Source organism: Rosa chinensis, chromosome 6 (assembly GCF_002994745.2).
Source record: "Rosa chinensis cultivar Old Blush chromosome 6, RchiOBHm-V2, whole genome shotgun sequence".
Taxonomy (NCBI): domain Eukaryota; kingdom Viridiplantae; phylum Streptophyta; class Magnoliopsida; order Rosales; family Rosaceae; genus Rosa; species Rosa chinensis.
The window spans coordinates 28,515,015-28,587,103 of NC_037093.1; the positions used below are offsets into that span (position 1 = coordinate 28,515,015).

Here is a 72,089-nt window from a genome sequence, read left to right on the forward strand (position 1 = left end):
ATTCCTGAGAACCGAAAAAGAAAAATTAGAGAAACTTTTGGAAACATCACAATCTGCATGGGAACTGGAAAGAAGCAAACATGTAGGTGAACTAGCAGATTTGCAAGATGACCAGAAGTCTTCAACTTGGAAGACTGAAAAGACTGAGTATCTCAACAGAATCAAAATGCTAGAACTAGAAGTTAAAGGACAACAAGTATTGAACTTGGAATTATTGACTAAAGTTGAGTCCTTGCAAGATGAGTTACGATCAACTCAAGAAAAGTTCACCAAGTTCGATGTTAGCTCCATTTCCATGTCCAAGTTGCTTGGATCAGGAAAAGCTCCTCATGACACTTCTGGATTAGGGTACAATGGAGAAAGTTCCAAGAGCACGAAGTTCGTAAGAGCATCGAGATCATCTGTAGAAAAGAAAGAAGCTTCCATGGATAATCAAGCCACAGTTATGAAGAAACGGAGGGAAGATCAACCACCACCAAATTGTCAGGTAATACTTGACCAAGAATCCACCACTAGTCGAAACAGGTACGCAAACTCTAGAACTTTTATTCCTACTTGTCATCACTGTGGTAAGATAGGACATATCAGACCTAGATGTAATGAAAGATTTTCAAACTCACTATTTTCTCAAGAAAAGTGTACTGTTGAATCTCTAAAGTGTGAACTTGAAGAACAAAAGGAACTCATTAACAAACTAACTGAACTGTTCTATAAGAAAGATCCTCAAACTGAAAGAAGAAAAGATGTCTGGACTAAGAAAAATGGATTTGATACTACATGTCTCTTTGCATGTGCTAATTCAGCTCACATTGAGGCAACTTGTTTGGTAGCCTTGACTGCTCTAGCTGAAAAGCGACGAGACTTTTGGTATGTTGACAGTGGCTGCTCTAGACACATGACTGGAGACAAAACCTGGTTCACTTCCTTTGAAGATGAACACACAACTGGATCCGTCACTTTTGGAGATGGGCGGAAAGCAAATATACTAGCTCGAGGTACGGTTAACACTCCAGGTATACCCAATCTCAAAAATGTATTATTCGTCGAAGGGTTAACTGCAAATCTTATCAGTGTCAGCCATTTGGCTGATGACTATGAAGATGTTTAGTTGAACAAACAGAGATGTTTGGTTTTAAATCAGAAAGGAGAAGGTATTATGGGAGGTAAGAGATCCTTTGATAACTGTTACCATATTCAAGCTAATGAATCTTTTAGCTTGCAGTCCTGCATGTCTGTAAGATCCACAGAAGAAACCTTTGAACTTTGGCACAGACGGATGGGACATATAAACTATCAAGACTTGCTAAAGCTATCTTCCAAACAATGTGTCAGAGGTCTACCCAATCTAAAAGGCAAAACTGACAAGATATGTGGCAATTGCAAGATTGGAAAGCAAACCAAGGCATCTCACAAGGTGGTGAATTCTGCAACAACCTCAAAAGTATTGGAACTGTTACACATGGATCTCATGGGACCAGCTCAATCCGATAGCATTGGAGGTAAGAAATATATGCTTGTTATTGTGGATGATTTTTCAAGGTATACATGGGTCAACTTCTTAAAAGATAAGTCTGAAACTTTTGAATCTTTTAAAAACTTGAACCAAAAATTAATCACTGAAAAGCAATCATCAAATACTCACATAGTTAGAGTAAGGTCGGATAATGGTACTGAATTTAAAAATGTTGCCTTTTCTAACTATTTTCATGAGCTTGGTGTGTCACATGAGTTCTCAGCTCCAATCACTCCTCAACAAAATGGCATTGTAGAAAGGAAAAACAGGGTATTGCTAGACATGGCTCGAGTTATGTTACATGCTGCATGCTTAAGCAAAAACTTTTGGGCTGAAGCTATCAGCACTGCGTGCTATACAATCAACAGAGTCTTCTTCAGACCAGGTACTGATCAAACGGCTTATGAACTGTGGAAAGGTAAGAAGCCAAATGTTGGATACTTACATGTGTTTGGAAGTCCGTGCTATATCCTACGAGATAGAGAGCATCTTGGTAAGTTTAATGCTCGGAGTGATGATGGTGTGTTCCTGGGATATTCTCTAAACAGTAGAGCTTATAGGGTTTACAATAAACGAACCCGAGTTGTTATGGAATCCATTAATGTCTCTATTGATGATCAATGTGTAAAACAGGAAGAATCCTTTGCAGATCCATCACCTTCCTCTATCACACCACCAATCGATGCAGAAGCTTCAACTGATGAAGAGGAAGAGGAAATCTCTGACAACATTTTTGAACCTGCTCCCATCCAAAGGAAAGGGTTCAAGCAAGTTCAAAAGGACCACTCCTCTCAAGATATCATCGGAAATCTGACAGATGGACTGACTACTAGAAGAAAAGCCACTGCTCAGGTAAGCACTTCTGAGGTAAGTGAAGGAAATGTGTTACTATGTTTTATTACTGAAAATCTGCTAAGCATGAACATTATATCTCATTTTGGTTTTGTGTCCGTAGTTGAACCAAAAAATATTAAGGCAGCCTTACTGGATGATAACTGGATTAGTGCCATGCAGGATGAGCTAAATCAGTTCACTAGGAATGATGTGTGGTACCTGGTACCTCGACCTAGTAAATGCAATGTTATAGGAACCAAGTGGATTTTCAGAAACAAAAGTGATGAAAAGGGGAATGTGATTAGGAACAAAGCTAGACTAGTTGCTCAGGGATACTCTTAGGTCGAAGGTCTTGACTTTGACGAGACATTTGCCCCTGTAGCTAGATTAGAATCAGTTAGATTACTTCTGTCTGTTTCATGTCATCTCAGGTTCAAATTGTTTCAAATGGATGTCAAAACTGCTTTTCTGAATGGGAATCTTCAGGAAGAAGTTTATGTGGAACAGCCACCAGGTTTCCAAGATCCACATAACTTGGATCATGTCTATCGGCTTAAGAAAGCTTTGTATGGACTAAAGCAGGCTCCCCGAGCCTGGTATGAGAGGCTCTCCACTCATCTTGTGGGAAAAGGGTATACTAGAGGATCAATTGATAAAACATTGTTTGTAAAACGAATCAAAAATGACATTATCATTGCCCAAGTTTATGTTGATGACATTGTGTTTGGCTCCACTTCCAGATACCTTGTCAAAGAATTCCAATCTGTCATGGAAAGTGCATTTGAAATGAGCATGTGTGGTGAACTAACTTTTTTTCTTGGACTGCAAGTAAAGCAAATGGACACAGGTTTGTTTCTCTCTCAAACAAAATATGCTGAAAATTTGATCAAGAAATTTGGTCTTGAATCTAAGAAGACAGTGAGCAATCCCATGAGTACCACTACTAAGCTGAGCGAAGACCAGGATGGGAAATCAGTTGATCACACATTGTATCGCAGTATGATAGGCAGCTTGCTCTATCTCACTGCCAGCAGACCTGATATATCTTATAGTGTGGGAGTGTGCGCTCGCTTTCAAGCTAACCCTAAAGAATCACACATGGAAGCTGTCAAAAGAATCATCAGATACATCTCAGGTACAATTGAATGTGGCATTTTCTATACTTTTGACACTAACGTAGAAATTGCAGGATATTCTGACGCTGACTGGGGAGGAAACTTAAAGGATAGAAAAAGTACTTCAGGGGGATGTTTCTTCATAGGAAACAATTTGGTTGCTTGGCATAGCAAGAAACAAAATTGCATCTCTCTTTCTACTGCAGAAGCTGAGTATGTTGCAGCCGGGAGTTGTTGCACACAAATGCTTTGGATGAAGCAAATGCTCCATGACTATGGCATCTCTCAAGGTAAGTTGTCTATCTTTTGTGACAACACCAGTGCCATCAACATTACTAAGAATCCTATTCAACATTCACGTACAAAGCACATTGATCTTCGATATCATTTTATTAGGGATTTAGTTGAACAAAACATACTTGAATTAAGCTTTGTGCCCACTGAAAATCAACTTGCTGATTTGTTCACTAAGCCCCTTGACACTGCTAGGTTTGAGATGTTGAGAAATGCACTTGGGATATGTTCTAAGCACTAAGACACAAGAATGACTGTCCACTGTTGTTTGAGAAATTTGTGATCTTAGTATCCTTTGTCCACAGTCTCTAGTGAAATGTACATACTTTCCGCTATGTATCCTTTGTTGACATGCCTTATTCTGGACAAAAATTGTGTACTCATTTTTAGTATCTTATTCAGAAAATCCTCATATGCACTTTCACTTATAGCATATGTGGTGGCCTGCTCATTGTTTACTATCCAGAGAGATTCGGTGAAATTAGTGAACTACTTGAATTGCTCCAATGATCCCTTCCCTCTTCTCAAAGTAATCAGGTCCTAGTTGTGGTGAACTTTCTAGGATTTGTAAGAAACGAGAATGGATAACTATATCCCATCTCTCTGAGTAATCAGGCCTCAGTTGTGGTGAACTTTCTAAGGTTTGCAAGAAACGAGTCGGTGAGTGATATTTGCACGTAAAATAAAATAATGCAGACAACTACTCGAGACTCTCTCCATGGGTTCTGGGAGTTGCTGAGAAGAGTCTTGTTACATGAGTACTCATTGTCACAAAATAAAAGAGGTCTATGACTTCCATAAAATACGTGCCTAGGAACAATGTTTCCTACCCCTTCTAAGGGGATATCATGAGCTTAGTTCACATGTTTAGATCTCCTATTTCACTCTATCTCTCTGTCACTAAATGTGTCTCTAAGCCCCACATACTGGTTACACTCACTTTTCTCACAGGTTTACTCTCTAAGGTCTACATATGAGTACCAATTTCTTTTGTTGATAGAATACATCATGCTCCATACTTGGAACTATGTTCACTTCACTACATGATTTGTGCTCGTTGTGATTCAACTATGCTATTTTTTCTCTCTTCGATATGACCTATGCATTCATTGTCTTGATGCTTAGCAAAGGAAACGATCTTCTGCTATAATTGCCGATTCTACGATTGTCTTTTGTCTCTTCGTTTCCTTCCTTGATGGCCATCTGACTGTACTTAATTTCCATAATGATTATGCCTAAGTTGAGGGGGAGAAGTTCTCTGCATGCGTACTTCTAGGAAAAATAAATTGTCATAACTTCTCTCTTCAATTGAGACGCTATCCCAATCAGTGTGCTCTTTGGTTTTCCCTAAACCTAACTGTTCCATATATAGCCTCCCTTGTCTCCCTTGGATTTTACTCTTGGTTGTCTCTGTGTGCAGGTTCGCTCATTCACTGGTCTCTCTCACCATGGTTCGCACACAGCAAACAACTCGACTTGGTGGACATCGCCGCCTGCCTCCTCCAGAAGAAGGTCGTCAGGCCGCTGCAAGAGCCGGGATTCTCCATCCCGGCATGCAGCGTCAGCGCAGTCGGAGCCCTCCTCTTCGCTCCTCTTCTTCTGATACCTCTGCTGCTCCTACTCCTGTCTCTCTAGATAGTCTCCGTGACCAGATCATGGTGGCTGACTGGAGGATTGCCTGCCTCACTACGGACATGGACGACATGCATTCCCTCCTAGTTCGTACTCGTCATGCTCTGACCACTCTCACCCAGGAGATCCGGAACATGCAGCGTCACCCTCCCGGGTTTGACGCTCCTGGTTCCTCCACTGCTGTTCCAGTAGCCGTCGCCCCTGAGGAGAGCTCAACTTCAATGGACAGCGAGGAGTTTAAGGATCATGTCGTCAAGCTTATGGAGGAAGTCGAGGGGCATTCCCATTCAAAGGGGGAGAAGTAAAGATTTTTCTTTGTTATTTCTGTTTCTGCATGTTTTTAATTTTTGATGGACAAAAGTTTTTTTTTAAGGTGTAAGTGCATAAGCACAGATACTTTTGGGATGCTTTCTATTATTATTATTAAGTAACTTTATTTTGGTGACTTGGATGGGAAAATGATGGAAACTGATTCCTTTATCCTAGTAGCTATTTGTCACAATATGTATATGTCTGTTGAAATCTAACATGCAGGAATACCAAGTTGAAAAATTGTCATGTGTTGAATGGGATTGCCCAAAGGGGGAGATTGTAAGTACTTGGACTACTCCCTTCAACACATGACTTTCCCAAGATCTCAAGGACAACAGACATGCAAAGAACTAGGAGAGATACTCTCCTAATTGCTCGCAGAAACAAAGGAAATAAAGGAGGATCGCATGAAGAGAATTTCAAGGAAGCTATCTCACTGATCTTGAGATAAAGGTCTATTTAATACATATCATATTTACATGATTCTAAATTGATATGCATTGATTTTAATTGATCTCAAAATCTCTTTATATATGCATAACCGATTACATGCTAAAAAGAGTTTTAAAACCCTTCCATGTTTATCTTATTCTGTGATTAAGATACGATTTGATTGAGGGGGAGTCCTGCTCCTATAAAAGGGTTTTCAAACTAATTCATCTAGGAGGGTTTTTCATTTTGCATAAAACTGATTTTGCTTGAACCACTTGTGTTGTTGTTCGAATAGGTCTTTGAAAACTCTCAGTATTTTGTTTCATGTGTTTCATTGCTTAATCAATCACTTGCATAATTCATTCTCAAGATCAGTGAGAAGATTGAGTACGAGGATGATTGAAGACAGATTAGCTAGTAGTTGATGTTGAATAAATTAGAAGTTAGAACAGTTGTAAAACAAGTTAGCATCTGTTGCTAAGTGAAAGTGTTTGTTGTGAACAAACATTACTTGTATACTGTAAACTTGATTATTTCATATTGGATTGATTCTTCGTGTTGGCTACGTAAAAAGTCACGCAGTGAAGTTTCCTCAGTGGAGAGGTTTACACTGCGTTAGCAAGTTTTTGTGTTTGAGTTATTTTATTTGTGCACTAGATTAGGATCAGCTTTTAAACCCTATTAAAATTGTTCCATCTTGTAAAAACATGGCTCCTCCACAGCTACGGTTGAAATGGGTTGCCTTCCATGCAGTGCTTAATGTTTAAAGTCTTTCAGCCTAGACTTGTACCTCCATTTATTCCAATATACACAACAAAACGTCACAAGTATGGATATATACAAGACTAACAAAGTTTTATGTATATATTTACAAGTTTTACAATTTTTACAATCTTTAAGTAGTTAACTCCAATAAGGAATCGTGAATCAAGATTTAGACATACGGCCAAAGATTCTAGTTTTAATACAAGTCTCTCTTCCCTTTATCTTTTGGTTACTCTTTTCACACAGAGCCAGGTAGTAGAGGAACGATTTTGGCGGAGCTCAGCTCACTTGATTAGCAGGGGACGAGACCCTTTGCTAGCACTTCTCGTATCCAATCAACCTAGACACCCTGTGCTAATAAAGTATGCCTACTTGATAAAGAAAACTTTGACAAGTATTAACAAGAGAATATTTCACCTAGTCCATTATGACTCACAACATCTTACCAAACCCAACTATTCTCGAAAATTGTCTAAGTATATGACTTCAATAAGACATCATGAACCAAGCTTTGGACGTGCGGCCCAAGTCCTTGCCTATACACATAGTCTTTTTCAAATCCTTTGGCCAACCTTACTGAAATGGCCAGGTGGGGGAGGAGGAACACGAGAGGTAGAAACCATTTTGGCACAAGCTACTCCCACATAGTGGTTTAGGCTCGTTTGATTGCACTTCTGGATTCAAAACCTGTCATGAACGTTGTCCCCTTTCTAGACACCATTCCACATAGGCTATACTTAGATAAGAAAAAATTCTAAGTGCAAGACATTTTTCAAGTGTTAATAAAAGCCGCTCTCAACCTTAAGAGACCTGAATCAGGTACTCATAAGGGGTTAAGGCTAATACTAACAAAAGAGACTTCACCTATTCCATCATAATTCACAATCCCTCACCAAAATCATACCTTAGTGGCGTTTATCACATGAAGACTTTTCAATCCCCGGCAACGGCGCCAAAAATTGATACGTGCAAAAGCAATCGCCAATTTAAACCCTGAAAATGTCGAGCGTTAGTATAAGATAAGCAGGGATCGTTCAAAACCGGGGATTGAGGGTGCTTACATGTGAAACGAAAATAAGAGAAAGAATTTACAAAACAAACAAAAATAACAAGTATATATAGACAACAATTCGAAATTTACAAAGAATCCAAGTTATAGTCAAATTAGAAATCCATATACAACAAAGAATACTAATCATATACAAAATAGAAAACCAGATTCAATTAGAAAACAGATTCTAAACTAACACAAATTAGAAATCCAAATACAACACAAATATAAACAACAAATCATAATTAAACTCTAACTACACAAATCCACATACAACACAAACTCTAACAAGTTAACATCACAATTACAAATCCTAAAACACTATTCACGAAAACACTATTCCCGGAATTAAATTATATTTTCAGATTATTTTTTTATACAATTTACAATGTCATGCAACCTAAATACCTAAAACCGATTTTATTTATTTACAAATTTACACAAACACAAAAGATAGAAAATAGGGGGGGTTTTAAAGATTGAAATCGAAATTTTTCAGAAAATAAACAAAGATTAAAATTGTTTTTATTTACATAGGTGGGAAAAGAAGAACTTTTGGAAAACAATTCATCAAGAACCATTCAAGAACAACATATTCATGCATTCCTTAATCTTTATCAATTACCAAGAACACCATCAATCAAGACACAAAGATCAAAGCAACCAATGTCCCTTTTAACTTTCTTTCTTATGTTAATTGAAATAGCAAAGCACTAGACCAATTTATTTCGAAAAGTAGACATCACACATACGTTGAAAATCCGTTTTCAAATCATTAAGTTCAAGAAAGAATTGATGAACATGCAAATCCAAGCACTCCAAGCAAGTCAATTCATCACATGCATAATCTGATTTCGACTCAAAGGAAGCCTTTACTACTTATTTCGAATTAAGGTTCACAAAGCATCAACCCTAATTACTAGCAAGTTACATGCAAGTCATCCTAATTGTTTGTCAGACTTAGAAAATCGTTAACATGTAATGAAGCATAAAACCAGATTATTATTCTTTAATTTCGGCAACTAAACAAGATCAAGAACACATAAACACATCAATCATGAAAAGAACCATCTAAATTGCCTCCAAAAATCAGTTTGTCACATCATAGTTTCGGTTTACACAACAGAAATTCCAAAGCAGAAATTCTAACTACAAGAAAGCCAAAACCGCAAAATACATGAAAAGATGATGGTGTGGACAACCCTTGATCACGTCCCAAGGTCCAAAGCAGCTCCAAGGTGTCGCACAAGTGTTGATCACAGCTAGGAAGATGGATGGTCACGGCTTTGCTCCTTGAAGATTGCGCAAACCTGAAAACTAGAGAGAACAAGTGAGAATACGAAATTGTGGAGAAAGTTGTTAACCTTGAAACGTCTAATACACAGGGTATTTATAAGAGGACGTCCCAAGGCTCTCCCAATCCGCTTCTACTTGGTTTCTCTTAGTTCGTGTTGATTTATGACTTCTTTCTCACAAAACAGATTTCCGGCAGGATTGACCTCAGTCCACTAAAACGGCCATAACTTTCTCTAGAAAATAGATATTGACGAACCTTAAAAAGCTATGGAACCTAGACATCCGTAGCTTTCCAACTATAAAGATCATAATTTTCTGGGCTCTGAACGATTTTTGACACTCCGTTGAAGTTGACTGATCTGCACAGGCAGATTTCCGAATCTGTAATGGATTTGACTTTTGAAGCACAAGTTGAGTCCAATTCGGTTTTCCTTCACATCACATGCCTCTCACAAGTCTTCCACGCCTATTCTGAAGTAAAAACGTCAAGAACTCCCTAGAACCTTCAAGAATCTCATGGCAATTCCAATCCTTACTCAACAAGAAGTCCAAACTCCTCATTGCTTTGTAATTCGAGTTCTTCATGACTTCCTCTTCCATGTGCACGGCATATGACCTTCTTAAGACTTCTAGATGCTTCTTGTACGTTCCATAGACTTCTCCTAGCTTCCACAGGTCTCCTAGTATAAGTAGAACTCCATATACAAGTAGGTTTCCTGGTTGGATACAAACTTCTTTTCTGCGATTCTTCTACACTCTTCCGGAACCTTCTTGAGTAATCCTTATCCAACAGGGACTCCTTGTCACACTAGGATTCCTTGTTTGAGTAGAATTGGGTTTCCTTGTCCAAGTAGAACTTCTAATTTTCGCGACTTAAGAGTTTGAATCCAAGTCAGCTTCTGATTCCTACTCCAACTAGGATTCCTTTTCCTAGTCAAACTGGGAGAACTTCCATTTCTTCATTTCTTCTCATTTCTGCGCCACTTGTGCATTCCTTAGTCATTTTCGGACCTTGAGACTCCATTTTCACCTGAAAAACACTAACTAAGTTAAATTGATCAAGATAAAGGAAATAACTTAGCAAAATATAGGGTTTAAACATTATAAACGTCGCATTTTATGCTCCTATCAATGCATACCCACAACCACCTTACCCCGGTGCATACCCACAACCACCTTGCCCCGATGGATTCCCACAACCTCCCTTAACCGGTGGATTCCCACCACCTCCCTTCACCAGTGGATTCCCACAACCCTCTGCTTCTATGGGTGGATACTATCCGCAACCACCTTACCCCGGGGGATATCCTACACAACCACAATTTTCACCTTTCTCTACGGATGATTCCACCAACCCTGACCCTAATGATGACCCTTCAAACGCAAATTGGATTCCTAGAGAAGGTGAGGATTATGATTATGATTTGAATAATTAGTTGATTATGCATGTTGTTAATTGTATTGTACTTATTCCTAGTTTTTCATTTATGTAAGCTACTATTTAATGAAATAAAAGTTGTATTTTAAAATTTCTCTTATTAAAGCACATTCCTCTTATCAAAATCATAGCACCTAATAAACATAATACAAACCAAATTAAAATCACACTGACATAAAAAAACATAGACATTAGCCAAATTAAAAGTACACAAACTTCCCAAAACATAATACAAGCCAAATTCAAAGCACACAAACATAACTTGTCCACCGAAAATATTTTTGAAAAAATAAAATTGCATAATTATGACATTAATTATCCATAAATCCATGTTAGTAGCATAAAATATATTTTATAAAAAAATAAAAAAAAACCCAAAAAAAGAACAATGAACAGTAAAAATGAACAGTGCAGAAGTCAGACTAAAAACTCAATGAACAGTGAAATTGGTGAACAGTGCCGCGATGAACAGTCTTGACCGGTCAAGAAAAACAACGGGTGTAAACCCATGTCCAGTGGCAGTGAACAGTATCTTGACTGGTCGAATTCTTGACTTCTCGACCTTGACATTTCTTGACTACGGGTGAACTTGCTCTTAACCTTTATTTCATATGACTTTAGCCATGACTCCACCCCTGCACGTGTAGCCCATTGCATGATCTTTTTTTTTTTTTTTCCGATAACAACCGACTGATGACTCATCCATCACTAATCATTCTTGTTCACATGTCTCCTTCACCTTCTTGTCTCATGATGCCGCAGCCACCCTTTTGTGTTTTTTTTTTCTTCATGTCATGCATTCATTCTGAAAGTTGTTTATATATATATTCTCTTTCTTTTCACATTGTACATGCATTCTGAATTTTTGTTTTAAATATATATATTTTTTCTCTTTCTTTTAAGGATTTTTAGTGATCATTGAAGAATGCGGACGACCTAAGTGCTTGGATTTTTCCACTTTTTGATTGCGGAAAAATCTACTCAAAACAGTTAGGCTTTGCGTGTTTGCTGACGTCAAAGAGAAGAACGTGAACGTCCTAAGTGCTTGGATTCCTCCACTTTTGTACGTGGTAGGGTCCGGTTAAAGCAGTTAGTCTTCACATATTTGGTGATTCACGAAGAAAAGAACGTGAACGTCCTAAGTGCTTGGATTCCTCCACTTTTGTGCATGGCAGGGTCCACTAAAAGTGGTTAGGCTTTGCGTACATCATCAGGCACTCGCGGTCACGCTTCCCTTCCTTTTGTGGCCATGGCTTTCTTCAAGTGCTTCAAGAAAGGGACAATCACCATCCTCAAGGATCCAGAGGACACTCAAAATGATGGCACTACTCTACAGGTGTATCCATCGTTTACTGGGCCTCAAGCAATCGATGTCCCTCCTTATGACTCTTCAGCTCACATCCTCCAGTAGACTCATGTGGCACCTCGCCAACTAGCTAAACAGAGATCTGGCCATGACAAACAAAGCTTAAACGTGTTGCTGTTGAAGTCTTCGCATCATGATCAGAACAACCCTTAGGTCCTATTTACGCTTCTCAGCGATCGTATATGCAACTGTTCAGTGCAGTGGAGCAGTGCATTTCGAGCAAACGGGGGTTTCTCTTACACAGAGTTCTACTTGGAATGGATAGAAGATATCTTAAGTAGGAATGGCAAGCTTACTCAGGAGGCCGGTCTCTATTGAGCGATATTCACCTCACTATTCAGCTATGATCGTGTTGCACCCGTCATACGGGCTTTCTGTGAGTATTGGTGTCCTACAACGAATACCCTCCACACTTCTAGTAGGGAAATGTCCATCTCCCTCTGGTATTTGGACCCATTGTCAGACTATTTTATGATGAGGTTGTTCCAGCTGCTGAAGAGCTTTCTGCAACAAGCAAAGGAGGTCAACAGAGCTGCCGCTACTTGTTTCTCACCTACCATAAGCTCTGCAAGGAAGGTCAAGGGCAGAAAGTGAAGATAACTTCATGGATACGATACTGTTACTTGTTTAACTCAACGTCTTAACAGATAACAATTACTCTTGGCAAATTAAGCAAACACACAAGAACTCTCACCGTTATTCTAGCATGCAAACTTATGAACCTAACTCTGAAAATTACCTAAACACGTAAAAGGGCACAAGATTGTAACATGCATCATAAAAGAATTCTCGAAATTAACTCAATAATAAACTGAAAATCTCAAAAATATTAATAAAAATATTCTGAAAATTTCATGTCTCCAATTACACAGCTCGCAAATCCAAACACACAAAACTGAAACAAAAATTGTAAATAGAGTCATAGTTACACTTTGAAGATTTCCTTAGCGGCTTGGCAACAAGGTGATGAGCTCGTCTCTACTATGGTGGTGGAGCGTCCTTGACTCAGCGCCTAAGTTGACTCAGCGCCTAAGAACTACGTAGATTGATGGATGGATGGTGGTCACGGTCTTGTTGGTGTTGGAGGTTTGAGGAGTGAATTGGGCAGAGTCTTGGAATATTTTTTGGCCTGGAAGTGATAGGCAAGGAAGTGATACAAATTCTGTTATGGACGTTGCCTATTTATAGGGAGCATTGGTTGGCTTTTGTCGATTGTACCCTTCATCATTGGACGGATGGGGTTGCATCATAATTCCTTTAATTTTCCAACTAAAACGTCTCCTTTATGGCCTTAACTCCTCTCATAATGGGGCAATTTAACAAGCTGAAACATCTTTCTCTTATTTATTTTCCAGTTGAAACATCTTTCTCCTTTATTCCCCAACTGAAAAACGTCTTTCTCCTTTATTTCCCTTCTTCATTACTTGGTCAAACATCTTAAATGCTTTATTTTCTGATTCCATCATTGCTGTTTCCAAGAGTTCCACCAGGCAAGGTTTCCTACAACAACGAGGAGAATATCAGAAATTTTTAGAGAAAATAAAAGGGAATTAAATGTAAAGACTGGACAAACATCGACAGTGAGGAATCTTGATCCAGCTAGGATTTTTCATGAATTTTGTATTTTCCACCTATTTCACTTCAAACACTCTACAAGACTCTAAAAACGACTTAATGACTCAAAACACAAAATTAAGGAAGAAACAAGACTAAAATGGGGCACATACTCAATAATATCGTCGCACTTTATGCTCCTATCACTCTCCTTCTCACTCAGCTCTCTCAGCTTTTTAGAACTCGTGAAACTGGAAAACTCAAACACCACCCTCTCTCCTTCTCACTCAGCTCTCTCAGATCTCGATTCTCACTCTTTCCTTCATCTTCTCACTCTCTTGATTCTTCTTTTAGTCTCTCCTTCATCTTTCTTAGTCTCTACTTCATCTTTTGCGTCTGGATTAATGGAGCTCTCCAGCAACCAGTAGAGCTATTTTCGATTCGGATATTGGTAAGCAATTTAGGGTTTCAATTATTTTTTAGTTTAGGATTTCGACTGGGTTCAATCTTTGATCAATTTTAGGGTTTGCTTATTATCCAAAATTTCTATTTTAGGGTTTTATTTTGATTATGTTTTTCTTCTATTTGGGGATGGGGTGATTGAAATGGATATAGCTGTATTGGGGTTTTGTCTTGGGTTTCTCTTCGATTTAGTGATGTGGTTTTCCTTCGATTGAAATGGATTTATGTGTTGGGGTTTTGTTTTCCATGTTGTTTGAGAAGAACTCTTTATTCTTTCAATTAAAATTGATTTGGGTTTTGAGTTTGGATAATAGTTCTTCTGTTTTGTAACATGTTTCTTCTGTTTTGTTGGCCTTGATAGGGAAACTTGGTACTACAAAAGGATTTGCTAGGAAGGATATAGTGATTGTGGCTTGAGTAATTGACTGAAATGGAAAATTTGTTTAATCTTTTGCAATCTATATCTTTTGATAATGTTTATACCTTCCCTGTGCTTAATATTGCCTTGAAAATCTTGTTAAACAGGGCCTACCAAACTGCTATTTGCAAAGCAAAGGGAGGCTTTTAAGGATACTTTAGCTGATGATTTACTGGCACCTGTTTTGAAGGTTAGATAAACATACAGTTGAATTTTCATAGGAAAGAATGTTGAGTCTCGGAATTTGTATGTTTCATCTTAGTTCTATAGGGCTAATTTATCTGTGATGTACTTGTTATGTAGGCAGTTACAGTGAGAACAAATTTGAACCCAAGTGAAGTAGGGGATATAGTGGTTGGCACATTTCTCGCTCCTAGCTCACTTAGAGCAATTGAGTGCAGGATGGCAGCATGTTATGCTGGTTTTCCTGGTAAGTCTTTAATTGTACATGGTATTTAAAGGGGCTCCTTATATTCAGTTTTATCCATAGTCAGAAGCTTATGGTTCATTTGTTTAATTCAAAAACGGTTCCCATCAGAACCATCAACAGACAATTTTCATCTGGCCTTTAGGCAGTTATTGAGGTAGTTGCATTCATAATGCCTAAGACAATTTGTTTAAGGGCTTTTTGGTATTTTACCACTAGGTAGGAGGGTTTGTTGTTGTCGTACTTTTCTGATTTCACCGTTGTGTTTTGATAGATACGGAGGACGGAGTTAGAGAATTGGGGGAAAGAAGAGGAACTTTAAGTTTGGATACCCAAGTGCTTGATATGCTAAAAGTAGCACCCAATTTAACCCTGAAAAATGTCATCATTAGTATATGGTAAATATGGATCGTTCAAACCAAGGATTTAGGGTACACCTATAATTGTAAAACAAATAAAGAATTATTATGAGTATAAAGTATGATATTTACGAAATATATACAAAATAAATAAAGAATCAAAAGGGGATTTTAGGATTAGAAAATCAAAAATTGAAAAGTAATAAAACAAAAATATAAAATACATATACAAGATAGGGTGGACGTTAGGTACAAAGGATAAAACAAAACTCATATAATTGAATTCAATTACAACTCCTATAGTTGATTATCTAAGTCGTGAGAGCGAAATTGACCATGTGAAACGTTAAAAGCAAACGATTTCCCATATTTTACTTTCCTTGATTAATTAATCTAAGTGAAAACACCTAAATTAATCCTATCAAACATGCAATCATAGTCTAAAAAGTTAGCCAATCAAAACATGTTCAATTCAATAAGCACAAAGAAAAGAAACGATGTCAACTTGAGTGCACAACTTAGTATGAATAAGTTCATCTACTTGCAATCCTCCTCAATTGATTTCGACTTTTGTCCAAAGCCTTTACTACTTTCGATTTATGGTCACAAAACTATTAGGTGAATTGTTTACCTAAATCTAGCTACAATTAAATGCAAACCCTAAAAGTTTCGAACCAATCAAGATTAACATATAAAAGATTTCAATCATGCAAAATCAATTGAGCAAACTCACAAAAGAAACTTAGATTCACAACTATAGAAATCGAAATCTTATTCAAACATAGAGACGGGCTTTAAACTTTGCCCTTAACGTATATGTTAACTAGAATTCAAGTTCATACTAAATCAAAACAAAGAAAACCAAAACAGGTTACAAGGAATAAGATGAAATTACAACGTGAATGGAATGGATGTTGAAGAACTTGAGACGTTGATCTTGAATCTTGAAAGCAAGGCTTCACTATCATGGCACAAGGTAGAGAGATGGAGGCTAGGAAGGCTTCACGGCTTCTTCTTCTTCTTCTTTTCTTTGCTTGATAGCCTTGAAAACTAGAGAGTGGAGAGAATTTTGCGTTAGGTTTTTCTGAGGGAGAGATGTGTGTGTGACGTCTAGAGCATGAGGCTATATATAGGGAACGGCTCAAGGTTCTGGATCATTCTTTTATTTTTCTAGGAATTATCTGCTCATGCCACACAGCTTCAACCAATTAATTAATGTCACGTCAGCTTTGCTATGTCATCCAACCAATCAGAAGCCTCCAAAATTAAGTGAATAAAGACCATAATTCTTCATAAAGATATTCTTGCTGAATTTATAAGGATTTAATCTAATTTTTCTCTCCAAATTTTGGCCAAAGAAGCTTGAGTGAAAGTAGGAATGAATCTGGACTTGTTTTCACCTTTTTCTTGTTTCACACACTTTGCAATCCCTTAAAACTCTCCATGGTATCATTATCATGTAGATCCTTCCATTTGTAACATCAAAATCTCCCAATATTTAGCTAAGAGCCCTCTTTTGACATCAAAGAAACCCAAAAGGATTAAGTTTCTTCTTTTTTGCCAAAATTCACAAAATATCTAGAAAGATCTTGAGCTTTCTTGAGTCTTCTTTAAGCCACGCGATCTCCTAGTGTCTTAAGGTTTCCTTGCCCCAATCAGGACTCCTATTCAAACAAGGATTCATCATTTTTCGTCATTTTCCTTCAATTCTCCAATCATGCTTCCTAGTTGATCCAGGAATCTTGCTTTGACTGAGTTTCCTAGTAGAACCAAGATTTCCTGGTCGGATCAGGATTTCCTGGCTGGACGAGGAAAAAATTTCTATCTTCGTTTCAGCTCATTTTTGCAACCCTTGTGCCTTGTCTTCGTCATTTCCTAGGTTTTCTTGCTTCTCATTCGCCTTTAAGCTGATTCCTGCTCCATTTGCTCCATGGTACCTAAAAATAGAAACTTTATTAAAAATTGATTTATTTAAGGAAATAACTAAGTAAATATGAGGAAATAACATATAAAAAGTCGCATTAAAATGCTCTTATCAGTGCTCTAATTCCCTTAGTAAGGCTTCATTATGTATTTTTAGATGCGTTTGATTAATTCTAGGTTTGGATTTATGGAATTGCCATCATTTTAAGGTCTTTCAATGAAATCCAAATTTGGGTATTCTAGTGATGAATTTTGGGAGATGACACTAGGTATTCATGGAATTCATATAATTGTCTTAAGTTGAGAAGGTTGGTGGGGATTCGAGGGGGGTGCTTAGCCTGCATTACCTATATACATTTTGATTTTTTTTCCTCTCTTGTTGCTCTTTCCTACTTATCGGACTCAAGTTATGGTACACATATCTGCAAAATTGACAATGTACTTGTAAATCTTTTCTCTTATATAGTTAGTGTAATGTACTTGTTCTCCTTATCACTACTAGAATTTTTGTCTTAGACATCGGCCAGAAACCGATGTTAAAAAAAAAACCATCCGATGTCTTAGTGGGTGATGTTAAAGATCACGAACAAAAAGACATCGGTCAAAAACCGATGTCCAGTTCAACAATAGACATCAAATGAGCTTATGGAACCGATGTAAAACCGTTATTATGATGACATATTAGTGTGTTTAGATATTGTTAAACCTTCATATTTTGGCATTTAATGCTTAATGAAGTATAGGTCCAATAGCAGAAGTATTCATTTTAACATCGTTACTCATATTAGAAACGATGTTTTATATGGTGTCAGACATCGAATTCTTTTCATTTTGCCTGCTGTTTGTGAGGTTCACGCATATTTTCCATATATCCCACTATTTAAGATTTAATCTACATTCCTTAGTATTGTATGAACGATGTGTAATATTATGCTAAACATCGTTTCCGTTTATGAAGTGATGTCCATTTTAATATTACACATCGTTTCCCAAATTGTAAATCGATGTCCATTTTTATTCGAGACATCGTTTCCCAAATTTTAAATCGATGTCCATATCAATGCTATACATCGTTTTCCAAATTGTAAATCGATGTCCATATTGATACTAGACATCGTTCCCTGTAGTTTACATCGACGTCCATTAGTTTTTTTAACATCGCTTCTTACTCAATACGTGGATATCCATGAAAAACGAGACATCGATTTTTGTTTCGAAACTGATGTATTATCTCTTTATTGACATCGTTTTTGTAGTTTAACACTGATTTGAAATAGGTGTATATACATCATATCCTTTATATGAGATGATGTCCAGAAAATTTGTAATTGCTGCTAAAATTGATGTAATCCACATTCGACAACATGAAATTCCGAATTAATTGAATATGGGTGTCACGCCCCTGATTTTACACACATGAAAATCGATATATATAACCCCATAATTATATATGCGTGAACGTCCAGTCATCAATACAAAATACCTGGAATCTTTTTCCCTTTAACTTACACAGATATTGATGCCCTGAACCCTCAAAGTTAATATACACTCGTCCATAGAGTTATATATTACACAAGCATACGAATTAAATTGTCAATAACAAAATAAAACGTAAAGGCTGCACAGAGTAACTATACAACGGAAGTCCTTAGCAAAGGTAAAGTCACAAAGGTGGCTTCCTACCGTAAAGCTGCTAGCTCGCTGCCTCAACCTCGAATATCCTAACCTGCAGGATTAACCCCTACACCGTTTGAATAGTGTACCTGGTTGTCACACAACAAACCCGGTAAGCTTTTACAAGCTCGTATGAGTAACTCAAAACACACATGCACAACTCACGCCAAACGAGGAAAACAACTCACGCTTTGATTCCTTAAAACACGAAATAAGGAGAACAACTCACACTTTAATTTCCTTTCAAATCGAAATAAAAGAAAGCAACTCACACCTTGTTTCCTTTTAAAACGAAACATAGAAAACAACCCACACTTGAATTCTATCAATAAAACATAGAAAACAACTCACACTTGAATTCTATCAGTTGTACCATAAGCGTACCATAGAAAGCAACTCACACCTTGATTTCTATCAGTAAAACATAGAAAACAACTCACACCTTGTTTCCTATCAAATATACCATAATTGTACCATAGAAAGCAACTCACACCTTGATTTCTATCAAAACGTTAATAAGGAAAACAACTCACACCTTGTCCCCTTAAAAACCATTAATAAGGAAGCAACTCACACCTTGATTTCTATCAGTAAAACATAGAAAACAACTCACACCTTGTTTCTATCAAAACGTTAATAAGGAAAACAACTCACACCTTGTCCCCTTAAAAACCATTAATAAGGAAGCAACTCACACCTTGTTCCCTAAAAATACGTAATGTCATGAGTTATTAATAACCAATTCCCGTTACCCCATGAATTACCTATATGGCAGACAGATTAGAGCTCTAACTGAAAACGTAACCACTCGTCCGGCCAAAGACGTGATCACCTGATATTCTGCCTAAGGTCTTAGACCTTCGATCCTCTGGCCGCACTGTCCCTTGGAGCAAAACATTAAAGGAGTCGCACAGGACCCAAAATGTTACACAAATCGCAACGCTTTTGAAAACAATCGAAATCAACATTTCCATAATCATTGTTTTCCGAAAAAGCCATAACACAAAACAATAAAAAGCATCAATTCATGCCTATTGCTTTCATACCAAAATCTCAACGCTTTTCTCAAATCTCAACGCTTTTCAAAACAAATCGAAATCAATCATTTCCACAAATCATTTGTTTTCCGAAAGCCACACCCCAAAACAATAAAAAGCATCATTTCATGCATATTGTTTTCATAAATCCACAAACCACCCATAACATATATATTTCACGCAAATATATATCTATATGTAGTCATCCGCTCAGGAATGCCTACTAATACCAACTATAGTTTGCAGTTAACTAATAACTCTCAAAACAATAAGGTATTCCCATTCGTGAATGAACTTCGTGAGATTACTCACCTTGAAACTCCAGCTGCGTCTTCTATACAGAACCGAACCAAAACTATCACCAACAACTCGTCCAATTCACCTTTAGAAGCACCTAATCACCAATGACCCCAAATCAGTAACGATTCACAAACGATTTAAGTCTGAAACCCCTGTTTTGAACTAAATCCCCAAAGTAACGCCAATCGAGGTGAAACCACATCCGAGACCACCCAATGTCTCCGGAACACTTCTACGATCGATATGTCCAAACCACAAGTCGATCGGACGCTCGGATCCTCACGGATCGAAGCATCAAACGGTCCGAAACCGTAAAAATCACAATATATTCATACGATCTCCAAAAATTGCGTATTATATATCAAAACGCTCGTATCGACGAGTGGATGATATACAATACCAGAAACTAACCATTACATGGCCGGAAGGCCACCATAACGCAGCCACAGTCGGCGGTGCAACCACCACAACTACAACCGGCCAAAACTCAACACCAAAACAATCAAGCCAACCAGAAATGTTCATCATGATGAGTAGAGCAACTTTCATACCTGGAGCTAAGCCTGGTTCGGCCTAGATCGTCCTAGATCAAGCTTGCAAGATCGACCAATCGCAGCCGTCTGATCAAACCCCAGATTCGTTGTGCACCGCAGATTTTCAAACCAAGATCTTCTACTCCACACGCAAAATCGTCCTTCAAGGCGGGCATGAGGATGATCAGAAGGAGGAGGAGATTCCAAAACCAGAAGGATCGGCCGAGACGTCACCGGAAAAGTGGATTTCCGGTCGGGTCCCGATTCGTCTACTGTAGCGGCTCCGATCTCTACCTTCCGGTGAACCGCCATGCAAACCAACACCACAGGGAGGAGCGCACGGAGGAGGCGAACTAATCTGGGCTCGTCTGGTGGTCTGCCGTCGCCGGTGCTCGTCGGAAAATCCGGGTCGGATCCACCGAGTCTGGGTCGGGTCAGTCGAAAATCAAGAGAGAGAAAGGAGAGAAAAGAGAGTTTCCGAAGATGGAAACTTACCAAATGAGAATAGTAACTTTCCCGAAAGGGAAACCCCTATATAGTAACTTTCCAAATGTTTCAAACGCTCATAACTTTCTCATACGAACTCCGATTTCCGCGTTCCACATGTCCACGAACTCGTATCGACGCGCTCTACAACTTTCGTGATGGAAGTTTTCAGAGAATCTCAACGTATCAAAAGTCAACCTTGAACCCCCCCTAAAGTCACACTTTCCGAATAAAAATTCATCCGAAACACTTCCGCTCCATCCACGAGCCACGAAACCGTCCAACAACCAAAAATTAGATTCCTGAAAATCCTCGGAAAATAATTACGAATTTCCGGGGCATCACAATGGGACATTACGTTAATTTTTGTCAAACATCAGAATTGTTAATAGTTCCAAAAATAGGCAAAAACACCCCAACCTACATCAAGGCTAGCCCAAAACAGACCATTACAATAACTATATGCAGTTTAGTTCACCTGCAACTGTACATTATTCCCTGCATTGTAAAGGATTATGATAATCCTCAAAATTGAAAAGAAATAGGGTGTTCAGTATGGTTACGCAGCCAAAAAAAGTAATTCATAACTTCAAACTCTCTACCCAATACTTTCCTTGCATATAAGCCTATAATCCAAACATAATGTCGCTACAAAATTGAAAGGTAAAGGCCCCCAATTCTTCTCCAACTCTACATTTTTCAACTTCCAAATACTAAAACAGACCACAAATTTCCTCTCCTTACCAATCAGCAGCTACACAATGATAGGAGCATTTTAATGCGACGTTTTAACTGCATTTCCCTACATTTTCTGCATTATTTCCTTAATAAAACTCTGTTTAGGAAAGTTTCCATTCTTTGATTGGGAAAGTTCCTATTTGTAGAAAGTTTCTATTTTGGTAGTTTCTATTTATCATTTTTAGAAAGTTTCCCATTTTCAGTTTAGGAAAGTTGCCATTTTTCATTTTAGGAAAGTTTCTATTTTTCTTACTAGTTTCTATTTTCAGGACCTCCGAGCTAAAAAGTGGAAATGAACTCACAAATGGAAAGAGGAGCTTGCGAAAGTCAAGGGGAGTAAAAATGAGAAACAATGAGCCACAGAAATGAGCAGAAATGAAGAAATAAAGCTTTCCTGGTCCAACCAGGAAACCCTGCGAAAAGGAGGAAAGCTCACCAATGAAGTTTCCAACGTTACTATGAAAAAGAAATGGAAAAATGAAGTGTTATGGCGTTGGAAGGTGACAAGGCTTGAATAAGAAGCAACAAGGCCCAAGAACTCTCAAGACTTATTGGATTTTCGGCAATTTGGATAAAAGCCCACAAAAGCCCATGCAATTAGGGTTTGTGACGCAATGATTAAACCCTAGGAGAGTTTGCCGTCCAAAGCCAAGAGAGAAACAAGGAAAATGACGTGGAAAATCAGAAAATATAAAGAAGATTTCGATTGAGATTTTCTAGGGAAATTTTTATGGAAAGATAATCCCTAGGAGACTCCTTGCCGTCCAAAGCAAGAGGAAAAGAAGGATTTGCCGTGTGAATTAAAAAGAAAACCCTAGAGAATTCGGCAAGGAGATATTCAAGGGAGAAATAAAAGGAAAGAGAAAAAGGTGGAGACCAAGAAAAGCTCAAAAGAAGTCTAGATACATTCCTTAATCCCCTAAAGGAAGTTTGGCCGAATTGAACTACAAAAATCAGAAATTATATCAAGGGAATTTCGGCAAGATTATTTAGGGAATTAATCTTGGAATTTTGTGATTGGATGGACCACCTCATAGGGCTTATGTGGCAAGCAAGCATTGGAGGAAATTATGTGGAGTTAACACATTGTTGCCGTGAGAATTAAGAGGAAGCACACGGCTTGGAGACCAAGGAGGCCGTCCACTATATATTCTTTCACTTTCTCAACGTCAAGGGTTCCTCTCCTTTGTGTTTTACACTTTAGAAAAAAAATCAGAAAACTCTCTCTAGCCTAGCCGTGAGTTCTACCACCCTCTAGTCATCTCCACGAGTTCAAGCAAGGCCAAAGGAAGAAGAAGAATTGCCGTGAGCATCATCCTCCATCACCATCCTTGACGCTTGCTTTCGAGATTCAAGAGACCACCTCCTCAATTTGTTCATCTCATCTTCATCCACGGTGTAATCCGATTCTCCTTTGTAACCTTTGCTTTGAATTTCGTTGGTTATGAACTAGTTGACATATATGTATGAACAAAGTATTATTTCTGGAATTTTTATGATTAATTGATAATTTCAGATTCATATATTGCGATTTATGGTTGCTTTTGTGTGAGTGTTTGATTAAATTTGCATGATAGATAACTTTTGTATTTTAATCTTATGTGGTTGCAAACACTTAGGGTTTTGATATAATTGGTGCTAGGTTTAAGAACATGAATTCGACTTTTCGTTTTGTGTAAACTTGAATCAAAGTAGTAAAGGTTTTGGACAAAGATCGAATTTAACCAAAGAGAATTGCAATTAGGTGGACTTTTTCATACTAAGTTGCACACTTGAGTTGATAGCCTTTCTAGGTGCTTATTGCGTCGAATATGTTGTGTTTGACTAGCTTTCTAGGGCTTGCATGCATGTTTGATAGGATTAGTCTTTGTGCTTTCACTTAGATTAATTAGCATTGAAAAGTAAAATATGGGAAATTGTTTGCTTTTAACGTTTCACATGATCAACTCCTCTTGCATGACCTTGATGAACAATGTTAGAAATTGATTCGATTTTTAATCATATATTTCAGTTTGATCTTTGTTCTTTCATTCCATTTGTGTTTTTATGTTTTTGCATTTTAATTGTTTTGTTAACTTAGTTTTATTTTCGAAAAACCAAAAACAAAATCCCCCCTTTTCGTAGATATGTATATATTTTGTTATATCTTTGTAAATATTATACTTTGTTTTAATTTTAATTGTTTAATTGTTTGACAATGACAGGTGTACCCTCAATCCCCGGAATAGAACGATCCCTATTTACTTTATACTACTAATGACATTTCAGGGTTAAATTATGCGCTTGCTTTCGAGCGCATCAATTTTTGGCGCCGTTGCCGGGGATTGAAAAATCATTTTTCACTTTGTTAATATGTGTTTTGTTTATATTGTGACCGAAAAAAAAATTTACTTGTTAATTATTTTGTAATTGTCGAAAATTAGTTAGTTAATTACTTAGGTTGTTATTTATATTATTGAATACGAATTCTAATTGTGAGTTGTAAATTAAAGAAGGAATAGGTGAAGTCGTGTTTATTAATATTGGCCTAAACCCCTTATTGGTACCTAGTCCAGGTCCCTTAAGGTTGAGGGCGGCCTTTATTAACATTCATTGAACTGTCTTCACACTTAGGATCTTTTTCATCCAAGTAAGTATAGCCTATATGGGATGGTGTCTAGGAAGGGGACAACGCTCATGACAGGTTCTTGAATCCAGAAGTGCGTGCAAATGGGCCTAAACCACAATGTGGGAGTAGCTCATGCCAAAATGGATTCTACCTCTCGTGGTCGCCCTCCCCTACCTGGCCATTTCAGTAAGGTTGCCCAAAGGATGTAGGAGGGACTTGGTGTCTAGACGACTATACTTGGGCCGCACGTCCTCTTGATTTACCGCTTGGAATTTAATTCGAAATCAATGATATATATAACAAATTAAAATATTGTGATTCACTAAGGTATATTGGATTAAACATTGTCACGCCCCTGATTTTTACACAAATAAAAATCGATATATATAACCCCATAATTATATATGCGTGAACGTTCAGTCATCAATACAAATACCTAGAACATCTTTCCCTTAAAACAAGTACATACTGATGCCCTGAACCAATCCAAGTTAATATACACTCGCTCAACAGAGTTATATATTACATAAGTTTACGAATTAAATTGCCATCACAAAATAAAACGTAAATACTCCTCAGAGTTCACTACAAAGCGGAAGTCATAGCAATGGTAAAGCCAGATCAAATTTGCTTCCTACCAGTTCTGCTGCCAACTAGATACCTCAGCTTCAGCCACGATTTCCCTGACCTGCAAGATTAACCCCTACACCGTTTGAATAGTGCACCGGGTTGTCACACAACAAACCCGGTAAGCTTTTGCAAGCCCGTATGAGTAACTCAAAATAACTCACACCAAATTACGGGATAAAAGCCCGCACAACTCACGCCAACACGAGGAAAACCTTTCGACTCGAGAATAAGGAAAACATACCATGCTTCCCAAAACAATACTCTTTCCCAAAAAGGAAATCACAAAAGCCACACCGTGACAAAATCATATAAATCGTTAACATCACAATTCAAATATGATTAATCGATCCAACCTGGATAAAACACATACGCACATCAATCATACCTATCGTTACCCAACAAATAGCATATGATTCTTAGTCCAACCTGGACAAAATACGTACCCAGGAGTCATAAGTAACCTACTTAGATCCATGAGGTACCATGGCAGACATACTAGCACTCTAGCTTATCGTAACCACTCGCCCGGCTAACTGCGTGATTCCTTATTTCTTGCCTTGGTCACTATCAGCGACCTGTCACCATCTGTGACATATGATCTTCAGACCCCATCCAATCTCGAAATCAACCATTGGTCACCATCTGCGACCTATCACCATCTGTGACATATGATCTTCAGACCCCATCTGGTCTCAGATCAACCATTAGTCACCATCTGTGACATATATAATATGATTCACAAGTCCTCCCAGGACATTTAAAAGAAAGAATCCCCGAAACTCTCTTTTAAAGAGACACGTACTCATGAGCATCAGATAGCTCCTCACTAACCCCATGATGTACCAACAACAAATCAGTCCAACCTAGACACACAACACATCAACACAGATTCACCACGAAGCCACTAATACATGAATACGTATGTATATATATATGTACACACATAGTCATTCACTCAGAAATGTCATCAATACATGAATACATATGTATATATATATATCCCATAATATATATATGTACACACATAATCATTCACTCAGAAATGCAACCAATACATGAATACATATGTATATATATATATCCCATAATATATATATGTACACACATAATCATTCATTCAGAAATGTCACAATACATCTATGGTAACTAGGCTCATAACACAGATAAATCATTGGTCACCATCTGCAACCTATCACCGTCTGTGACTCTTGGTTTTCATACCCCGTCTGGTCTTAGAACCAACCGTTGGTCACCATCTGCGACCCATGCTTTTCAGACCCCATCTGGTCTCAAGTCAACGTTAAGTAAGTCACACCTGACCTAAAAACGTTACGACCATCTAGTTCCGGCTTTCCCTATCCCTACTCACCATCTGTGACCCTTGGTACAAAGACCAATACATTTAAAATGAGTCACGCTTGACTCCAAAATGTAACATCAAACTCAATGCTTTTCAAACAATAGAAAACATCTTTTTCCACAATATTGTTTCTATGAAAAGTCTCATTCAACAATAATATGAACCCATCATGCATATTATTCATCACACATCATCCACAAGAATATATATATTTCACGTAAATATATATATACGTAGTCATTCGCTCAGGAATGCCTACTAATACCAACTATAGTTTGCAGTTAAATAATTAACGCCAAAACGATAATGGTAATTCTGTTCATTGATGAACCTTGTGAGATTACTCACCTCGAAACTCCCGCTGCGTCTTCAATACAGAACAAGGCAGCCACACCACAAAACAACCGTCCAAGGATACCTCGTCAAGCACCTAATCACATACGGTTTCAACTTAGCAACAATCCACAAACAATTTAAGTCCGAAACCCCCGTTTTGAACTAAAATCCCCAAAGTGACGTCAATCGAGGCGAAACCACATCCGAGACCACCCAATGTCTCTGGAATATTTCTACGATCGATGTGACCAAACCACAAGTCGATCGGACGCTCAAATCCTCACGGATAGCATAAATCGATCGGTATGAAACTGTAAAAATCATAACAATTCCAAACGAACTCCAAAACTTGCATATTATATATCGAAACGCTCGCATCAACGAGTAGAACATATATAATAACAGAAACAGTTCCTTAAGTGGCCGGAACACCGCCGGAACGCCACCACAGACGGTGGTGCACCGCCGCCGGCCAAAAACACATTATTTCACAAAACTCCCAACATCAAAAAGCTTCATCTAAGCATGCTTGTGAATTCTCATAACTAGCTCGAAGTCAGAAAACAAGCATAAGGGGTCGAAAACTACCTCACAAGCCCTGAACAGTAATCCCAACTGAGTTGATCGAAGTTTCATGTGAATCGATCCAAACAAACACCAAGGATCGATCGGCGAGGCTTCTCTGAGCCCAACCAAGGAAACTCGAAGCCTTGCCGACGTCGGAACAAGGAATTCCGACCGGGTCCGAAAACACCAACCTGCATCGCCTTGCAGCGCCGCCGTGGAGGAGAATCGGCGCTAGAGGACACCAGAGGGACGACCAGACGGAGGAGACGATCCTATCTGGAAAGTTTCGTCGCCGGAGACCGCCGCAGTTCGCCGGAAAAGTCGGGTCGGATCGACTGGGTCCGGGTCGGGTCAGTCGGATTATTTCGATTCTGAAGGTGCGAACGAGAGAGAAGAGAGAGAAAGGAATAGTTTCCGGAAATGGAAATTATGAAAATAGTAAGTTTCTCCTTCGGGAAACTTCTATTTATACCAAAATGGAAATTCCTTCCAATGGCCATAACTTTCTCATACGAACTCCGATTCTCGCGTTCCACATGTCCACGAACTCGTATCGACGCGCTCTACAACTTTCGTGAAGGAAGTTTTCGGAGAATCCCAACGAATAAAAATTCAACCTTTGGCAACCCCCTAAAACCATATTCTTCAATTAATTATTCGCCCGAAACACTTCCGCTCCATCCACGAGCCACGAAACCGTCCAACAACCATAAATTAGATTCCGGAAATTCCTCGGAAAATAATTACGAATTTCCGGGGCATCACATTCTACCCCCCTTAAAGAAATTTCGTCCCGAAATTTACACGTACCACACCCACAAGTACGCATAAACCAAGCTCAAATCCAATTCTCATTTCGCAACAACCTGTTCTTGTCTCACATTACAACATACCTAGCTCAATAATGGATACAGGTACCCTACCTAGTATCACAGCATTAGGAATCTTTACCACACCACTTGGTGGTAATCCAATCATTTCATGGATCTCATCCTCGTACACTATCCAACAAAGACTCTGTGACTGCAGCACTACATACAGACCACACAAGAGTCCAGAATCCTGTCATCACAACAGTATCTGTATCACATTATCGTTAATGTAAACCTTACATTACAAGAATTGAAAATGAAACCTTCATTTCAACTCAAATCGTGCCTTTGCTTCACAACCTAACAAGTGCCTACCCAACCTGGAAACACAAAATCAAGCTAAGGTCCGGCACCGCCTGACCCCCACATATATCGTCACCTGTCATTGTAATCACAACCAAAGTGGTATAGATCCCCTACTACCACAACAATGAAGGATGCATCACATCACATGCCATACTCAAAAGTCTAACTATAGACAACAGAAAAAACTCAACACAACACAACACATGGAAAGAAGTACACAACTATCACACATTATTCTAACACACAAGCAGAATTAGATAAGGTACCTTCTTATCCTCACACACATCAGCTTGAGGAAACCATGCAACCATGATTCCTACTAACATTCTATATCCTTTCCACAGAAAGGACAACATGAGTCACCTCTGTGACCATGCTCTATTTGCTAACTTAACCATCAAGTAGCAAATTAAGTCTCATCTAGACAATAAAAGAAGAATACTCAAGGAATTCTCCTTTAACTACATACTTATGAGTCTCCAGCAACCTCGACCGTTACTCTCATAATCTATAATGGCAGACAGACTAGAACTCTATTGAAATCGTAATCACTCATCCTACCAAGGACGTGATTACCTATTTCCTGCCTTGATCACCATCTGCGATCAGTCACCGTCTATGACTCAATATATCACCATCTGTGATCAGTCACCATCTGTGACTCAATATAGATCACCATCTGTGATCAGTCACCATCTGTGACTCAATATATCACCATCTGTGATCAGTCACCGTCTGTGATTCAATATCGATCACCATCTGTGATATGTCACCGTCTGTGACTCAATATATCACTATCTGTGATCAGTCACCGTCTGTGACTCAATATATCACCATCTGTGATCAGTCACCATCTGTGACTCAATATAGATCACCATCTGTGATCAGTCACCATCTGTGACTCAATATAGATCACCATCTGTGATCAGTCACCATCTGTGATCAGTCACCGTCTGTGATTCAATATAGATCTCAATATAGATCACCATCTGTGATCAGTCACCATCTGTGACTCAATATATCACCATCTGTGATCAGTCACCGTCTGTGATTCAATATTGATCACCATCTGTGATCAGTCACCGTCTGTGATTCAATATAGATCACCATCTGTGATCAGTCACCATCTGTGACTCAATATATCACCATCTGTGATCAGTCACCGTCTGTGATTCAATATTGATCACCATCTGTGATCAGTCACCGTCTGTGATTCAATATAGATCACCATCTGTGATCAGTCACCATCTGTGACTCAATATATCACCATCTGTGATCAGTCACCGTCTGTGATTCAATATTGATCACCATCTGTGATCAGTCACCGTCTGTGATTCAATATAGATCACCATTTGTGATCAGTCACCATCTGTGACTCAATATAGATCACCATCTGTGATCAGTCACCTTCGGTGACTCAATATCGATCACCATCTGTGATCAGTCACCGTCTGTGACTCAATATATCACTATCTGTGATCAGTCACCGTCTGTGACTCAATATCTATCACCATCTGTGATCAGTCACCGTCTGTGACTCAATATCTATCACCATCTGTGATCAGTCACCGTCTGTGACTCAATATATCACCATCTGTGATCAGTCACCGTCTGTGACTCAATATATATCACCATCTGTGATCAGTCACCATCTGTGACTCAATATATATCACCATCTGTGATCAGTCACCTTCTGTGACTCAATATCGATCACCATCTGTGATCAGTCACCGTCTGTGACTCAATATATCACTATCTGTGATCAGTCACCATCTGTGACTCAATATCGATCACCATCTGTGATCAGTCACCTCAACCTAGACACGATATACACATAGCTCACACCTACGGCCATCAATTCCGTAATCTTCCATATCGTGCCTACATAAGTTAACTGGTGACTACATCCTCATGCTTAGATTCTCAACTAGCGTTCCATTACACAAATTCAATCAAACAAGACTTCCTCAAGAAATGTTTGATGCCATTCTAACGCCCTACGGCGAATCCTAAACCACACTTATTCCCTCCCCACTAGGAGCCTTTGTCATCAACATGACATCAAAGGTGAAAACAATGAATCACCTTTCTATCCTCACACAGAGCACAATCGTCACCACTATGGTCTTCAAGATAAATCAAGCCAACAATCAATCAATCAAGAAGAAAACAAGGCAATCACAATTCAAAACAAGCAAAACAATTCATAGTAGCCCCTGCATATAATTTAATTCAGGAGGTCACATTAAGTCAAACAATTCAAGTCAAAGTAGTCATCGTAATCCCACACTCTGACGTCTGTAGGTAGCCCCGACCATCACAACAGTCCTCTCGATTATAGTTAACTTAATAACAATTCAACTCCACTACCGAGCTGTCATCCCATTGATCATCACATAGATTCATTGCTAGTCATCACATAGATAGCAATCATCACACAGACTCCCTTTTCAACTACTCCTAGCCTCGAAATCTCCTTAGCCAACCTCGACAAACGAGTGGCATCCACAACTTCCACCACGGGTGGAACAGGCAGCTCCACATTCGATGCCTCGATATCATTCTCAAACATCTCCTCAACATGAGGAAGAATCCTGCCCCTACCTTTGGGTCTACCTTGACCCCTAGCTTTGCTTCCTTGTGAATCCATCACCCAAGGAGCATAGCAACATGTGGTTAACACTTGTACAACTCCCAACTACAAGTATGAGTCAACGTTATGACTAAATCAACCACATCACTACGTCAGAAGATACAATTCTATCCCCTACGTAAACAAGAGTCAAATCTAAAGGCCCTCACTCCTCAAAAGATTATAACCCCTAGAAGCTACTCTAAGCTCCTACAATTTGTTCACTGAGCCAACACTACCCTGAAGACTCACATTCCAACTCTCACTGCATACCCAATGACTATATCAATACCGAAGAGCATCAGATGGGGATCCGCTGCAGACGGGCCATCACTCGAGGAGTATTGATTGTCACCAAATATGCACCTTACGCTCTGATACCAATCTGTCACGCCCCTGATTTTTACACAAATAAAAATCGATATATATAACCCCATAATTATATATGCGTGAACGTTCAGTCATCAATACAAATACCTGGAACATCTTTCCCTTAAAACAAGTACATACTGATGCCCTGAACCAATCCAAGTTAATATACACTCGCTCAACAGAGTTATATATTACATAAGTTTACGAATTAAATTGCCATCACAAAATAAAACGTAAATACTCCTCAGAGTTCACTACAAAGCGGAAGTCATAGCAATGGTAAAGCCAGATCAAATTTTCTTCCTACCAGTTCTGCTGCCAACTAGATACCTCAGCTTCAGCCACGATTTCCCTGACCTGCAAGATTAACCCCTACACCGTTTGAATAGTGCACCGGGTTGTCACACAACAAACCCGGTAAGCTTTTGCAAGCCCGTATGAGTAACTCAAAATAACTCACACCAAATTACGGGATAAAAGCCCGCACAACTCACGCCAACACGAGGAAAACCTTTCGACTCGAGAATAAGGAAAACATACCATGCTTCCCAAAACAATACTCTTTCCCAAAAAGGAAATCACAAAAGCCACACCGTGACAAAATCATATAAATCGTTAACATCACAATTCAAATATGATTAATCGATCCAAACTGGATAAAACACATACGCACATCAATCATACCTATCGTTACCCAACAAATAGCATATGATTCTTAGTCCAACCTGGACAAAATACGTACCCAGGAGTCATAAGTAACCTACTTAGATCCATGAGGTACCATGGCAGACATACTAGCACTCTAGCTTATCGTAACCACTCGCCCGGCTAACTGCGTGATTCCTTATTTCTTGCCTTGGTCACTATCAGCGACCTGTCACCATCTGTGACATATGATCTTCAGACCCCATCCAATCTCGAAATCAACCATTGGTCACCATCTGCGACCTATCACCATCTGTGACATATGATCTTCAGACCCCATCTGGTCTCAGATCAACCATTAGTCACCATCTGTGACATATATAATATGATTCACAAGTCCTCCCAGGACATTTAAAAGAAAGAATCCCCGAAACTCTCTTTTAAAGAGACACGTACTCATGAGCATCAGATAGCTCCTCACTAACCCCATGATGTACCAACAACAAATCAGTCCAACCTAGACACACAACACATCAACACAGATTCACCACGAAGCCACTAATACATGAATACGTATGTATATATATATGTACACACATAGTCATTCACTCAGAAATGTCATCAATACATGAATACATATGTATATATATATATCCCATAATATATATATGTACACACATAATCATTCACTCAGAAATGCAACCAATACATGAATACATATGTATATATATATATCCCATAATATATATATGTACACACATAATCATTCATTCAGAAATGTCACAATACATCTATGGTAACTAGGCTCATAACACAGATAAATCATTGGTCACCATCTGCAACCTATCACCGTCTGTGACTCTTGGTTTTCATACCCCGTCTGGTCTTAGAACCAACCGTTGGTCACCATCTGCGACCCATGCTTTTCAGACCCCATCTGGTCTCAAGTCAACGTTAAGTAAGTCACACCTGACCTAAAAACGTTACGACCATCTAGTTCCGGCTTTCCCTATCCCTACTCACCATCTGTGACCCTTGGTACAAAGACCAATACATTTAAAATGAGTCACGCTTGACTCCAAAATGTAACATCAAACTCAATGCTTTTCAAACAATAGAAAACATCTTTTTCCACAATATTGTTTCTATGAAAAGTCTCATTCAACAATAATATGAACCCATCATGCATATTATTCATCACACATCATCCACAAGAATATATATATTTCACGTAAATATATATATACGTAGTCATTCGCTCAGGAATGCCTACTAATACCAACTATAGTTTGCAGTTAAATAATTAACGCCAAAACGATAATGGTAATTCTGTTCATTGATGAACCTTGTGAAATTACTCACCTCGAAACTCCCGCTGCGTCTTCAATACAGAACAAGGCAGCCACACCACAAAACAACCGTCCAAGGATACCTCGTCAAGCACCTAATCACATACGGTTTCAACTTAGCAACAATCCACAAACAATTTAAGTCCGAAACCCCCGTTTTGAACTAAAATCCCCAAAGTGACGCCAATCGAGGCGAAACCACATCCGAGACCACCCAATGTCTCCGGAATATTTCTACGATCGATGTAACCAAACCACAAGTCGATCGGACGCTCAAATCCTCACGGATAGCATAAATCGATCGGTATGAAACTGCAAAAATCATAACAATTCCAAACGAATTCCAAAACTTGCATATTATATATCGAAACGCTCGCATCAACGAGTAGAACATATATAATAACAGAAACAGTTCCTTAAGTGGCCGGAACACCGCCGGAACGCCACCACGGACGGTGGTGCACCGCCGCCGGCCAAAAACACATTATTTCACAAAACTCCCAACATCAAAAAGCTTCATCTAAGCATGCTTGTGAATTCTCATAACTAGCTCGAAGTCAGAAAACAAGCATAAGGGGTCGAAAACTACCTCACAAGCCCTGAACAGTAATCCCAACTGAGTTGATCGAAGTTTCACGTGAATCGATCCAAACAAACACCAAGGATCGATCGGCGAGGCTGCTCTGAGCCCAACCAAGGAAACTCGAAGCCTTGCCGACGTCGGAACAAGGAATTCCGACCGGGTCCGAAAACACCAACCTGCATCGCCTTGCAGCGCCGCCGTGGAGGAGAATCGGCGCTAGAGGACACCAGAGGGACGACCAGACGGAGGAGACGATCCTATCTGGAAAGTTTCGTCGCCGGAGACCGCCGCAGTTCGCCGGAAAAGTCGGGTCGGATCGACTGGGTCCGGGTCGGGTCAGTCGGATTATTTCGATTCTGAAGGTGCGAACGAGAGAGAAGAGAGAGAAAGGAATAGTTTCCGGAAATGGAAATTATGAAAATAGTAAGTTTCTCCTTCGGGAAACTTCTATTTATACCAAAATGGAAATTCCTTCCAATGGCCATAACTTTATAGTTTCCGGAAATGGAAATTATGAAAATAGTAAGTTTCTCCTTCGGGAAACTTCTATTTATACCAAAATGGAAATTCCTTCCAATGGCCATAACTTTCTCATACGAACTCTCGAATGCCTAAACATTTATTCTTGGTGAAGTGCTAATCTTGGTGTTGTGAAAGTAAGAGATTGCTGAGACAAAAAGTTGAAGGGCTATAGAGTCTGTTTTGTGTCAAGTCTTTAATTTTCGTTGAGTCTTAGTGTGTGTCTTAGTGTGATTTTGCTAAGGGACTAGCAAAAGCTAAGTGTGGGGGAATTTGATAGGAGCATTTTAATGCGACGTTTTAACTGCATTTCCCTACATTTTCTGCGTTATTTCCTTAATAAAACTCTGTTTAGGAAAGTTTCCATTCTTTGATTGGGAAAGTTCCTATTTGTAGAAAGTTTCTATTTTGGTAGTTTCTATTTATCATTTTTAGAAAGTTTCCCATTTTCAGTTTAGGAAAGTTGCCATTTTTCATTTTAGGAAAGTTTCTATTTTTCTTACTAGTTTCTATTTTCAGGACCTCCGAGCTAAAAAGTGGAAATGAACTCACAAATGGAAAGAGGAGCTTGCGAAAGTCAAGGGGAGTAAAAATGAGAAACAATGAGCCACAGAAATGAGCAGAAATGAAGAAATAAAGCTTTCCTGGTCCAACCAGGAAACCCTGCGAAAAGGAGGAAAGCTCACCAATGAAGTTTCCAACGTTACTATGAAAAAGAAATGGAAAAATGAAGTGTTATGGCGTTGGAAGGTGACAAGGCTTGAATAAGAAGCAACAAGGCCCAAGAACTCTCAAGACTTATTGGATTTTCGGCAATTTGGATAAAAGCCCACAAAAGCCCATGCAATTAGGGTTTGTGACGCAATGATTAAACCCTAGGAGAGTTTGCCGTCCAAAGCCAAGAGAGAAACAAGGAAAATGACGTGGAAAATCAGAAAATATAAAGAAGATTTCGATTGAGATTTTCTAGGGAAATTTTTATGGAAAGATAATCCCTAGGAGACTCCTTGCCGTCCAAAGCAAGAGGAAAAGAAGGATTTGCCGTGTGAATTAAAAAGAAAACCCTAGAGAATTCGGCAAGGAGATATTCAAGGGAGAAATAAAAGGAAAGAGAAAAAGGTGGAGACCAAGAAAAGCTCAAAAGAAGTCTAGATACATTCCTTAATCCCCTAAAGGAAGTTTGGCCGAATTGAACTACAAAAATCAGAAATTATATCAAGGGAATTTCGGCAAGATTATTTAGGGAATTAATCTTGGAATTTTGTGATTGGATGGACCACCTCATAGGGCTTATGTGGCAAGCAAGCATTGGAGGAAATTATGTGGAGTTAACACATTGTTGCCGTGAGAATTAAGAGGAAGCACACGGCTTGGAGACCAAGGAGGCCGTCCACTATATATTCTTTCACTTTCTCAACGTCAAGGGTTCCTCTCCTTTGTGTTTTACACTTTAGAAAAAAAAATCAGAAAACTCTCTCTAGCCTAGCCGTGAGTTCTACCACCCTCTAGTCATCTCCACGAGTTCAAGCAAGGCCAAAGGAAGAAGAAGAATTGCCGTGAGCATCATCCTCCATCACCATCCTTGACGCTTGCTTTCGAGATTCAAGAGACCACCTCCTCAATTTGTTCATCTCATCTTCATCCACGGTGTAATCTGATTCTCCTTTGTAACCTTTGCTTTGAATTTCGTTGGTTATGAACTAGTTGACATATATGTATGAACAAAGTATTATTTCTGGAATTTTTATGATTAATTGATAATTTCAGATTCATATATTGCGATTTATGGTTGCTTTTGTGTGAGTGTTTGATTAAATTTGCATGATAGATAACTTTTGTATTTTAATCTTATGTGGTTGCAAACACTTAGGGTTTTGATATAATTGGTGCTAGGTTTAAGAACATGAATTCGACTTTTCGTTTTGTGTAAACTTGAATCAAAGTAGTAAAGGTTTTGGACAAAGATCGAATTTAACCAAAGAGAATTGCAATTAGGTGGACTTTTTCATACTAAGTTGCACACTTGAGTTGATAGCCTTTCTAGGTGCTTATTGCGTCGAATATGTTGTGTTTGACTAGCTTTCTAGGGCTTGCATGCATGTTTGATAGGATTAGTCTTTGTGCTTTCACTTAGATTAATTAGCATTGAAAAGTAAAATATGGGAAATTGTTTGCTTTTAACGTTTCACATGATCAACTCCTCTTGCATGACCTTGATAAACAATGTTAGAAATTGATTCGATTTTTAATCATATATTTCAGTTTGATCTTTGTTCTTTCATTCCATTTGTGTTTTTATGTTTTTGCATTTTAATTGTTTTGTTAACTTAGTTTTATTTTCGAAAAACCAAAAACAAAATCCCCCCTTTTAGTAGATATGTATATATTTTGTTATATCTTTGTAAATATTATACTTTGTTTTAATTTTAATTGTTTAATTGTTTGACAATGACAGGTGTACCCTCAATCCCCGGAATAGAACGATCCCTATTTACTTTATACTACTAATGACATTTCAGGGTTAAATTATGCGTTTGCTTTCGAGCGCATCACACAACTTCTTTGACTTTTTCTCTCGTTCAGCCTTTTCCTTCTTCTTCGAACCCATTGCTTCCAACTATCTGTTCACAAAGCACAAGTAAATGTTATAGGCAAACAAAACACTTAAAAACAGTAACCTGCTAAATCAGTAAATACTGAAGTGTACATCAAAGACTATCACAAACAAATGCACTTAAATAAATCACATATTTCATTCAAAGTCATAAAACAGCAATTAAAAAGTGTTTTAACTCCAAATATAATACAAATACAAGCCACTATTGTTCTCTTGGAGTAGTGAATTGGAGAGACAGATACAGGACAGCCTCAAGTTAAGGTTGGTAATATACTAATATGTATTTCTTTATTTATTACCCAAATAACCCAATGACCGAACAAGTGGAGTTAAATGAATATATTGAACTGTTATATATTCCCCACAGTATAAATTTGACTAGATTGGATCTTCTAGACCTCTTTACCAGTACATAAAGAGGAATTCCCTTTTATTATCTTCTTTGGAGACTATTAGGTAAAACAGAGGAAGGGTTCCTGAAGCCAATAGTTCAATATGACCTGGAGGCAAAATAATTAGTATGGGCCATTATATAATTGGGTTGCATCCTTCTAATTAATCAATAAGGTGGTTGGAATACAACTTAGTTTACAGCGGAAAGTAATCCATCACAAGGGACTCTGTGGGTGAGTATGCACACACTCTTGAAACTTACATACTGTGCAATTATTAGATTTTTGACATGCAAAACTTACCTGGACCCAGATTGTAAAGATGCTGAGTGACAGCATTGACTACGCCTGAACCAGAAAACTGAAGAAGCGTGGCAAACCACTTTTGATCATAAAATCCTCCAGGTCCTACAATTGTAGGCTTTATGTGGGAGTCATTGTACAACTGGTTGACAATTTGTTTAAGCTTCATCATGTCTTTTCCATACTGTTCAGCTCCAACTCTAGCTCCAACACCATTACCACAGAGCTCATTACCTACACCAAGATAGACAAGAATATATGTGAAGCAAAAACAAAACAAGTGGCAAGAAAGATGTTCATATCTTTTCATAATCATAGCCAACTCCCATGAATTTATGTGGTAGCCCTTCGAAAATCTCCAACCTCAACATCCACGCCTTTGTGGTGCCTCCCTGACAGTGCATTCAAGCTAAATGTGACAAGGGGCCTGAAAATGTAAGATACAGATCGTAAGTCACAGTACAAGTAAGCCTAGACCACATAATTCAGAGCAGCAAAGGATATGCGCATATTAAAAAAATATTAAAAAATATTATGCCACCTTGTTTACTTATAATAATATTAAGCCATTAAAAATATTTAAAAAAATACAGAAAATAATAACCACTTATGCCTCCTTAAGCTCCAATTCCAGAACAGCCATCAATTTATGCTGCTCAACATAAATTGTGCTGTGCTTGTTTTACTACTATTGGTCCAGAGTAAAATACTAAAATAAGTCATAATCTTGTTCCCAGCAGAATATACCAACACATGTCATCAGGTACCCAAAGTCATATATTAGGAGCAATCCTCTGAAGCATTGCGAGTGATAAAGAATGCTAAATAATGAGAGTTCAGCCTGAAAGATCTTGCATAGACTTTTGTGTACATCAAACAACAAGGGGTAATCTAGTAAGTACAGTACACCTAAAGGAGTGTCGAATGCAGGTAACAATCGTCGGCCTAGATCCTCAGCTAAGTTCAGCAACTGGTTGTCATATGTTGGAATTCTCATGCCCTGCAACAGAAGGGTGTAGGAATGATTCAATCTGACCTTCAAAATAATGGGTGTAGGAATGATTTAATCTAGTAATGCCCTGCAACACAACATCAAAATCTTACATTTAAAACAGCAATTCAGAAACCATTAATAAGAGGGGGAGAGAGAGAGATGCAAGGAGTGACAAGAAAGACAATTACTACATCTATTACATCATGACGGACATCGCAAGCTTAAAATTTTGGAATTTGAAAAGGTAAATAGCTAGGATATAGCAGCTGACTTTAGGAGAAAGATGTGCAGTTATCGAGACAATAAGTTCTTCATAAAAATGTAAATAGATCTCTATCCCAACATCAAAACGGAAGAAAATAGTGCAACATGTGGACATTTCATGATAGTAGCCCCTTTTTGTAACCCCTTTTTGTAACTTGTCTTCAACAGCAGCAGCCCCTAATAGAATTAAATCCTTTTCAATCATTTCAGATGCATCTATTAGTACTTCTTCTCTTTTAGGACCGATTGTGGTCTTAGTCTCAGTAAATATTGAGTTCCATTTTTCATACTCGACAGCGTCAAGTTTTCAATAAGCAAATGCTAGAGTTCGAAATCCATTATCTGCATAATCCGAAAGGAGTAGATTTGTACCCTCTTGGTAAGACCTACCATTGTCTACAAGCCTATCAAAGATAATGCTGAAAATGGAAACAGTTACCTTTCCTTAAGCCTGTTGTGACCATTTCTACTTGTCCAAAGCAATTGCAAGAGGTTCCAAGTATCTGAAAATCGATCAGAAGCAACAAATTCTAAACAACTTTCCTAAAAGAGCAATTATAATCCAGATTCCAACAATCAGTAGGTAAAGAACAAAATCAGAAGCAACCCAGAAACTGCTGAATAAAAACAACCCAAACCCACATCAAAACTCATCTCAAAGCTTAAAACTTTACCATCGAAGCCATCAGTAAAGCTCAAACACAAAAGCATACACCTTCCTTGAAGCAAATCACATCGATAATGTGAAGCTTTTTAGTTGATAAACAAGCAAAATTTGACATTGGCGGACCACTCAAGGACATGTAAGCTACGTTTGGTGAAATGGGTCCATCAAAGTTTGGAAATTTAAGCTTATGGTTTAGTTTAAGGCCTAAAATTTGCACAACCAGAAACCTAAAACTCAACAAAAGCCCCAAAATTCCCAAATCAGTCACAAACAATGAGAAGAATTGAGAAAGAGCGAACCAGAGATAAAGAATGCCCAGAAAGCTCCAGTTACATGGTCACCAAGCTTCGAACTTGCCCAGCTCAATGAAGAATGTCTTGGTAGATGAAACACAAATCCTTGGAAGCAAATTGAGAAACAAAAGCTCAGATCGATAATTTCAGAACTCACAAATCCTTCAAAGACATGTACTGAAGAGATTCGTGAATTACCTATGACTCAGAAGCTCAAAGTTTCTCCGAAACAGCGGCCTCGATCTCCGATCTTGTTCACTGTCTTAGAGCAGAGGAGCTAGTGTGACGCGAAAAAGAAATAGGACGAGGCGTCAAGTTCTGGTTGGATTCGAAGAACCAAGAGGATGAGAGTTTTGGTCGGAGGAGTAGAATGAAGAGGAGGATCTCCGATCTTGTTCACTGTCTTAGAGCAGAAGAGCTAGTGTGACGCGAAAAAGAAGGAGAACGAGGCGTCAAGTTCTGGTTGGATTCGAAGAACCAAGAGGATGAGAGTTTTGGTCGGAGGAGTAGAACGAAGAGGAGGATCTCCGATCTTGTTCACTGTCTTAGAGCAGAGGAGCTAGTGTGACGCGAAAAAGAAGGAGGACGAGGCGTCAAGTTCTGGTTGGATTCGAAGAACCAAGAGGATGAGAGTTTTGGTCGGAGGCGTAGAACGAAGAGGAGGAAAAGGAGGCTGTCGAATAGTAATTAGGGCAGTCTTAAGTCAATTTTAGTCCAAATATGTCTAAGTGTGGGAAACAACTTTTCATCCCCGCGTTTCTTTAAAAAAAATTTAACTTGGCCGCTCAGCCTTTCCGCGAAAATTTAAATCAAAGTTTAGACATCAGTCAACAGTAAATATCGATGTCAGTAATATCCATAGAAATCGGTATTTGAGGAATCGATGTTAATGATATTTTTTTACATCGCGTGAATTCCTCAGCGATGTAATTGTCGTGATGTCTAAGGCCAAAATTCTAGTAGTGTATGTTGTTCATAAATGTTGTGATCTATAGTACCTTAAATAGTAGAGCAATCCTCTTCAATTCCCCATGTCCTCTGTAATGTATATATACATGCAGCTCCGTATTGTTATGCTAATCTAAGTTCATTGCATATTTGTATGTGTATTACCTGATTGGCATATCATGTTTTGTTGTTGGACGGAATATTGACATATTATTACTTCAATCAGTGTTTTGATAATAGCTTGTTGAATAAAGTAGGGGAAGTCTAAGGTGTGTTGATGTTTGTCATACATCAACTTTTTAATTAATATATATTAAATTAAATTAGTTGGTGAAACCTGTTGTACAGGTTAACATGTTATCCAATTATAATTTTACATGTGTACTTAGAAAAAAAATTACCATACTAAGTACTCATTTATTCTTTTATACGTAAATCGTTCAAAAACTTGCAATGAATATCGTAAATATAGTAATTACTTTTATTACAACTATAATTATCATTAAATACGTCCAATGTGGTTTTTGTTGTAAAATGCCTCATCGATGATATAATTTACAAAAGAAAGGACTCTAATTACAAAAAGAACAACTGGATTACAAGAATAAGGACTTGAAAAGTTTTAGGTCTAATATGATTATTTACCATATAAACAAATCATTTGTTGTAGCATTGGTAAGTGGATCTTTATTTTTTTGTAAATGGATCATATTTCATGTAATTATCATAAAAACAACCATAATTACCACTTTATACCTCAATTGTTGTAATCTATAGTAAAATGCATTGTCAAACGAGTAATTCTCTCATGGATGATGAGATTTACACAAGAAAAGTATTAATTACAAAATATAGAACTTTAAAACACAATTAAGGACTCGTGCCTCATTTACAATATATACATAAAGTTTTACCACTTTGACAGCAATTCGTTGTCACATTAGTAAAATGGTTCTCAGACTTGTAATATATAAAATTACCACAAATAAGAGTTTGATTACTACTTCTACAACAATTCGTTGTCAAACTTGTAATATTGAAGAATTACCACAAATACAACCTTAGTTATTACTTTGGACCTCAATTCCCGTAAAATCTAGAAAAAACATTGTCAAATAAGTAAATAACTCCTAAAGGATAGTAATTACAAAATAGACAACCTTATTACACCATAAAGGACTCACCGCAAATTTACTTAAATATATGAAGTTTTACTATTATAGCAACACATTCGTTGTTTTATTAGTAAAGTGGTTCTGAAAACTTGTAATAATGAAGTATTAAAAAGTGAACTAATTTTTTTTTTTTTTTTTTCTTTCGAACTGAGGATTGGGTTCTCTATTTGCCTTTCTCTTCCAGCGTCCTTCTTAGTTCTTCCTTCTTCCTTCTTTCTTCTTGGTCCATAGTTAATCTTTGGCTCTCAGATTATTTGCTTCTTCTTTTTTCTTCTTTTGTTGTCATTTTTCTTCTTTCTCTATCTTTTACTTCCTCATCTCTCCTCCAGTCACTCTCACCCTCAAAAACCAGATCGAAAAACATACCAAACACCAAACAACCAAATCTGAATCGTACCGTCGCCATCCATCTTCGCCATCCGTTTCGTCATCCTTCTCTCTCAGCCTCTCACATCCTGCTTCATTTCCTATGAAACCAATCTTGGCCCAAAATCCGTAATACCCAAATCAAAAAACCTAACACCTCAGCCCTAAATACCTCTTCCAATCTCACGTGCTCTCTCGATTTCTGTTTAGCAATCGAAATCTTGTGGCTCGTTAGGTATTTTTTGCTTTTTGGTATATGTTTGCAGTCTATTTTCGGTAAATTGCAGTTGATTTTGGTTAGTTCTTTGGTTTTTGAATGTGATTCTATTGCAGAAATTGAAAGGGTACCAGGCTTCGATCAAATTTGTAGATTGAAGAGCTCGGTGTGACGGCGACGCTGAAGCCGCACCAAGTCGAAGGCGTCTCGTGGCTCATACAGCGGTACAACCTCGGCGTCAACGTCGTTCTCGGTAAGGGCTTTTCCGTAATTTCTCAACTCTCCTGCGTGTTTGATTGCTGAGAAAGGTTAAGAAAGAGTTCGATTTTGTTTTGCAGGAGATGAGGTATAACTTCTCTCGCTCTATCCAAGTCTTCTTCTCTACGGTGATTATGTACTTTTTCTGTTTTATTTATTTATTTATTTGTATCTTTTATGGAATGCGTTTAAAAGCTTAATGGAATGTGATTGTGTGAAATTTGTTTATGATTTTCTGATAATTGAAGTAATTAAATAAGGTTGTGCATTAGTTTTTGATGTGATTGCATATTACTTTAGCCTTAGAGTTGATAATGTCAGTAAAGCAAAATGTTTCCGATTCTTGATGAGAATTTTGAGAGGAGATTCTAATGTATGGGTTGAGATTCTTGAGACTTTTCCATTTCTGTCAAAAGTTGGTTCAAATATGACTGTTTGGTAATTGTTAGGGTTTTGTTGATCACATGAATTTAGTGGAAGATGCTGACTAGCTTAGTTGGTGAAGTTCTTTGGCATTGTATCCAAGGATGGTGATTGAAGCCCGCCTTCACCCTGGTTTGGAAGCATGGGATGTAGCTCTTTTTTTTTTCCCCCTAGGCCACGAGTGAAGTTAGTGAGGATGCTGATATTGATTGTTGAGGCTTGTGAAGTTGACTATGCGTTAAAATGCAACTTGTTGCAGCAGATGCAGTAGAAGTGAATTTTTCTCGGTTGTATTCAATATACTTAAATTGCAGTGGATGTTTTACAGATGGGACTGGGAAAGACTCTGCAAACTGTCGCTTTATTGAGCTATTTGAAGGTTCAAAACATGTCACGTGGACCATTCTGTGAGTTTCTTTTTTGGTTCTGGTGTGAAACTTGTGAGTTAATAATTTGGTTATTGGTGTGCTTGATACATATCTTGTCCCCTAATTATCACTCAATATGTATGCTTGGTATTGTGTCCTCTAAGTGTGACTGATGGTTGGGATGGAAAACTTTGCTCCAAAATTAAAATTTGTACGATATGTTGGTGATAAAGAATATAGGTGCAGCTTACGCAGGACAATATATGAGCATGTGAAAGTGCATTCCTCAGTATCTGATGTAAGAATGCTATTTGAGAAATGGGCTATGAACTTAATTTAACCATTAATGTCAGGCACTAGAGCTTATCGTTGTTAGCTTTTTAATCAGCTATTCTATTGGTCATTACACTATAGTCAATTTGTTTTGTGTTGATGTGTTAGCAGGTGTTGTCGTTACCTTTCGATGTCCTGTTGACAACATATGACATCGCGTTGGCCAATCAAGATTTCCTTTCTCAAATACCATGGAACTATGCAGTAATTGATTAAGCGCAAAGGCTTAAAACTTGACAAGACCCGCCCCGGATTTCACCCTGAAATCCGAGGTGGCCCTGCAGGGCCCACCTTAGAGATAACTCAACCGAGAATTGGCCGAGTCACCCCTAAAGTGGACTACCCAAAACATTAACTCACAATATATCAGAGCCAAACGAAGAAGTGCGGAAGCTATTCATCAACTATGCCTCGAACCACGTACGCCCGACCTCAACTAATAATGCCTGCACACTGGGCATTAGAAACCAAAAGGCCCAGGGGAAAGTAGACGAAAAACGTTAGCGTGAGTAGACAAAATAAACAATTTAAAAGAAAAAGGATTTCATATTTTCCCACATTTAATCATTTAAAAACTCGATGCATGCACAAATGGTAAAACACATTTAGCTTTAAATCCAAGAATTTCAAAACGATAAACCGACTAGCCTCGCTAGTCACAACATTCCAAAAATATATCGTAAAACCAAAATCTCGTTTCTCAAGAAGATAAGACTAGCCCCGCTGGCTACAGTGAAAATCGGACTAGCCCCGCTAGTCAAGCAACGATAAGATATGGGGAAGAAGTTTCACCATACGAAAGAAAGGAGCCTCCCAGGCTCGGGTCGGAGTGTCCCACACTCTGGAGCATCCCATGCTCTACTCTTACTCACCCACGAATACATAGTAAGCAGGGAGGAGTACTAATAGGCTAGCTAGCAATAAATATGACGACCCAGGTATGGTGGGTAAAAACCATTCAAATCCAGTAAATCTATAAAGCTTCCCCATAAGTCCCGCGAATAAAGAAAACACGGGTACGATTCCCAACCGTACCCGGAAATTCTCGTAGTAAGTCACAAAAATCAACAGCGTGTCCCACACGCTAAAAGAGTAATTAAATCAATCGTTTCCTCGACAAGAATTCCATTTAAAATCCGAAAACAATTCATTCCCGAAATTACTTTTTATAATATTTCATAAATCTCAAAACACAATCAAATCCGAAATCACTTTACAATCCGAAAACCAAAATCACTATCGATAGCAAATCATACTTTATTTCGAAATTCGCAATATCCTTTTAAAACTTAGAGCCAAAATCATTCTCAAATTATAATCGAGATAAATCAATTTATATTCTCAAATAAATAAACGTAATAATTAATTACGAAACAATATTGCATGCATCACTTAAAATCAAAAGTCCACTCACGGTACTATTGGGCGACCACGCAAACGAGTTCCTTCATCTAGCCGTAGCTCGCAACATTGCCCTGTACACAATTATATTTCCGTAAACGGCAATCTGATAAAATAAATACGAACCTAAACGAAACCCGAAAATCCCTATCTCCATTACTTCTCAAATTCCACCCAAATCTCTTCCACAACACCAATTCCTCAATTTACATATTCCACAAAGAAAACGAGGGAAATCCGACGGCCGGATTTCCCACAATTCAATCACAAAACTTCAAACTTCAGAAATTCACAAACAATTCCAAACTCCTCCAAAATTCACCAAACTTCACATACAAGCTCTACAACAATTATACAATTTAATGGGCTAAAAACTGAAATTAAAACACTGCCCTACATGCCTCCACGAGCCACCAATAGTGGCAGCGCGTGCGCCCCACGCGCCCGCGGCCACCACCTCCGATGGCCACCAAATTTTGGCAGCACCACCTACACAACAGACCCAACATTTTTCTCAACTACAACACATCCCAATTTTATCTTTAAACAGTCGAAACCGGCCGGTGCAAAAATTTCCAGAAATTCCAAGAACCCTAGAAATTGAAATTGTTAATTCGACCTCTACACTACAAATTGAAATGAAAGACCTTAGGGGAAATGATCTATGTCAAAAACCGAACCTTCGACGCCGGTTTGGTGGCCGGAGACTGCCGGAATCGCCGGAAATCGACAAAACTCCCAAACTGCTACAGTGAACTTAACGGCTCAAATCCGAGCTCTACCAATCGAGCCACTGCAAAATACCACCACAGGCGTGACAAGAAGGAGGAGAAGAGCTTGCCGGTGCCCTGATTCCATCGTGGGGTGGCCGGAGGAGGAAGAAATCGGAAGGAGAAGAAATCGGGCCGAAGAGGAGAAAGAATCGGGGGAGAAGAGAGAGAAAAGCTGGGTAAGTTTCCAAAAATGGAAACTTACCACAGTAAGTTGGCTATTTATAGAAACTTACCACATAAACAGTAACTTTAGTATTTCGCTTATAACTTTCGCATACGAACTCTAATTTTTACGTACCACATATCCACGCGCTCGGTTGAATGTCCTCTACAACTTCCATGAAGAACATTTTCTCAAATTTTTGACCCGAATAAAAAGTCAACTTTTAGGGCCACTAAAAGTACTAAACCGAAAGTAAAAGTGAAAGTAAAGGTCGTTTACCGTCCAAATGACTAGTAAACCGGTGGATTCAGGTTCTGGACGTTACAAAAACCCTTCCAGTGTATGTCTAAAATGTCATGTATTCTCTTGTACAATTATTAATGGAAAAATGTGCAATGGGGAACTTTTTTCCTTATTATGAGTTGATAACATGTAGTACAGTATTTACTGTGACACTTGGAAATAGTCATCCAGAAGATAGTAGGTATACGTATTCAGGATATGACATTTTTAACTAGTGGCTTCTGAACTTATCATGACAGATACATGCTTTTCAGTTTAGTACTTTGCGTTTAATTGGTAAACATTTGCACAAAACATGACATTGGGAACTTTTTCCCCAATACTTCGTGACTTTCAGCATGTATACTGAAAAATAGCATATATATAGAAAAATAGCATCAGACATCCAAGGAAGGATAAACAAGGCATTTAGTTTGTCCTTATCCATAGCAATTCAGTTAAACCATCAAAACCTAAAGTGACACCTAAACAAATGCAGTTCTAACAATCAAATGTAACTTGCAAAAGAGTGAAAAAATGTAACTTGGTGTGTGCTATTAGTTATTTCTTAGGTTTATTCTTTGATCCACGAGGCCGACCAGGACCTTTTTTCTTTTTCACGTTGGCTGCATCTATTTCGTGGATTGCCTTCTTTTTCTTTGGAGACCTTTGCAAACCTTCATCAGTATAGCTGCGTGATGTGCTGTCTTGATCTATCTTCATTGTGTTTTGTCCACGTTTCTTGCATATGACTTTTTGAGGTGACTTTTGTCTAGCTTCAGCAATATTGTTGCCTGCTTGGTTGTCCGGATGCCTCAACAAGGTGAGAGCTATGCACAGACGCTCGTTCACAGAATGATACTACATGCATGAGTTTATTAGAATTTTTATAAAGCAATAACTTGAAAAATTAGATGCTGAATTTCAGATAAAATAAGTACATTGTCCCCTGCTTTGGATGCATTCTCATAATCCTCCATGAATTTAATCATAAAAATGCCACAATCGAATCCATTTTTTTGTACTGGAACACAATCGGGATGAATAATTTTAAATGAAGAGAATGTGCATCCTTCATCGAAATGAATCATAATCTCGTTATCAAATATCATGTCCAGTGTCTTCAGCTGCATCGTTAAGAATTAAGAAGGTGTGATTTTGAAAATGTGTACATATAATCTGAAATAATAACAATAATGCACAAAATAATTTATTACCAAATGATAAGCTAGATTCTCTCGTGCAATCTTGCGTGCGGAACTAGGAAAACTATCCAATATCTCAACTTCCTTGCTTCTTATTTTTACTACCATGAGGAACCAGTGGTTCCCTTTTACACCCTCATCCAGGATGGGAATAAAAATCTGCACACTATAAATTGTTACTACATGAAATATCTGTTTGAGAAGCTCAATTAAACAAATTAAAAGTGTATATGATACCTTTTCGCATTTCTCAAATACAAAGTATCGGAACTCAGCCTTATTTTCTTTTTTCACGTTGGCAGCAAATTTTGACAAATCTTGACCTTCTTTTTTAGAAAGTGCTTTGGCCTACATTAAAATACTGAACTTAGTCTCCTACAGTCAAATTTTGCACAGTCAATCCAAGTATATACAACCTTACCGAAAAATATGCACTAAAAAACCATTGAGAAACAACTCCATGTTTCCGAAGAATTCCAATTACAATGGTAGAGTCATAGTTACGAAAAAGATGTAAACATGATGACTGAAACAAAAATTGTACTGTACTTGAAATTCATACCTTGTTGCTGACATATTGACCGGGCTCTAAGCATCTCATATTAGCACGGTTTAGGAAGTTATCGTCTGTTTGGAAAACCATAAAGCTGCATAACAAATTTATGTTTTAATTTTGTACATGTATGTATCAGATTCTTGTTGAACAATGTATGAAAAGTATGAAGGCTTACTCATTTTTATATTTTTCATATATAAAACTCAGCAAATCACAATCATCATCGTCAAAATCGAAAGGACCCTTGAATTCACCAATTCTCTTCAAATTTAGGGTTCTCCCATGCAAATATTCGTCCATTTGCTCATCATCTAATTTGAACCCAAGCTTCACAAATGGATCTGATATTGCTTGACTTGGCTTCCTTTCAGCGGTGCGCCGCGTATTGATCGGACTGAATTTAGTTGATTTAGTGTCCGTCCTGATTGTTTTGCCTATGATAAATTCTTCCTTAATCTGTAAAGAAAAAAAAATTAAATCTGTTTTTTGCATCATAATATGTATGCTTGTTAGTAACGGTTTTAGAAATAATTACCATGTTATTTTTTTTTTAAGATCAAATTCAAATACGAAGTTGATGCAAAACATACCTTAGGATGTGCTGCCTCAGAGTTGTCCTCACTTTGTATTTGACATGATGATTCGTCATTAACCTCAACTTCTTTTGAACTTTGAGTTTTGAAATCATCACTTTCTTGATGGTTTTGCCTAATAGTATCATTTGTTGACAGATCCACAGTTTTTCTTTCATGATTAGCCTCGTCCCTTTTTATATTGACATCCTGATCACCATCTTGTCTCACTACTTTGAACAATCCTTCTTGTATCCATCTAAGAAGACCTCCCAATTCATCAATCTTCCTCCACACGCATAATGGTACTCTTCACGGATTCAACATCAGCTCGAAGGGCAACAACATTTTCTGCCTCATGTTTCTGTTCACTTGAATTATAAACTTTGGAAACCAAAATGTTTGGACTTTCATGACCCCCTTTACGCAATATCCATTTAATTAATTTTGCTGGTTGCTCCACTCCCCAAGCTGCAATTGAAGGCTTCTCACAATCAACAAGTGCCCTTCCATATCCGATGACATTATAATAATATAGTTGGAAGAACAACACACATCCAGATATGTACTTTGCTTTGTTCTGCTTGAACAACCGCACACTTTCCAATAGAAATTCAAATGAAAAACTTGCCCAGTTCATACTTCTTATATTCTTCAGATTCTTCAATGCAAGAAGATACTTTGGATTGAGATGTGTTGATGTATTTGGGCAAAGCAAGGTTCCCAATGCCAACAGAATGAAGCTGACTCCAAAGTGATCATCTACTACGTTTACTCCATCTAACTTTGCAATTATGTCTGAAATTTCTATATACCCAGAATTTCCGACATAATAATCAACCAATGGTTTCATGTCAGGGTCTTCAATTGAGCCGCTGAAGTCTACATCTATTCCTCCTTCAGGCACACTCATAATCTGTTTAAAATCTGAAGAACTCATTTTCATACTCTTACCATGCAGCTCAATCAAACACTCCTCAGTGTCAAACTTATCAATCAAAAATCGACATAAATCTCGGCGTACTCGTGTGCATGACAATTGCACTAATGTACCAAAGCCCAAATTCAGTTATTGCTGCAATTTGTTTCCCAGAAAATTTAGAAACAACTTGTTGAAACTGGTGTGGACTACATCGAGTGGATATGGTAGCTGAGGATTTGGATGTATTCCTACTTTTCTTCGTAATTCCAGATGAAACATCAGGGCCTGGAATACTGTACTTAGCTTTTTCAGTAGGCGTGAGTGTGTGCCACTTAGAAGCCATCAATTTCTTAAACTGTAATAGATTGGAACCACATATTTGCATATTAAAAGTTGCAAATAGAAAATAAATAACGTGAGCTTCCATTTTCCTCTTTGACATATATGTTGATTAATGGACACGTGAGCTTCCATTTGCATCAGGGAATTGAAGAATGCTATGGTTGAAGATGACCGGTTTTTCAAATGGATATCATCTTCCTGGAAATGCATCAAGGAATTATGTCTTGAAAATGTTAGTGGAATAAAAAATATCACTAATGAGAGCTCGTCTTTGGAAGGATTTAGTTATGAGTTTCTTTTTAACAATTATGAGCTCTGGGATCTTAACATTTCAGGGGAGAAACTTGAAGAAATATGTATACGCTGGGAATTTGATTCGAGTGATGATTCAAGATGTGGAATTTATTGTACTCTTCGTTGGTCAATTCACGTTTTTTTGGAAGGATTTTTCATTTAATGCTATCTTTTACCGAGAATGTTATTGCACCTTCCGATATTAATGTTATTTTGTATTCATCATCAGTAGCCTCTGTTTTGAATGGTCAAATTACTAAGTTTCAAATTAACTCAAATGAAAATCGCCAAAAGATAACAGAAGGATAAAATGATGGCCAAAACTGATAAAGAAGTTGTTTGCTAAGGATAATATGCCTAACACACAATAAGATGTGTATAACTAATATGCTGCACCGAAACTGATCTTTTGCACCGAAACTGAAGTAATGATAGTAATCATAAATAACTAATATGCTGCTCATTTTAAACAAAATTTACACTAACAAAATTAGATTGACCATAACTGTTGGTCAATAATTGAAAAATTCTTTGTTTACAGAAAACAATTATTACTCTGGTTTCAACCAAATGTTTCAAGCTCTATTTCGTCGACGTTTTTTCTGCGGGCATGTCGTTTTTGTGTGTCCATAGTTCTTGCACCAACTACACTGTCTAGATTTTTTAATACTTGTGGTCTTTTGGGTGCATTTGGTCCTCACCTTGATTGGATCTTTTATAATATTACTGCAGTGCTCTGGAGTAACAATTTTTTCTTTCTGTTGCTTCCAAAAGTCTGATATAGTATGGGCTCTAGTCTGATGAATTCTCTGTTTAGGATGTCCGTGCCCTCCTTTGTTTTCGATGCAAGAAAACACAGTTTACTTCCAAAACAATTTAAATCGCCGTACCTGCACGATATATGATTTATTATTGATTGTTCATCACACTATAACAAGACATCAGTTAAGATTCACAAACGAGCCTAAAACTAATCATAATGTGTTGTTAAAAAAAGAAAAGAAAAGTAAGTGACATTGTTAATGTAAAACAAGAAGAATTATTGAATATAATTAAATGAAGTATGTACCTGGAAAATTCCATAGCTTCATTAGGGACGTTGTCTCCATGAACTGATATTTGCATATCAGATTTTGCAGACTTCGTCCACCTCTTCATTAATAAGGATGAAGGAATCTCATTCATACGCTCATGTTTTATAACGTTAAATATATGACAACATGGAATGCCTTCACATTCAAACAGCTTAGATGAACACTCCATACGAGGATTGTTTTCATCAGGATAGTAAACTGTCGTGTACTCAATCTCTTGTTTGTTGTCATTGTAACTAGATGTAAAGTATACACGACTTGAACCAAACACCATAGTTCGAGATGTTATTAAATCGCCGACCCCATCAATCTCGTTACGTACATGCTCAAACATACTATCAGTGAACATAGTACCTGCATGATATTCCATGTTAAAAAAAAAAAAAAAAGGACATGGATAAAGTTATGTGTCCTAAAATATTTAAGTAGATGCTAAATCTTCAAGTGAAAATAAAACCTGCATGATCTTCCAATTTTCGAAGTGAAGAAGTAAGGACATGACTAGAGTTATTGGACTTAAAATCCTCTTCCACAACCTTGTTCCTAAGCCGTAACAATGCCCTATCAAGTGCCGGAATAAGTTCAAATAATTTCACACCGCTTTTCAGATAACCCTTCATATAGCTGTTCATACCCTCACATCTCTGAGTGCTTCTCATACGGGCAAAAAAATGGCCACTAATAAATGCCTCTGCCCATATTTGCCTCTTTTCATACATCATCTTAACCCAATCCTTATTGTGGAGACCATGTGTGTTAACCATAGCATTCCAACGTTTTTCAAAACCATATGGAGTGACTTCATCCCACATACAACGTCTAAATTCAGAAAAGACACTGTTCTTATGCAGGTGCCTCCGGGCGTTCTTTGCTATGTGCCACATACACAGACGATGAGGACAACCTGGGAGTACCACTTCAATAGCCCTTCGCATTGCTTCATCCCCATCAGTCAAAATAGCAACAGGCCTTTTGTTATTCATAGACGATATAAAGGTCTCCAAAACCCATGTGTAAGTCTCAATCGTTTCATCCATGAGTAATGCAAAACCAAAAATTGTGGTCGATAAATGATTGTTTGAACCAACAAACAACACTAACGGCTTCTCATAAGGATTGGTTTTGTAGGTACTATCAAACACCAAGACATCTCCAAAACAAGTATAATCCACCAGAGAATTAGAGTCTCTCCAAAACATATTCGCCAACCTGCTATCTTCATCTATGCTAAACTTGCAGTAGAAATGCAAGTCTGTGGCAACTTTGCCTTTCATATATGCAAGTGCAGCTTCTGCATCACCCTCAAGTAAAATTTCTCGACGTCTTGAATCTAACTTGTTGTACAAGTCCTTCATAATAAACCCGACATTCTTAAAACCTCCTGATCTATTAACAATGTATTCATATGTATGACAAGGCTTAACAGACACTCTCTGCATAGATGTGGCCAGTGCTAAATGATGATCTTCAACTGATCTGTGTGATCGAAGAAGATACGACTCATGTGCTTGTGCAAGCTGATGTGAGTGGTTCGTTATGAAATCATCAACAATATAGGCATTAATATTCGAACGGTACCTTACTTTGAACAAGCATGGACAATTGAATCTTGTTTCTTTCTTTGGCTTTAGAACTCTTTTCTTGTTACTCATGTACTCTTCTCTTCTTTTCCCTTGAGCAGAACAAACCAACCGCAATGAAGTGACTCTCCCTGTTATGCGTATACTTAATCTCTTGTAGTCGCTTCTAACATCAAAACCCATGGCCTTTGCATAAGCATTGTAAAAGGACTCAGCTTCCTCCACAGTCTTAAACTCCTGCCCTTTAAGATCTTCTGTAGACAACTTATCATACCGAACTCCCTTATATTGCATTTCATTACAGTCACTTCCATTTATCGAACTTTGGGACACCAAACCAATATCAGATATTGAAGGTTCATACGATCCATCCATGCCTGCAACAATGAAAATATTACCCAAGTATTAACAAACCATAATCAATTGCTCATCCATCCATTACTCATCAACTTTTCCCTTTTAGACTAATCCACTCAACAGTCCTCACTTCTTTATGTAAATAGAAGCTGCACATTTTATAACTCACTCAGCTTGACAAATGCTGAAACCATCATAAACATTTTTTTTTAGATACAAAGCAATCTATTGAACCAAGAACAGTACAAACAAAACCAGAAACATACTCCTAACTTTACATAGAAGGTGGAATACGTCTGGCATCAAACAACATAACAAAAACACAAAGCCAACAAACCAAACAAACAAACAACAAAAGCCCCAAACAAACAAAAAGAACAAGACCAGAAGAACAACACGAAAACTCACTTGACAAATGCTGAAACCATCCCATTTTAAAAGATAGAGAACAATATAAATCCAACTAGTAATTAATAGAGTAAAATAAGAAGGACCAATTAATGAGATGAAAGCAATGTAAAACTAGTAAAAGTTTCATATATATTAGAGCATATTCTTAAAATCATATGAACTTAACGTAGAACTATACAAAAAGTGAGAAACAAAAGACTACTAAAATAAAATAAAAACATTAAAAAAAAAAAAAAAAGAGGACAAGAAAACACATACAAACAACTCTAATTGAATGAGACAATTAAATTTAGACTTGGAAATACCTGTACAGATATAGATAGTACAAATCTTGTAGAGGTGTTTGTGACTCTCTGTACTTCAGGGAAAATGTAGGAATCAAATTAGAGACCATGATCGAATGTGAATTGAAGCCGTCTTTGATCCATGGAAGGATATAGAATCCACCTAAGTAATAAACAGCATAAAACTAATGGATTGTGTACAGTACATCATCTTTCATTCTATATGAACATGTAAATGATGGACTATATACGCTTATGGTTTAACCAGTTTAAGTCCCCTAGTCATAATAGCTTTCCTCCAACTAAATAGTGGAATTCGCTATGCACTTTCAATATAATTGCCACACCCTATCAGACTATGTATCAAATATTTTGGGTTGTACAACTGTACATATATGTTCGTGCGTTGATAATGAACATTTAGCTTTTTTTAAATTTGTAGATGATTTAGTTATAACTTGAGAAAAGTTTAAATAGTATATTGATCGAGAAACTTACTTTCTTGTCCTCCGAGCCTCTCAACGGCATGAATGAATGCTACATGGAGATCAGAAGTCCAATGAAGCCTTGGCATTTTTGATCGAACATATTACCTGACTGCACCGCTGCTGGCTGCGGTCTGTTCTTTCCCTTCTGTAGATGTTTTTCTTTCCCTAGCTTCACCTATATTGTTTGAAACATCCCCATGATCATCACTACTTGCATCCTCATTCAAGTCAAAGAACAAACATGATGCAAGACCAGTGAGACCAAAACGACATATAATTGAAAAGTCAAAAAGCTGCTCGGCTTCTCCCTACATCAACTCAACTATGCAATTAGTCATCCATTATCGTCCTTATTCGAAATTAACTTTTAAAAATTCAAAAATTGAATCAACTAAGCAGTTTAAATTGAGTTGTGCAAACTAAGAAGCATCCCATTGATACTCGATCCGCCAATGTTGGCAGTGCTAATATATTTTCAGAATCTATTGCTCTTGCTTCCTTCTATTGGTAGATCTAATAAACAAGGGAAAACATTATCGAAGATGGTCACAGTACTAGAGTCAGGAACTCAGGATTACCTCTTCCTCTTACTTTCTCCTTCTTACATGCAAAACCACGCAAATACATGAGGGCCAATTATCGGGCATTCGAACATAGGCTTTCAAGATCTTTAAACTCTATAGTCTAATCTTCAACTGGAATCGGTGCTCAAACATAAAATAAGGGACATTCAACAGAAAACCCTAAACCCATCATCTAGATGATAATGGTACAACATACAACTACAAAGTCTTATAATCGCATCTACATGATAAGGATTCTACGTACCTGAGTGCAAACAATGAAACCAGAATCGTACTTGTTTTCTCGCTTTGTACAAGAACAAAACTGGACAGTTTCTTTCTTCCTCTTTTCCTCGTCTTCTACTCTTTTTCAATTTAGGGTTCTTTTTTTTTTTTTTTTTTAATGTGGATATGTAATACAGAATTTTGAAAAAGAAAAAAAAAATGTTTATACAGGCTACCTGGTAAGCTGGTCACCACTATTGAATATTCCTGACCATTAGATATATTCAACTTTTAATTAAATCCAACGGTCTAAGATATTCAAAAAACTTGATGTATGGCATATGTCAACATATACTAGAATTTTCCGAATAAAGTAACCATTGGTGCTAATTGCGGAATTATGCTTAATCATAGGCAGCTACATATCATTAGGGAATGGGAGTGGGGCCATCTCCTTCACCTAATCATTTTAAGCGTAATATGCGAGAGTGGTTGTGGGTGGGGCGGAATATATCTAGTTTCTGAGTTATTGTGGTAAATGTACGTATTGACACATGCTATATAGAAATCTTGATCAAATTGGAATTGCTAAACTATGTGTGCTCTCTTTGTAGTAAACCGACATTTTCACTTAAATTATTATTACTTTGTTTAGTTTGAGTTGGCTGCTTAAATTTGCTTTTCATTGCTTGTTCTCAGGCCAAGGCATGGGAATCTCTGTCAGATACGACATGCTGCAGGTCTCTTGTTATAGTTTATGGTGGCAGAAATATACTTTAGATTGGTTTTGCAATTGCATCTTCCAATGGTGATGGCGAAGCTATGGCTATGGATGTCTATAAACTGATTCAAGGATCCCTCTGTCAAGGTGTTATGAAATCAGGAGTTCGTAAGTAACTTCCCGTGGCTGCATGTTATCTGTTGACATGTTCTAGTCTTTAGCTGTCACAGTTTAAACAGGTCTTCCACCAAATATTTGATATTCTAAAACGCCTTTTTTTTTAGTGAGCTATTTGGTCAACCTAGCTCTCTGGGAAGTCTGAGCTGCCATTTCTACTATCAATCACACAGGTTTACTCTCTTCTTTGATTTTTTAACTATTAATGTGATGACCTGCATTTTCGTTATTTAATTTTGGTAATTAATAATGGACCACTTGTGCAAATAATTGTTATTGTGCTTTATTCGCAAGTTGTATGTGAAGTGGAATGGTTTTCGTACGTACAATTATTCGAATTTCACAGTTTAGGGGGTCGTGCGAAGTTTGACTTTTTATACGTTGGGATTCTTAGAAAACTTAATTCACAAAAGTTGTAGAGAACGTCGATACGAGTTCGTGGACATATGGAACGCATCAATCGGAGTTCATATGAAGAAGTTATGGCCAATGGAAGAAGTTTCCATTTTAGTATAAATAGGGAATTTCTGAAAATTCTTTCATAATTCCATTTTCCTTTTCCGGAAATTTCTCTTCTCTCTCTCTTCTCTCTCGGCTGCACCTTCAGTATCGAAGTTATCCGTCTGACCAGACCTAGACCCGGCCGAACCGACCCAACTTTTCCAGCTAACTTCGGCGGTGAAACTTTCTAGATCAGCTCATCTCCGCCGTGCGATCCTCCCTCTGGCATCCTCTAGCGGCGATTCGTAGCGGTGACGGCGCAGCAAGGAGACAAAGTTTTGTGTATTCGGACCCGATCGGTTCTCTGATCTCTGACGTCGGTGAAGCTTCAAACCAGGCTTGGGAATCTCGCAGCAACCTCCAGATTTGTGGTAGTTGTTTGGATCGATTCACGTGAAACTTGGTTCAACTCGGATTGAATAGTAATCCACGGCTTGCGAGGTAGTATTCACCCTTTACGCTTCGATTTTGACTTCGTGCTAGTTATGAAAATGGATAAGCATGTTGAGATGAACAACTTTGATGTTGGAAGTTTTGTGAAATATTGAGTTTTGGCCTGCGGAGGTGTTATGGAGGCGTTCTGGCCATATTAGGAGCTGTTTCTGGTATTATATATCTTCTACTCGTCGATACAAGCGTTTCGATATATAATATGCAATTTTTGGTGTTCGTATGAATTTGTTATGATTTTTACAGTTTCATACCGTTCGATTTATTTGATTCGTGAGGATCCGAGCGTCCAATCGACTTGTGGTTTGGACATATCGATCATGGAAGTATTCCGGAGACTTTGGGAGGTCTCGGAAGAGGTTTCGCCTCAATTGGCGTTACTTTGAGATTTTAGTTTGATTTAGGGGATTCGAACTTTATTTAATTGTGATTCGTTGACTGAATCAAGGCTGTACTTCCTTAGGTACTTGACGAAGTATTTTTGGACGGTTATTTTTGTGGATTGGCTGCTTTGTTCTATATTGAAGATACAGCGGGAGTTTCGAGGTGAGTAATCTCACAAGGTTCATTTACAAACGAAACACCCTTATCGTTTTGAGTGTTATTTATTAACTGCAAACTATAGTTAGTATTAGTAGGCATTCCTGAGTGGATGACTACGTACATATATATATATATATATATATATTTACATGAAATTTATATGTTTTAGTGGATTTGTGTTATGGCTTTTCGAGAAACAATGATTATGGAAATGTTGATTTCGATTGTTTTGAAAAGCGTTGAGATTTGTGTAACATTTTGAGTCATGTGCGACTTCTTTAATGTTTTATTCCAAGGGACTGAAAAGTTTCAGGAATGAAGGTCTATGACCTTGGGCAGAATATCGGGTAATCACGTCTTTGGCCGGACGAGTGGTTACGAATTCAGTTAGAGCTCTAGTCTGTCTGCCACATTTGTGATTCATAGGGTAACGGGGCAAGGTTATATCTAACTCATGAGATTACATGTTTTTAGGGAACAAGGTGTGAGTTGCTTCCTTATTAACAGTTTTTAAGGGGGCAAGGTGCAAGTTGTTTTCCTTATTAACGATTTGATAGAAATCAAGGTGTGAGTTGCTTTCTATGGAACAATTTGATAGAAATCAAGGTGTGAGTCGCTTTCTATGGTACGATTGATAGAATTCAGGGGGCGAGTTGTTTTCTATGTTACAATAGATAGAAATCAAGGAGTGAGTTGCTTTCTATGTTACACTTTGATAGAAACCAATGAGTGAGTTGTTTTCCTTATTTCTTGTGTGAGTTATGTTGATTGTTTTGAGTTACTCATACGGACTTGCAAAAGCTTACCGGGTTTGTTGTGTGGCAACCCGGTGCACCATTTAAATCGTGTAGGGGTTAATCCTGCAGGTCAGGATAATCGTGGCTGAAGTTGGGGTAGCATATTTGCAGCTAAACGATAGGAAGCCAATTTTGTGACTTTACCGTTATTTTGGACTTCTGTTGTAGTAACACTACTAGAAAAACAGGCATTCTCACACAGATGAAATCTATGTGAATACATACAAATTCACACGGATTTATGTGTGTATTCGTCTTTTCACACAGTACAGTCACAAATTTGTAATTTGTACGTGTTGCGAGCGTTGCTAATGCCCTCTCACATAGAAAAGGCTGTCCGTGTGTAATATATGTGAGGACCCCACTTTAATTTCAGCAACTACACTTATGTCTGTATTTATATATTCATTGAATTTTAATTAATTTAACTTCATTTAGTTTTTTTTTTTTTTGGTTCCTTCATTTACTGTATTGTCCTTCATGTGATTTTCCAGAATTGGAGTCTTTCAAATTGTCTTGAGAGCTTCTATGATACGCCAGACTCAACAAAGAAGTGACTGATCATCTCAGGCTGCTTGATTTCAACCTGATTGAAGCGCAACTCCATGACCAATAGTAACCCCAGCAAGAAGCCAAGCCCTTCGTCATTCCTCACAGCCAATAACAGATGCCTTGGGATAATCATGTTCTTCTTGTTGCCCCAAGCTGCATTTCCAGACAACTGCAGCACCTGAACTGAAACCCAAAGACAAAATTAGGTCAAAATCTCAAAATTGAAATAAACTCTAAACTTCAAACTCAAAGCTAAAACCCTTACTAACAAAATTGAACCGAAACTCTAAATTTAGAAATGCAAGAGAGACAAAGAGAAAGAGATGAGCGGAATTTTAGCTGTGAGGTACTCAAGCACCCGGCCAAGTAGACCGGAGCACCGGAGCTGACACGCTGAGCATACATTCCCTTCTTTAAGTAGCGGCCAATCCTACCGACCGGAAATTGTAGACCGGCTTTGACGGAGCGAGTCACCGCCTTCTTCTTGGGGCTATCGCTCTTCCTTCCTCTGGCTTGCACTTCAGATCCCTCTGGAACCTATCAACAACACAAAACCCAAACCAACCCCATCAAAAAAAATTCTCATATCCACAAATAATAGATCTTACACCCATAGATCTACAATAAAGAATCACAAAAATAGCAAGAAAATTACATAGAATAACAAAGACAATGGTAGAGAGAAATAACCGAAAACTAGATGTAAACCTTAGTAGATAGATCTAGAGAGAGAGGTGGGTGGTTCTGACTTGAGAGACCTGAAAAACTTGAATAAAGAGATATTAGAATGACTTAGACGGACCCTGTTGGAATTTTGCAGAACACTATTGAAAAGATTTCACACGGATATCTGTATGAAACCTAGAAATAGTGAGCTAAATAAAATTACACTACTAAAATTATGTACTTAAATTTTTTCTTTCAGTTTATTTTGATATAAAACTCACACGGATGGCCGTGTAACTGAACATTTTTTTTTTGGAAAAATTTCACAAATGGTCACTCAACTATGACTCATTCGACACTTTGGTCACTCAACTATTACATTGTCAATCACTTAAGTCACTTTATTAATTTTTTTCATTACAAAAAATTATAAAAAATACTCTTTGGGTGATTTAAGTGATTGACAGTGTAATAGTTGAGTGACCAAAGTGATATATTTGAAACTTCAGTGACCAAAGTGTCGAATAAGTCATAGTTGAGTGACCATTTGTGGAATTCTCCCTTTTTTCGGTTAAATAAATATTAACACTATTCATATATAATTATGTTTACTAGAATCTTATTATTCATATTTTTACACAGATATCTGTGTGAACAAATATTTCACACGGAAAATCGCGCCACACGGACTCCGTGTGTAAATTGACTTGAAAAATATTGGGTCCCATTTTGAACCTTATGTGGCCACAATAGTCTGTGTGGAAAATGTATACACACGGATTTCTGTGTGTACTATAACACTTTATACACGGATAATTGTCCGTGTGAAGCTCTGTGACAACATCATCCGTGTGAAATGACCTATTTTTCTAGTAGTGTAAGCTCTGAGGAGCATTTACGTTTTATTTTGTTGTTGACAATTTAATTCGTAAGCTTATGTAATATATGACTCTGTGGAGAGGGTCAATATTGACATAGTAGGTTTAGAGCATCAATATGTATGTAGTTTAAAGGGAAAAAGTTTCCAGATATTTGATATTGATGACTGAACGATCACGCATGTATAATTATGGGATTGTATTTCGATTTTTATTTTGTTAAAAATCAGGGGCGTGACATATATCTATCAAGCAAATGTGTTTTGTTTGTCTCATCCAGTTGCTTCATTCATTATGCACACCTGCATAGTAGCATGATGTTCAGGTCCCCTAAGAAAAATAAGAGCTTGATGTGCACATCTTTTTTGTTATCTTCAACTTTACATTTTAATAATACCTGTTTTAAATTTGCAATTAAGGATTTCTAACATGAATTCAAACTTTGCGGGCAGTAATATTGCAGCCACTTGAAGACAAAGGAATTGCAATAATTGGTGGTGACACAATTAGTGGATTCACAACCTCTGATCAGGTGTGTCTTTTTTACTATACATTGTACAACTCATAAATGTCATGTATAGTTTCTATATTGGAGTGTTACATCTCATTCTTCGCCTTTGTGTATCTCTTGAGTTTTGATTCACTATTTTCTGCTATAGAAAAAGAAATCTCTCACTTTATTATGTCCTCTAAGTTAGTGACTACTTTGCTTAAAAGTAGGAAATCCCTTATGCGTATATGATCCCTTTTGTTGACAAACAGAATTATAGTTAATTTTCAACCATCTAGAATATGTACTACAAGTATTTTGCACTTTTGACCTTGATTAATTATGATGACTTCCTTATGTGTTAGTACTTGTAGTGTACATTGCTGGAAAGAAACTACAATTTAATATGTTTTGGTATACTAATGACTATAATTCTGCAGGGATGGTTATTTTCATATGATCCATTCGAAAGCCTTGCACAAATGAAGGTTATATTTATGATTTTTGTTTTTGTTAGGTATAGTGTTCCTTTTTATTTTTCCGTTGTCATTAACAATGGACGATGGAACATGCTTGTTTCCAGGCATTTTTACATTCTATTTCTACAGGGAGGGTTGTAGTCCTTAATCTGTTTGCTGAAATGAAACCGATATATGAATTGAACTTGTAGAGTTAGAGTTTTGATTGATTGATGTAATGAGTATTGCTACTTATACATTTTTAATGGTCATTTTGTAAATGAAATTATTTATAATGATAATTTGATTGAAAATTTTCTCTTACATTTAATTTGTCATTTGGATATATTGATACAAATATGAAATTGGAGAGGAGAGGCATGTTACAATTTCTGTGGATGATGGCATCTATCAAAATGCAAACATGACTGATTTGGCGAAATTGAAGCATGCATTTAAATCAAATGCGACAACAACTGCAGTTATTTCATCACTCAAGTATCAAGTAGCTTGTTACTCATTATAGTATCTTCATTTATCATGACTTTTTCCCTTCTCTAATGCATATGAATCAAGCATTATGAATTCAGCTCATTTATTTTTATTCTAGGAAATTCTAGCCAGGTATGTGATGGTGCTGGAGCAAAACTCCTGATGAAGAGAATTGTAGCTATTTAGAAGGGACTTCCTATTATTGGTGTTTTTAGGTATGACATCGTAGTTCTATTAAACAATTGCTAATCCATTGCTTGATTAAGGAAAATATATTGGGCTCTTGAGAAATTGAGATGACTATAACACATAGCAATGAACTCAACTCACTAAGGATCATATTAGTTTAGTATTTTTATTGCAAATGTTAAATGAGTTGGTTACTTGGGATCATTGTTTTTCTTTTGCATGCTTTCTCTTTATTTTGTTGATCATAGAGATTATGGTTAATCAAAGGAAAATTTGTTGCATAGTTGTATATAACTGTTGAACACTCCTTAGGTTAACCTTGTTATTGAGGTTATGAAAATAATAGTCATATTACCATCATAGATAGATGAATGTGTAGAAAGGTTCAACAAGATACTTTGGTTGATTAAGGAAGAAGACTTCTTTGTAAGCGGCAAGGATAGATACTTCAGTGTTATCTTATGCTTAGAAAACATAATCTTTTGTTTGGTGAAGACATAAAAACATAGTAAATAACTCAAATCACTAAGTGACCAAATGTTCAAAGATGGTTGATGTTTACTGACTTACTCATCTACTACTTCCTGGTCTATATTAATTGTTGTTGTTTTCTTGGGATCATTTGTTTTTTGCTTTTCATGTTTTCTCTTTATTTTGTTAATTGAAGAGGGTATGCTTCATCTAATGAAACAATAGGGCACCTGACAGAGATATCACCAGCCACACACCCTTGATATTAATTTCTTGCCACCATGTGAAACAATAGGGCACCTACCATGTGAAACTTCTTTACCTTGCAGAATGGCAATCCAAGCCCAATAGACTATCCCAGCATCTAAAAGTGGAAAGTAAACTATCAAGATCACCTATAAGCATCGGGATTTTTAGATCAACTAGTATAAGCAAGAATGGGCCAAATTCAAATCCTTCCAAGTATTGAAACCTTTACCCCCCCCAAAAAAAAAAAAAAAAAAAAAACCTAACAACACAGTTGTGATTACAATGTCCCAGCTTTGCCAATGAATTTCCCACCATTAGTGAACTTGAAAACATATATTAATGAACTTTTTCATATAGAAAATGAGGGGATGGCACCAGCCACATGCTAGACAAGAATCCTGCTTAGCCTTCTTATAGATTTATCCCACACATTGAAAGATTCGTAATTCCCAAGATTATCAGCACTGTTCAGACCAGAGCTCCAAAAAGTGTTGCTATACATCAACAAGGGCATAGAAACTAAAAGAGGTTATAATTAATAAAAGCAAAAAATTAAGGTGCTAAGTGGAGGCTTCTTTAGCTGTGTCTTTGGGGATTAGTCTTTGTTGGTCTCTGAGATATTGTAGTTTTTCTGTTAGTCTATTGGTTCATTAAACTTTTCCTGTAATTAGTGCATTTTGTTACTAACCAATCCCTGTAATTAAACTAATCCACTGTGATCTGTAACTAAGCTTTTGCTCTTGTTGTCCTTCCAGTGAGAAAAAAAAAAATCACTATTACACAATGGAGAGTGTTGATGTTGTCCGGGCAGAGTGGGCAAAGTATGTTCTTAAGTTTAGAGATAACTAGTGTGCAGGTTAATTAGTAGTTGAAGATATATAGCATCAACTTTTGGACATGCATAGTTGATATATAGGCCATATTTTGACTTGCAGTACTGCTAGCTATTTTGCTGTGTTGTTTAGTTGGTTGCCCAGATTGTGTAGTGCTTCTGGTTTATCAGCTTGCAGTACTGCATGCATATATTTTGCTAGCTGCCCAGATTAGTAGATATAGACCATTTTGAACTGATGCTCATGATTGGGTATGTGTACTTGAGACAATGTTGGACTAATGAAAATTGCAATGAATGCTTTTGAATGTGGATTTTATGGTTTCATGAATGGGCAATTTTAATTTCCAGAATGCATGCATACCAATTGTAACAGGGACTACTAATATATGTTATCTCAAATTGCAAGCTACAATAAAATACAATAAAGCCACACCAAATGTGTGGTTGCAACTGCACAAAAACAACACAAAACCCAATTAGAAATCTATTGTCTTTTTGGCATTGGGACAACAGAAAATTGTAGTCTAAATGACAAAACAATAACAGAAGTTAGATGAAAGTGTTGGCTAAAACATATAACAACAATAACAAATAAGTGTGGTTGGACTTGATCAAAGATAATATAAAAGACCTACTATTTGTGGTCCATTTTATATTCATACCATAAATATTTGTCGTGTCAATAACCTCAAACCACAGTAAATTGTCGTTGTAATGAAATTGACATAACATAAACAATATGGTATCTATTGTCTTAACCATTTTCCAACATCACATACGTATAGTTTCAAAGCCTTTCATACAACACTTTTTTTTTTTTTTATAAAGAGGATCAAAGGATTTCACTCTTACCCCCATAGTGACTCAAACCCAGGACCTGGATCCTAGGTAGTGGGCACTCTAACCACTGAGCTAACACCACTTCGTCATTCATACAACACTTAAGTATCGTATAAACCTACACTAGACCGACACTTAATTATAATATGAAACACTTAACCACAACAGATAATTGTTGTTTAAAGTCCATTTACACAACATTCAATTGTTGTTATATGCCAGAAGACACTACATATGAGTCTTCATCTTCTTACTTAAGGTCATTCACACCACACAATTAACCAGAAATCTGTCTTGCAAATATGCTTCACACAATAGAATTTACATAAAACTGTGGTTGTTTTGTTTCTCAGACAATACAAAACTGTTGTGTTACTGCTTTTAAAGATACATATCACATTGGTCCTGAAATGCAAAACTCATCAGAGAACACACCACTTTTATTTGTTTCACACAATAGAATTTACATAAGACTGTGGTTGTTTTGTTTCTCAGACAATACAAAACTATTGTGTTACCGCTTTTAAAGATACAGATCACATTAGTCCTGAAATGCAAAACTCATCAGAGAACACACGACTTTTATTTGTTTATGTTGTCTGATACCCTCAAGACACGACACTGTACTAGACAACAGATTTCGGTTCCTTCATATGATAGAACAATTCTGTTGTCTGATGGACTTTTTGACATAGTGAAACTTCAGGCATGATGAAGAGAGTGTGATTTGAATTGCTCTGCCGATATCCAAATGCTTTCATAACCTTTGTGAATTAATCTTCCAAACCATGCTCTTGGTGATTGTTTCAAGTCATACAATGACTTCCTCAACCTACAAAGCTATCATGCCCCAAACCAAGTGTAGGTGAGATTAGCTACCTAATTTCGAATTTGAGGTATGAACGTAGAAATGTAAAATAAAAATAAAAATAACACCAAATACATTTTCTAAAATCATGGAAAATCTAACATTTTGAATAACAAATAAACTTTACAAAGAAAATAACTCCTTGCGATCTATCCGCTGTAATCTGCAACATCTCACTAGTGTTGTACCTTGTAACGCACCTGAACAAAAATCTATAGGGTGAGCTTTCACTAAGTAGAGTCAAACCTCTTTAGGTCATTCTTAATAATAAATGATAATAATTGATGCATGTATGTCAAATGAAATCCACTTAATTACTCCTTAGTCCATATTTCAAAACATAAGAGCCTACACGTCCCTTACCATGTATTTTACCAACCGGGGGTTGGCCTAGATGTTCCAATATATGATCTAACACATGTAACGATTCAGTCCACATGGCCTTTTTGTTGGTTATCTTGTTTACTTGTGATCTTCATACCTGAAACTCGATAAGATTGTTTTATCAACATCCTTTGTTGAAAGGGGTTGGTTTCCCTTAATGTGCATTTATAGGCTGACTATAACTATAGTTCCGAAACTTAATTGTTTTGGGCTGACCATGGATCTTGAACGCCTCATGACGTAAACTTAACTATACAAAAGTATTCATTTCTTTGAATCCCATTTGAATATCAACATCCCTCACATCCTTACACATACACCACTTTCAAATGCATACTCACAATGCCTCTCTATGCATTCTGTATGACAATTTGAATATCAATGCTCATAATATAATATTTAACACATACTTTTATAGACAACAATAACATTCGAGATTTAAGTCAAGCAATGTTAAACAATTCACCAATTTGAATCATAAGTCCATTTAACATTTTAACATAAAATGTTTCCCAAGAGAACCTACCTAGAATCAAGCTTCGATTCCAACGCTGCTCAAAATTAGTAACACTGCGACTCGCACTCTAAAATTTGTATCCTTCTGCTTATGGGATTGCAGTGCACCTTCAATCATTATATCGAATTCTTATTCAATGACAGTCGGCGAATGATGACTTCAAATTAATACGGTAACTTTTTCGAAATAGAGCTCGATCAAGTCCTCAAATTGACCTAGACACCCAAATCCTTATCTGCGGTTCTTCCATACTTTCCCAAATCAATATTACAATCAATTTTCACCTTCTGTTACAATGATCCAATTCATCTTGAATCTACCTTTATCGTAGCCTCCCAATGTTGATAGTGTAAAAGCTTAACAATCATTACTCGAAGCTTATCCAATAACAGTAGCTTCACAACACAAACTCTCAATGGCCAAAATTTGGTATTCCACCAAACTGTGCATCTTCCTCTTCAATTTACTTATGATCGATCGAGTGACTCAAATTCCCATTTGACTCCACCCAAATTCTAATCAAACTTTATTTGCTTTGTACTTCCATTATTTGAACTAGTTGAAACGTATGAACACTGAATTAGATCAACAGTTGCTACCAGCATACCAGTTCTCAAGACAAATCAAAGAGCCGCAATTCAACTCCATAATTTTGCAATATCTCATTCTCAAACTGAACTGAAGCACGACAACTGTCTTCATCAACCAACAACAAAAGGCCGTCCAATTTCACATTATCTTTGATTCTCTATGTTTCTTCAATTCAAGTATAATCAAATAACCATTTGTCCCATTCTTGTTCAATATAAAAACTGAAGCCAGAAACAAGCTAGAACAACCACCATCATCGTGGTGCACAATAGTTGCACACGGTGGCCGACACAGCCCAAAAAACCTCAATTTCTCCAATCTTTATTAAAACTTGAATTAAAGTATACCAGTGTGTAAAGCTCGATCAGTAGGTGAAGACTAAAGCCTTGTTTGTCGTCAATGGACACGTGAATAGCCGGAAATATGAAAACCCACCGGAAGCACCGAAGCTTTCAGGCTTCTATTATCCATCTTTAGAACTATTCTGTGCAAACCAAAGCCACAGGGATGTTCAATGTCTAAACGAAGCTGTAGCCACCGGTGCAATGCTAGGAGACCGCCGGGAGATGGAGAACCGGTTGGGAAGAGGTATGGTCTGGGCTTATGATCTGATGGGTCTCATGCTAATCCATCTTATATATACTCAAATCTGACTGTCCATATTAAACAGTGATTAAAATGGTTGGTCCAGATCACGCCACTCTATTTTCTTTTTTCTTTTTTAAATCCTAGATAATTCCAACTTCTAAAAATCATTAGAAATAACTCGGGTGTCCAAAAATTCCTACAAACTTGTAATGATCTCTAGTTTTATCATACGGACTCAAAAGATAAAATTTGACAAACCAAAAATTTAAATAGTTTTAGAAAGTTATAAAGAGATTAAAAATAAAAAAAAATTCAAATAAAAAAAGCTCGAAATTATTTTTCCTTTCAAAGATAGGAAACTAATTTTCCAAGATCTCACAAAACTTAAAAGGCATGCATTGGCTTCCTGGTGGCACATCAATGTAGACTTCTTCTTCAAGATATTCATGTAGGAATGCATCCTTAACATCAAACTGTTATAATGGCTAAATTGTAGATGACAGCCAAAGACATAAGTACTCGAATGGTATTCATTTTCACCACAGGGGCAAACATCTCTTGATAGTCAATTCTATACTTCTGAGTAAGGGTTACCAGTTGGCCTACGAGTCCAAAAGCTCATGGGCACTCGCCCGACCAAATAGGCAAAAGCCCAATCTGGCTCGAGTTATGACCCGAATCAACCCGACCCATTGAGCATAGGGCAAGGCTAGGGCAGAGGGTTCAAAACCCAGGCTCGGCTCGCGATCCTGTTCAATATATGCCCAATAAAGCCCGCCCTGCCCGGCTTTATAAGCTCAGTTTGGAAACCCATTCAACGTTAGTATTTAAAATTTTTTATGTAGTTATTAGTTGAATATGTGGACCAATTATTGCATTACGCCATATTTTCCTTTAATTTTGTATTCGATCTTGTTTTGTCATTAACCACAGAAGAGCTATTTCATGGCTTTTTGTACTACTACGAATATATATATATATATATATATATATTATAATGTTTATTTTCCTATATTATGCCATATTATTCTCTTTATTATATAGTATTTATGTTTGTGTTATTTTTATTAGGTTTTTTTAGTGCAAGGGAGAAAATTAAGAGAAATAAGAGATTTTGGGACCACTAAGAGCAACTCCAATAGTTTTCCTATAATTTATGTATTATAGGGAAGCCAAAGTCAAAACCTTAGCCTTTTTTTTTCTTCTCTAACTCTAACAGATTTATATTTTACAGCAATCTCTAAAATCTCCATAATTCTTCCTTACAATTTTAGAAATTGTTGTAAATTTAGAAAATTTTGTTTTCTCTTTCCTCACTATCTCATAAATAGGGATATTTTATAGGGAATCTGTTGGACCAAAAGAGACTAATTTTCCCCTAAAATATAGAAAAAACAAAATATTAGGAAGCTATTGGAGTTGCTAAAGATAAGTATGACATTCTCATCTATTATGTGGTCATTTTTTTATTGTATTTAGCAGGGTTAAAAGTCATCTTCAAAATTTCTGAAGAAGAATTTGTAATTAATGAAACAATGCAAGGAAAAAATAGAGAAAACCAAGGGATGTATGAGTACGAATGAACCCCATAGTTTTGTTCTTCCTTCAAAAAAAAAGTGTGTTATGTTTTCTTCTGCATCTCAAACACAAAAAAGAATTAAGTTTCCCTTTTCAATCCGTGAACCAAAAGTAACTATTCCATCACCTTTGTTTCAGTCCGAGTAAGAGAAACAAATTGTTTAAACAAAAGCTGATTTTCAGAAATATTCGGTTGTCTAGTGCAGGTAACATCAATATTAGACCCACTCTTTTGACACATTGCCATAACAAATCAAAATTTCTACGATTGTTGCAAATTCCAGACCATATGTCCAACCAAAATCTAAAACTGAGATCTGGTTGTAAGAGAACCCCCGTGGGAAAATCAGAATACCATAATGTTCCAGCCAAACTACAGGGTATACAACACAAAAATTCTCATACATAATTTAGATTCCCTATAACAATCCTCCACCAGAAAACTGCACTCGAAGAGTTACATCAAGATAGTTATAAAATCAGAAGGACAATCTGAAGCTAAGTTGGCTTCCTCATGTTGCGCCCAGCACGGATCACTTCATCCACCAACAACAATTGAGATGTAATTACAGGCCTGCATGGTGTAACAAAAACATCTGTTAGTTACATAAATATCTTTTTTTTCCCCCTAAGAAAATGCAACAATAATGATTATTGGCCTTTTCTAGGTTAGTAGATTAATAGTCTTCCCAAAATATTGGTAGGCGATAAACTGTCAAGTAATGAGTTGCTATATCTGACCCTGAGTTTATAATCTGCCGCTTCACAGAGTAGTTGTCGAAGATCCCCTCCATCTGTGGGTCAATGGGTTCCCCAGTGTGATGATTTAGTCCGACAACGTTTCCCCGCTCATGCTCTCCCTGCACAAGCATAGACAAGGCACAACAAAGCTCAGATAGTCAGATGTGATTATTTTCAATCAACTCAAGAAAGATGGCCAAATAAATAAAATAATAAAATAAAAAATAATTTTAAAAAAAAAACAGATTCAAGAAAGTATACCTTGAGAGAAATTATCACATCTTGTGTGTCGAGGCCAGCATTCTCAGCAAGTGTCTTGGGCACCACAAGGAGAGCATCAGCAAAAGCTTCAACACCGAGTTGAGCTCGCTGTTCCAAGTTTCCCAACATGAGAAAGAGATAGACATAGAAAATAGAAGTGCTTTCAAAAATTTCCTACGAGGGGAGACAATTGATTACCCCTTGAACAGTTTTCTTCACTTCATTTATGAGATATTGTCTGGCTGCAACTTCAAAAGCTCCAGCACCCTGAGTCACAAATGAAAGAATAGACATGTCAAAGTCTAAAATATACACCAGAAGCCACAATTTGCTCCCGTAGTATACAAACAGAGTGAAGATTATGATTCAACAGAAAAGGAAAAAGAAAAGAATATGATTCCAATATCCTACGATTTTCAATTTCAAGAAAACGTACCAAGATTACAGCTTCATCTTCTATTGTATTTTTCACTGCCCTCAGACCATCACGAACAGCATCCTTAATCTGGGCAATTGTATGGTCATTAGGCCCTGCACCATTAAAAGTGAAAATAAGAATTAAACTACAACATGACTTGGCAATGGCACTAAAATTATGTGCATCACGTACGCATTACCATGACAGGGATGCAAGATATATATCGTCACATGGATAGAGAACAAAATTGTATATAGAACTTTGCAATTTGCGTGGAGCTACTGACTAAATACCTTTGATTAAGATTGTGCAAGAATGAGGGTTCTTCACATTTTCAACAAATGTGTACTTCTCTTCACCAAGGACGTGCTCATATACAAGTCCAGCCCAGCCAAGGCAATCAGGAGTTAAATCATCTACAGAGTTCACTGCCTCCCCTCCACAAGCCAAAACCAACCGTTCCATATTTCTCCTCTTTGCTCTTCTCAGAGCAATAATCTACAAAATCAGGGGTTAGAAAAAGGTTGAACAAAAGAATTACACAGTACAAAAGTATAGCCAGTTCATAACAAAACACCAATACAGCATAGCTGTATTCGTAACTTGACAAAACTAATATGACCAGACTTTATAAACAGTATTCTGATGGGTATTCCTAAAACTAGCTAACATTTTGGGTTTTCATCTTGTCATATATTGTGATGAAGATTCAGTGACATTCAGAAAATGCTTAAAATGCTGGGGGTATTGACTCTCTCATACAAGTGCACAGATTTTACTAGAGCAATAGAGAATAATCAAGTTGTTTGTAAAACGCTTCCTGCAGACACCTAACATTTAAGACGAGATGTAGAACCATAAAGTAGCAGATTTCCAGATTAATCTTTCTTTTTAAACGTATTTATGGCATTAGTTATGGAGCCTCCCAGATCTTTACCAAAGTGAAGCATTTTTTAGTCAAACAAC

General features: G+C 37.4%; 3 protein-coding genes and 1 long non-coding RNA gene across 9 annotated transcripts in view; 1 reads left to right on the forward strand and 3 right to left on the reverse strand.

The window, feature by feature from the left end:
• The window catches only part of LOC112171169, a 2,271-nt gene extending 1,163 nt beyond the window's left edge, over positions 1–1,108 (forward strand). The window contains exon 1 of the mRNA XM_024308393.1: positions 1–1,108. This exon is cut by the window's left edge and continues 1,163 nt beyond it. Within this exon, the coding sequence (XP_024164161.1) occupies positions 1–1,108 (1,108 nt within the window).
• A 23,928-nt stretch (positions 1,109–25,036) lies between these two features.
• Positions 25,037–27,717, reverse strand: LOC121049670. Of its 2 annotated transcripts, none has more exons than XR_005801013.1 (2): positions 27,482–27,717; positions 25,037–25,270 (listed from the first exon to the last, which is right to left on the reverse strand). It is a non-coding gene; the product is annotated as an uncharacterized LOC121049670 (long non-coding RNA). The 2 variants fall into 2 exon arrangements; XR_005801012.1 differs by lacking the exon at positions 27,482–27,717 and adding an exon at positions 26,906–26,952.
• A 9,494-nt stretch (positions 27,718–37,211) lies between these two features.
• Positions 37,212–40,997, reverse strand: LOC112169667 (heparanase-like protein 1). Of its 5 annotated transcripts, XR_002924811.2 has the most exons (7): positions 40,467–40,993; positions 40,275–40,373; positions 39,748–39,811; positions 38,960–39,129; positions 38,414–38,477; positions 38,051–38,284; positions 37,212–37,359 (listed from the first exon to the last, which is right to left on the reverse strand). XR_002924811.2 is itself a non-coding variant. In XM_040509636.1 (2 exons), exons 1-2 carry the CDS (start codon positions 38,364–38,366, stop codon positions 37,265–37,267), a joined length of 411 nt encoding a protein of 136 aa, XP_040365570.1. In that variant the 5' UTR covers positions 38,367–38,623; the 3' UTR covers positions 37,212–37,264. The 5 variants fall into 5 exon arrangements, 1 of the variants encoding a protein (XP_040365570.1); XR_005802356.1 differs by having other exon boundaries at positions 38,051–38,477; positions 40,467–40,994; XR_005802357.1 differs by having other exon boundaries at positions 38,051–38,477; positions 38,960–39,050.
• Positions 40,998–69,949: 28,952 nt separating this feature from the next.
• Positions 69,950–72,089, reverse strand: part of LOC112174314 (T-complex protein 1 subunit zeta 1) — a 4,958-nt gene continuing 2,818 nt past the window's right edge. Inside the window, exons 8-13 of the mRNA XM_024312055.2 lie at positions 71,417–71,621; positions 71,142–71,236; positions 70,904–70,972; positions 70,706–70,813; positions 70,445–70,563; positions 69,950–70,277 (exon numbers count right to left, since the gene is read on the reverse strand). Of these exons, the coding sequence (XP_024167823.1) occupies positions 70,202–70,277; positions 70,445–70,563; positions 70,706–70,813; positions 70,904–70,972; positions 71,142–71,236; positions 71,417–71,621 (672 nt within the window). The 3' untranslated portion in view covers positions 69,950–70,201. The remainder of the gene's footprint in view (positions 70,278–70,444; positions 70,564–70,705; positions 70,814–70,903; positions 70,973–71,141; positions 71,237–71,416; positions 71,622–72,089) is intronic.

Coding starts and splice junctions, on each gene's coding strand:
- LOC112169667 (XM_040509636.1), bottom strand. CDS start 38,366: ATGATTATGAAAAGATATGAACATCTTTCTTGCCACTTGTTTTGTTTT. Junction 37,360..38,050: donor TCTTTACAATCTGGGTCCAG/GTAAGTTTTGCA, acceptor CTTTGTGAACAG/ATAGTTGGAAGCAATGGGTT.